General features: G+C 37.4%; 2 protein-coding genes, 1 long non-coding RNA gene and 1 pseudogene across 3 annotated transcripts; 1 reads left to right on the forward strand and 3 right to left on the reverse strand.

The window, feature by feature from the left end:
- Positions 1–6,984: 6,984 nt before the first annotated feature.
- On the reverse strand, positions 6,985–8,617 carry LOC114284020 (uncharacterized). The gene has a single exon (XM_028226894.2). The coding sequence runs from the start codon at positions 8,514–8,516 to the stop codon at positions 7,449–7,451; it is 1,068 nt and encodes a 355-aa protein (XP_028082695.2). The 5' UTR covers positions 8,517–8,617; the 3' UTR covers positions 6,985–7,448.
- Positions 8,618–9,634: 1,017 nt separating this feature from the next.
- LOC114297914 (uncharacterized) lies at positions 9,635–19,078 on the reverse strand (annotated as a pseudogene).
- A 2,196-nt stretch (positions 19,079–21,274) lies between these two features.
- Positions 21,275–22,927, reverse strand: LOC114255812 (uncharacterized). The gene is made up of 2 exons (XM_082923473.1): positions 22,410–22,927; positions 21,275–22,238 (listed from the first exon to the last, which is right to left on the reverse strand). Exons 1-2 carry the CDS (start codon positions 22,925–22,927, stop codon positions 21,275–21,277), a joined length of 1,482 nt encoding a protein of 493 aa, XP_082779599.1.
- A 26,914-nt stretch (positions 22,928–49,841) lies between these two features.
- On the forward strand, positions 49,842–63,580 carry LOC145824735 (uncharacterized). The gene is made up of 4 exons (XR_014366765.1): positions 49,842–50,388; positions 50,742–50,813; positions 51,126–51,268; positions 63,336–63,580. It is a non-coding gene; the product is annotated as an uncharacterized LOC145824735 (long non-coding RNA).
- The last annotated feature ends 8,509 nt before the right edge of the window (positions 63,581–72,089 follow it).

Here is a 72,089-nt window from a genome sequence, read left to right on the forward strand (position 1 = left end):
TACAAATTATTTTTTTTAGATTTTTTATAAAAATAATTTAACAATCTCATCACTAATCATAATATATGGGAGAAGTTGAAAATAGTGCGGCAGTAGGTATAAAAGAAGTTAAAATGCTTTTGGGTTGGGAGAAATCAATAAATCCTGAGGTTTTTTTTTTAAATAAAAAATTAGAAAATTAATATTGAGATATTGGAGCTCTTATAAAACTTGTCCGCTAGAAACATCTTTTTCCTTATAAAAAACTAGCATATCACCCGTACTATGCACGGATTATGTTTACAATTATCTATATATGTGAATTACGATTTTTAAATGTTTTTTTTTTCAAATGTCTTCTTTTTTTCCTTTTTTATATTATATTAAAATTTAATATTTTGATAATAATCATATGTGTTAGATTTTTCAAGGAATTAAATATCTTTTTATTGTTATTATTATATTATATTAAAGTTTAATATTTTGATAATAATCATATGTGTTGGACTTTTCAAGAAATTTTTTCTATACTTGTTCTTAATACATTAAAGTGTTATTATGAGAGATAATAATCATATATTTTGGGACTTTTCAAGGAATTCATGTGTTGGATTTCAAAGAATTTTTTGTATGTTTGTTCTTAATGCATTAAAGTGTTATTATGAGTGTAAGACTTAGAGAAGTTAATAAATGGTAAGTTTTTTTTTTTAAAATAAAAAAATCAAGAAATTTAGATTGGGAGATTGGAGCTCCCACAAGATTTGGGGTTAAAAACTCTCTTTTGTTTAATATATAGTACTAGCATATCACCCGTGCTATGCACAGATTGTGTTTACAATTATCTATATATGTGAATTGTAATTTTTAATTTTTTTTAAATGTCTTCTTTTTTCATTTTTTATATTATATTAAAGTTTAATATTTTGATAATAATAATATGTGTTGGAATTTTCAAGGAATTAAATGTCTTTTTTTTATTATATTATATTAAAGTTTTATATTTTGATAATAATCATATGTATTGGACTTTTTAAGAAATTTTTTTTATATTTGTTCTTAATGCATTAAAGTGTTATTATGAGAGATAATAATCATATGTGTTGGAACTTTTCAAGGAATTTATGTGTTGGATTTCAAAGAATTTTTTTTTATGCTTATTCTTAATGCATTAAAGTGTTATTATGAGGGTAAGACTTGGGAGTTGGGAGAAGTTAATAAATGCTAAAAAAAAAAAATTAAATAAAAAAACCAAAAAATTTAGATTGGAAGATTGGAGCTCCCACAAGACTTGGGGTTAAAAACCCCATTTTGCTTAATATATAGTATAGATAGATGTGTTGAACTTTTCAAAGAATTAAATGTTTTTTTATTATATTATATTAAAGTTTAATATTTTGATAATAATCATATATGTTGGACCTTTCAAGAATTTTTTTTATACTTGTTCTTAATGCATTAAAATGTTATTATGAGGGATAATAATCATATGTATTGGGACTTTTCAAGGAATTCATATGTATTGGATTTCAGTTTTTTTTTTTATACTTGTTCTTAATGCATTAAAGTGTTATTATGAGAGTAAGACTTGGGAGTTGGGAGAAGTTAATAATTGATAAGATTTTTTTTTTTAAATAAAAAATCAAGAAATTTGGATTGGGAGATTGGAGCTCCCATAAGGCTTGGAGTTAAAAATCACATTTTGTTTAATATATAGTATAGATAGATGTGTTGAGACTTTTCAAGGAATTCATATGTGTTGGATTTCAAAAAAAAAAATTTATACTTGTTCTTAATGCATTAAAGTGTTATTATGAGGGTAAGATTTGGGGGTTGAAAGAAGTTAATAAGTACTAAAGTTTTTTTTTTTTTTAAATCAAAAAATTAGGAAATTTAGATTGGGAGATTGGAGCTCCCAAGACTTGCGTTAAAAATCCCCTTTTACTTAAGAGTCCGGATTCTCGGCCGCCGTTGTCGGCGGCCGTCCCAGCAGCCCCCCCAAAACGACGTCGTTTTGGGGGTTTTTTGATTTTTTTTTTTTTTTTCCTTTCTTCTTCCTCGTTCGTTCGAACGAACCAGAGGTGGGAGGGGAGGGGAAGAAGAGAGAGAGGGGGAGGGGAGGGGAGGGGAGCCGCCGGTGGGCCGGACTGGAGGGGGCCATTATCACCGGGGGAGGAAGAGGAGGAGGCGGGCCGGAGGAGGAGGCGGAGGCGGGCCGGAGGCGGAGGCGAGGCGACGATCGGACGGCTGGACGACCTGCGACGGCGGAGGCGAGGCGAGGCGGAGGCGACGATCGGACGACCTGCGACGGCGACCCTCCCCTCCCCTGCGACGACCTGCGACGGCGACGAAGGAAGAAGAAAGAGAAAAACCAGAACGAAGAAGAAGAAAAGAAAAAAAAAAAAAAAAAAAAAAAAAAAAAAACCCCAAAACGACATCGTTTTGGGGGGCTGCCGGGTAGGGCGGCCGAGGATCCGGATTCTTTACTTAATATATAGTATAGATTTGAAAATAATAATATGTGTTGGAATTTTCAAGGAATTAAATGTCTTTTTTTTATTATATTATATTAAAGTTTAATATTTTGATAATAATCATATGTATTGGACTTTTTAAGAATTTTTTTTTATACTTGTTCTTAATGTATTAAAGTGTTATTATGAGAGATAATAATCATATGTGTTGGAACTTTTCAAGGAATTCATATGTGTTGGATTTCAAAGAATTTTTTCTTATGCTTGTTCTTAATGCATTAAAGTGTTATTATGAGGGTAAGACTTGGGAGTTGGGATAAGTTAATAAATGCTAAGAATTTTTTTTTTTAAATCAAAAAACTAGAAAATTTAGATCGGGAGATTAGAGCTCCCACAAGGCTTGGGGTTAAAAACTCCTTTTGCTTAATATATAGTAAGTATAGATAGATGCTAGAGACTCCAAAAATTTTACCAAATGTCGCAAATAGGTGTGGGACCCACATGAAACCCACATTATATGAATCTCACACCCATATGAGACATTTAAAAAAAAAATAAGGATAAAATACAAACACACCTCTTGAGGTTTATTTAAATTACAAATGACTCCCTTTGGTTTTAGAAATTACATTATGCTCTCCAAGGTTTCTAATTTCATAACAAATAAGTCATTTTATGAATAAATCATCAAGTTAATTAATAATTTTTAATAATATTAAATTTTATTTCAATTAATAATTCAGATAATTTTATTAAAACAGTTAGAAATTTCATTTTTTGAAATTAATTCTGTTAAATAAAAAATTCTAACAGAGAGATATTTATAATTTTTTAAATCATAGAGAACAATTTATATTTTAAATAAATTTCAAAAAATATACTTATAATTTACGCAAAATTTTAATAAAATTTTTAAGATATTTAACATTATTCTTTCCTTATCTAACAATATATAGATCAGTACATATCACGTTAACCTATCACATTACAAAAACGTTTTCTAAAAGATGTTTACCATAAATAATTTGAGTGGGGCAGTACCTACTCTCAAAGTTCAAACTCGCGAACACCACACACGTATATATAATAGTGACATTTGACTTGAATCAAAAAAAAAAAATAGTGGCATTTGACAGAAAACTCCCACCGACAAAAAAAAAAAATATATATATATATATATATATATATATTTTTTTTTTCCCCATATTAAACTTTGAAAAATGAGGTGGGTATCAATACTAGACCCCCTTCTAACTGGAGTTTTTTTTTTATTTAAATATTCTAAAAAAAAAATTTAAAAATTGATCTACTTATCAAACTACTTGAGAAACTAACTCACTTTTTAAAATCACATTTTGAAAATATAATTTTAAATTGAAATTACATTTTTAACATGCAATTTCACCTTGAAATCGAATGTTAAAAATACAATTTATGATAATGTGGACTTCACATTTTGAAATTACATTTTCAACATGCGATTTCAAAGTGAAATTGCATGTTGAAAATGCAATTTCAATTTCAAAATCGCATTTTCAAAATGCGATTTCAAAAAGCATGTTAATTTCCTAAATAGTTTGAAAAGTAGGTCAATTCTCTAAATTATATTTTTTTTAGAATATTCAAAAAAAAAAAAAATTCCTTCTAACTGTATATATTATATGCATCTTATAATTAAAAAAATAATATAATTATATATTTTTTGAATCATAATTAAAAAATGTCATCACTAAACATGACATTAGATATGAGTAGGTTTGTCTCCAATCCATTTTTGTGAATTGAACGGTACTATTGGGCTTGTGAGACCGATTACGGGTGTCATTTTGATGATCTGAATTGTCAATATGTAGAGATCGTCAAGTATTTTATTTTTATAAAAAATTATATTGATTAGATATCGATAGTTCCTTGATCAGATCATATTTTTTCAATGATAATATGGTTTTAAAAGTAAATTATTAACAAAAATGTGTTATGATAAAAAGGTTATCGATATTCGATCAACGTGATTTTCTAGAAAAATAAAATACTCGACGGGCTCTATATATTTAACGGTTCGAATCATAGAAATGAAATTTATGATGGGCCCCACAGGCCCAACAACAACTCTTAGTCTAGGTATAAGTCTTCTCCTATGATTTATTGTGATAATTATGATTTGACTATGATCTTATAAGAAAGGGTCATGCTACATCGCTCGAAACTGAGCGACCCCTAATCCCCCGAATTGTTTTTTTTTTTTTTTCTCAGCAGAAGGAAGAAGAAGACGGAGGGGGAGGGGGAGGGGGAGGGGGAGGGGGCCTAAAAAATGGGCTGGAGGCGAAGGCGGGGGGCGCGGCGATCGGCGATGGTAGAGGCGACGAGCAGGGGCATGGCGATCGGCGACGGAGGCGAAGGCGCGGCGATCGGCGATGGTTCTGCGACGGATCGGAGACGACGGCGACGGCGACCTCTTTCTCTCCCTCTCCCTCTCCCTCTCCTCCCCCTCCCCTGCAGGTCGAACGAAAATGGCAGGAAAAAAAAAAAAAAAGCCTAATGCCCAAAATGACGTCGTTTTGGGCATTATGGGGATTATGGGGGGCTCATTTTCGAGCTCTCAAGCATTATTTTATAAGAAAAGGTGTAGCCAGTGTGATTTAGGCGACTTAAGATCTACTATACTCTTAGGCCTCATTTGGAAACATGTTTTTTTTAGTAATTTTTTAGTTTTTTAGCTAAAATGTGATGAAAAAAAATTAATATGTTTGTGATGACTTTTTTGACTTTTTACGAAAAGATGTACAAAAAGTAAAGAGAAAATGAAATCTTTAACTTTTTGGTATGGATTACCTTTTTGATTTTTTTAGTAACTTTTTGACTTTTTGGCTAAACCGGGCTCTTTCCAAACAAGGTCTTAGTTATAAGAAAAGGTGTACTTGGTGTGATTTAGGCGATTTAAGAGTAAAATATAAACCAAAATATAAATGGCGGATTGGCAAATAATCAAACTATTGTTTGAGACGGTTTCAATTTGCTATTTGCTAATCGATTGAAGAATATTCTAGAATAATTACCAAGTATTTGTATAATATATAATATTAATTTATATAATAGTTTTTATATATATAACACAAATAAATTTTACATAACATTTTTTATATATATAACTATTAATTTATAATAAATTTCACATCTTAAATCTCACTCACACATTTTTCCTTTGATATTTCATTAAATGTTAAAATAAATGTATGTATTAATTATAGCATAGTAGAGCGATTTTGAAGGCGATTTATAAATTTCAAAATTTAAATCGCGATTAGCAGATTGATCGGTATGAATGGGACGGTTTGTAGGCTGATCAGTACGAATTGAACGATTTTAACAGAGGGCGATATTTTGTGCAACCATAATTATAAGTTATTGTTATAGTAATTATGACTTATTATGATTATTATTTTGATGGATTGAGCTTTCCTACGGTCCAAATCTGAACTAAAAGTTGTTGTCCAGATCTGTAGAACCCACACAGGTCCAGTTTCAATTATCCGAACTGTTCATTTTATCTAGCACTGCATGTATCATCTATAAAATATATATATTTATGTATATATATATATATTAGGCTGATCTATATTTGTAACCCTTTCATTTTATTGAGTTTGTCTCAAAAAAATAAAAGTTACTATATTTTTAAAAATAAATCATTCTTTTTTATTTTTTTTGAACGATATATATGAAAGATGTAATAAAATAAACGATCTAGATTATCGGGACCCATGGTAAATCCAACGAATCCGAACAACATTCTTCAATCCAAATGTTAGACTAGAGAGAAATCTAACTTTATTTTAATTATGACAAAAAGAATCTTTAATTATACTTTATACGTCCAATAATTTTGAAACACAATTATATAATTGAAAATGTATTGAAACATGAAAAACAAGGGTATAGACATTTTTTGTCGGCTCAAATTCTAAATGCCTAGAGTAATTATGGGTACTTTAAAAAATATTATAGTGTGGTGTTTTTCTTGATTTTGATCAATTTATATAGTATGTTAATTATCAGCAATCAATGCCCTGTTTGGCAAGACTATTTTTTTTTATTATTAAAATTTATAAAAAAGATAAAATAAGTTAAAATAATCAATAAAATAAAATGTCACATTAAATTCATAATTATTTTATTTTTTTCTTTCACAAATATCACATCTAACTATAAAAAATTTGATTATTTTTTCAAACAAAAAAATTTTAACATATTATAATAATTAAATATTAAAATAACTTGTTAAAATAGCAAACTTTTCAAATGAGGCTAATAATTTGCCATTAATGTCAACCACTAAAGAAATTACTAGTTTTCCACTTTCCTCATGGGACCTTAGTTTTTGAATTTTGTAATTAAAAAAAATTATAACATAATTTTTAAAATTTTAAATTATATTTACAAAAAATATAATCAAACATTATGTAAAATATAATCAAAATTTATGAATTATAATTAAAATTATATCATAATTAAAAAAAATTTAATCATAATCAAATAAGAAAATGACATCCACGTGCCGATGCATATAATAAAATTGCTGGTGTAGTGTAAACACAATATCCTACAACTACAAGTGGATCTCAAAATCTTGGAAAAGTTTATGCCCCATGAAAACGAAATCTTATTTGGTACTACATATTTTCAAAATAATGTATCACAACTTTTGAAAGACCTATCAAACCACAATTACAATTCCAGAAAAAAAATGTACATAGTAACATTCTATATATTCCTAAAGTTCTGTTTGATTGAAAAATTTAAGAAGAAACAGAGAAAAAATATATAAAACCAAATAAAATGTGTTACATTTTATCTATTTTTTCATTTTTTTTTTAATTTCTTCTCAAATTTTCCAACCAAACAAATATATAAAAATTAAGAAAGAACATATCACTCACAAAAAAAAAAAAAAGTAAAATTAAAATTCACACTTTTTTTTTTTTTTTCTGAATATAATCATCAAAAGGTCCATTTCCAGATCTTGATCCGGAGATCAACCTTGCAGTTGGCATTCGAAGTGGTCGCCATAGTGGCCTTCTTCCCGGTAGGCACAGCAGCTTTAATACCTTCACACAAAACCCTAACACCGACCTTGTTAGTCTTCAGCCCTCCAATCTTCACTTTAACCTTCGTATCCAACTCAATCTTCATTGGCAAACTCTTCTTGTTCTTCAGATCCGATTTCAGTACACTAACCGACGTACTATCCATGCTTTGACCATTCGATGCGATTGTTGTTCTCAAAATAGTTGTGTTCTTCCTGAAATGCACAAACCCAGGAATCGACCCATCACCCACATCGACTCCGTCGGCAGATATGGAAACTGATATGGGGTCGTATAAGAACTCGAGCTTCTTGTTGGGATTGTGAGCGTTGATTGTGAGGTTGAACTTGGAGCTGAGTTTGGAGGATGATGATGATGGGGTGAGGTTGAATTGGGGTATTTGGAGAGAGGAGAGAGAAAAGGTTGGGTGGTGGGGGCGGTAGAGGACCCAGAAAATTGTGCCGGCGATGGAGGAGAGGAGGAGGATGAGGAAGACGATGAGGGTAGTCCAGAGGCAGCAAGAGCAGCAGCAGCTCCGCTGTCTGCGGTGGTGGCGGGGAGGTTGAGGACGGTAGGGTGGGCGGACGGCGTTGTAAAGCTGGCCCTTGGTGGCCGGAAAAGATAGGTTGGCTACGCCGGCGGTGGTGGTGGTGCCGTTGGCAGTGGGCTTGGAGGAAGGGTAGACCCTGTCTGTCATGATTTTCTTTCTTGGCTTCACAATCACCTCAAGGAGTCTATTATCTTGGGTTAGCTTTGGTTTTGTTTTGTTTTGTTTTCTTATTGTTAATTTATGGAAGTAGTGCTTGACAGAGTGCAAGTTTGAGAGAGAGAGAGAGAGAGAGTGGGAGAAAATGCGAGTTGGAAAGAGACGGGTGTGGAGAAGATTAGAGAAAGAAAGAGAATATGAGTAGATGGCAGAGAATAGTTTGAAATGGCAAGGTTGGATAAACCAGGGATTTGGCCAAGCGTGTACCACCCGCATGTGGTGTGAGATTTTAAGTTAAAAGGGGGAGGTTTCTCTTCAATTTGTTGGGTACATTAGAGTAATATTGTAAAATTTATCATGAATTTTATTTTAATAATTTAAATTATTAATGTATAAAATTTATTGAGTATTTTATAATTGTAAAAAAATAAGTTGATCAAATATCACTATAAGAAATTGTATTTTTCACAACGCAACAAAATATGTTGCTAAAAGAGAAAATTCGTTGACAAAAAATTTTGCCGACACACAAAGCAACGTTGGCAAATCCGTAGGCAAAAGTGAGTTGGCAAAAGTTTATCATTGCATTGGTAATAGTAATGCCTTTAGTAACGAACATAGTCGTCGATAAAAGCCTTCATCCATCGTCGGTAATTTGCCTTGCGTCGGTAAAAGTCATTCAAATATGATGATTGTGTAGCACTTTTCACGACACAAATTTGCATGGGCAAAAAATATACTTTTAGCAACAACATATGCGTCGGCAAAAATAAACTTTTGGCGACACATTTACGTCGGTAAATGTTGTCATTTGCCGACGATTTGTTTGTCACTAAAGCTTTACTTTTGGCAATGACAAATTGGCATTGGCAAAAAATACACTTCTACCAACACAATATGAGTGGGCAAAAGTAACTTTTAGCGACACATTTACGTCGGTAAATGTTGTCATTTGCCAACGATTTGGTTGTCGATAAAGCTTTAGTTTTGGCAACGAAAAATTGGCATTGGCAAAAAATACACTTTTAACGACACAACATGAGTTGGCAAAAATAAACTTTTGGCTACACATTTACAGACAAGTTGTTTGTCGAGAAAGCTTTACTTTTTGGCAACGACAAATTTGTAGCGGCAAAAAAAATTGAAAATCATATATATTTTTTTATAAGATTTACATATTTACAAGATGCATCCCTTAGGTACTACTATTACAAACTAATAACATTGATATTAAATCACCTAAAGTTGATGTGTAGGCAAAAAAACACTGCTGAAAAATATGCTTTTGGAAGCATTGTATAAAACCTAAAAGGGTAAACTCACTAAAATACTCAAATACATCCAAATTGTGAACCCATAGTAAAAACAGCAGATAACAAAATAAAAACATGAAACTAACAACAACCCAAATTTGCAGCAGACCAGCATCTAGTAGCAGCCCGCTTCACAGCAACATTACAGCAGCAGTAGCCCAGCAAAATTCTACAACAGCACACTGGCAGCAGCACACCAGCAGACTAGCAGCAGCAACAGACCAATAGAATTAAAGATGAAGAAGCATTATTCTTTGGGAAAAGACTCAAATTAATTACATGTGGAAATCTATATCATTTTCAAGTGTGCCTTATGAGAGCATAGTAGTTATTTATGTGTAACAGTAGATTCTTCCAAGCGATTTTGGGTAACAACACTTTCAAGTAAATAACTTGTCACAAATTCATGGTTTATTTACTTTGTAATTCATTTTCACCATATCAAAGAGTGTGGTTGAAGAATGGTGTGGCAAATATCAGTTACAGGAGTGACAATGCCTCCGATCAATTCCAGCAAATCTCATGACCTCAGTAAGCAATCTAAGCACTATCAAGTAAAGTAGCATTTGGTTGAGACTATCTTATCTCCTATTAAATTTAAAACTACTGATCCAAAGTCTGTTTTAAAAGAGAGCCTTAGTTTTTACCTGATCCAAATTCTGTACTGCCTCTCAAGAATTAACAGACTTAGGCAAAGCAGCCTTCACTAGCTCAGAATAGTAAACCGTCTGGTTAATTTTTTAAGATGCATCTTTGCTGGGTTCTTCAACCTCATCAATGTAAGCTACACAAAGAGATGGATACCTGTGACAAGGAAATATGACAATGGTAAATTATGACAATCACCAAATCCACAAAAGACTATACCGGAACACATACGTTGTCATAAGCCTTAGAATGTCTTGTGCACGGGGATTTCCAGATCGTTTGTCAATCCCATATTGCTGACATGAGTCCACGTATGTAAACTTCATATCGGCCACTGTTTGACCTTTCTCCTTTAATCTGATCCTCCATATTTAATTCAACAGCCTTGTAGCCTTTCATTAAATCTGTCATGGGTAGTCATCAAGTAACAAAAGTGCATTCAGAGTATCTTGATGTATAAGAATTTTTTCATTCAAATAAAAAGAATACTAGCATTTTTATTAACACCAAAGCGAAGAGATGCATAACATCAATGATCCCAAATTCTCCAAATGGACAAGCAAGTACCTTCATCCTTGGCCATATTAAGGAAGGCCTGAAGTTCCAAAGCTTTCCGGTAATACATCATGCCTCTTACTGGCATTTGTAATAATGTGTCAATACAATGAAAAATGAAAAGATGTGCTAATAGTAAGATCTTGGTGCTACAGAACACACTCTCGCCACATACATAGCCAACCAATGAAAAAACACGTGCAGACATGCATCTGAGCACGTCCACACACTAAAACAAACAGCTTACCAGTCCTAGTCAATGTTTGGCCTCTATATGATGCCCAAAGGCGTAGTTTTTCTAGATTGTCTTCTTCAAGTTCATCCGATCCTTTAAATTCTTCTTCATTGTCGTGCTTTACTCGCTCAAGAAAGTTGTTCCATTCATCTGCGTGACCAATTTGATACCACCAAAAAAACAAAAAAATGCTTGAAATGCCTATTAAAAAAACACAATCCACCAATGTTGCCCATAATGAAAATCTAACCAGGAAAAATTTTCTGCAGGTATAAAAGGATGGAAACCCCATCTTCATTTTGCACTTCCAATTCACGCAGAGAGAATAGCACCTCATCCGAGTAGTAAGGCGTCAAAACACTAGGAGAAACATCACCGCAACACATACAAAAGAAATTGATTATCAATAACATACGAGAAAAAGATTCATAATAGCAGATAATAGCATACAACACCTAGCCTTTGTACAGAAGAAACATGCATTCTTACAGGGGCTTCAGAGGTTTCACTGCTAGGCCACACATTGTAGAAAATATTTAGGCCTCGTTTGGATAGTTAATATTTTAGATTAAAAATAAAAAAGCCACTAGAAAATTCCAAAAGCTAAAAAAATCTCAACTCATACAAAAAGGTCAAAGATTTCTTTCAATTCACTCCATTTCTTGCATATCTTTTGGTAAGAAGTCAAAAAGTCATTCCCAAACATATTTTAGACAAAAAGTCACTTCCCAAATGACCCCTTAGTGCTTAGTTTTGAAAATTACAATAAGAGTACAAAATACAAACAAGTACAAGACCAACAAATCAAGCATATACAACACACACGTACAAGGAAAACTAAGGTCACATGCAAAAGAACTCGAAAAACTTGCGAGAAGGAAAGCATATTGCGGACTTTAGGTGCTGAAAGCATGTCCATAAACAATGAATTTGAGAAAAATGAAATGCGCCTTCGAGCTTCTAGGTTTGATGGTACGTCCATTGCAGACTCCTTCACTGTAAGCAATAGATCGTGCCATTTGATCTGCAGAAATGCATCAAAGTTAACAGGTCCTACTTTTATTTTATTTTTTTTTGGAGAGGGAGAGGGATGAGACAGGAGGACAAATCAATAGGTAAATAGTTTGAAATTAAAATTTGTCATTATGATATTTCCACCAATCACCTTCTCTTTCCAAGCTTCTGTTTCTTGAACCGAAAAATTTATTTCTTTAGCAGATGCAAATAATTGATATTCAAGGGGGACCATCCCCTCATGTCCTGATCCACCATGGATAGAATCTACCAAGCTGTTGAAAAAAAAATGTAACCAACATCAGATGGCATCAAGTCACTAGTATAAAATCAGGAGCAATCACATCAAAATGCTTCACCTGTTTATGTGATCTTCCATCATTATGTCTCTTGTCACAACCTCCAGCATGTCTTGGAAAAGAATCACAACCTGATCCCTGTCTGTCTGCTTATTCTCTAACTGCAGAAATAAAACTAAATCAGTGTGAACACTTCATAAATCCCATTAACGAGTCACATAAAACAACTGCCATGATATTGCAAATACATACCAAGTACTTGATAAGCTTGACGAAGTGGTCATAGAGGCTAGGAAGACCACCCATATTGTATTCAGTTAATAGCTTGCTTTCTTCTATACGTTTGTCAACCTCAGTTAATATATATTCTATAACCCTGGAAAGGCCATTTGGACAAATAAAGCATTATGATATAACAAAGCATCAATATGTAATATGTATATCCATTTCTCAATCAATATTATAAGAATGTAATAAAACTTACTCTTTTTCGCGACCACCCTGAACCAAAATCTTAATAATGTTTTCAAATGAAGCATAGCACTCACGAACAGCACAAGACATATAGTCGTCAGCTTCAATCCTCTTTTTCAGCTCTCTATCCTTTCCATTGATGTCCTTAGCCATGTCCAACGCTATTGGGATCTGGCCAAAAGACATATATAGTCATCAGAAAATTATGTTAAATCATGTTACCCTTGAGACAAAGTTTAGTAAGTTCTCAAAGATTCCATCACAACTACTAATATGACCAGAGACTTGCACATTGCTTCCACCCACTGATCATCAGAGAATAAGTTTGTTAAGTGAATCAGAAAGCAGCTACTTGAGACCTTCTACAAAAAAATTTCGTATCTTTGCAAGCCAATCCAATGATACACTTGCCTGTCCCTGTAGAATTTCTCTACTTCGAATGATCAAAATTATTCTCAAACATGTTTTTAAAATGCAACCGTAACCATACATAATGGTTTCAATGGTTACTACCACCCGTTATGGCCGCTATAGCGGTGTGATAGAAATTCACAGCCGTAACAGCCACCACTGTTATGTAAAGGCCGTAGTCCCCATTACAACACCATTACGACCGTTGCGCTTTTTTTTATATTATAGATTTTGTATTAGGCTATTTTTCTCTATTTTCTTTTTCTAGCTGTTAAATTCGCACCCCAAAAATAAATAAATAAATAAAACTTTAGCAAAAGTCTTAGATTGACATGTTTTGAATGCCCAATTTTCAAGTTCTACAAGACTTGAGTTGCTCTCAAGGTTAAAATGACCTTACTTCTCTCTGTCTTTTTCTTTTTTCAAACTTTCATTACTTTTTTTTATTGACAAGCTTTCATTATTTTCTCAATTGATTCTTTGAATATTAACTTATATCTATTTGCTCTTAGGTCAAATTTATTGAAAAAATAAATAAATAAATAAAATTGGATATCATGTTATATACTATTACAATACTTTCATTTTCGCAACACTTCCAATTGGGAATTTCGCAACACTTTCATTTTAAACAAATTTGAACCATGTGACAAACCTTGCTAGCAAGCAAAATTGAAGGCCATTGTATGAGGTCCAACTCACAATTAGCCCAATATGGAACAAGCAACAAGTCCATTTCCCTGGAAATGATACAAAGTTATACATACTACAGCAGAATCCAATAAGATTCAAAAGAAAAAAAAAATTCTCAACACATGTTAGGACACAAAAAAAGGTTAGATCGTAGGAGTCAAACAACATAAAAAGAAATAGGTGTGTATTATTGTGCAAAGTTTCACACCCATGATTACCTATCACTTACAAGATCCTCCTCTCTAAAACTGCTGATTATTGTGTTCCATAACTGAGCAAATCTTGCTGTTGCTTTTTCATTGCTTGATGGGATCTGAAAAAATTTATTAGATAAATAAAATTGAAGGAAAGGAATTTCCATATTTTCTAGAGAGTAGCAAATGAAATAACCTGAGCAAAGTTCCGAGAAAAAGTGGACTTCAACAATCCTTTCTTTTTTGTTGGCTCACTCTTTTCCTCTGGAATTAAACATGCATTAAAAGCAGCAGGCAATGATTGAAATCTGGACCTTAGGATTCCTAAAGTTCGAATATGTAAGCAATAGAGGTTACGGAAATGGAGATGCGTTGAAGTAATGGTAAATAAAATTGAAGAAACCCCATACATCATAAAGCTTCAAATAAGTAAAGAACAATAAAGAGACTCAAACTACAAAACCATAAATCATGCTTAAGCAAATCCATAGACTGTTGTTTAATATTATGCATACTAATGATTAAAAGAAATTCAACAATGTTTTTGCCCAAAATGTCCTCACGTGGACATGCAGATATGAGCTTGTGATAAATCACATTCATAAAAACACGTGTATATCCTTATTAGTTCTTTTTTGGTTTGTCATGTACAGTTTCACTCACAAACCTGCATATATATAGTTGTATTACAGTTTTAGATTTTAGAAAATAAAATCATGTTAATTTTAAAAACATGCATCTCTCATTGTATTTACAAATCAAAGCTTCTTGATACCCATTAGCTATAGCCAATTATCTTGTTCTTCTCAGCATAAAGCATAATTATCTTCATCCTTACACATTCAAATATTGCAATGGTTGTCCATAATAACCCAAAACAACACTAGCCCATCACAAATATGGGCATCCTTCTATAAACATCTTTACACTTCCTGCAAATGGAGAACTATTATACTCTGTACCTTCATTCTTAAAGTGTAGCTAACACATCTGGAATAAAAAAAAACAATTTGGATATATATACTTATATAATATATATTGGGGGACATATTGTTAATTCTCATTTTAAATCACTAACAGAAGTAACATAACTCATTGGACTCTCCCACAGATTGGAACCAATTTAAGTACCCTTATCAGGTGTGCAACTAAAAGTGCCCATATTCAGGTGTTCAACTAAACTGAATCGTGTATTCTTCTCACGCGCAAAGGAATCACATGACCAACATTGGATTTCAGTGGAATGAACTCCAGGATGTAAAAAAGACACAATTATGTAATCTGAAACCCTTTTTTCCCTTCATTTCTTTGTTTATTTGTTTTCCCTTTCCCTCATTATTTTTCATAATAGGAGATATCACTCAAGCTAATAACAAACTGCAAAAAATTAGGACCAAAGCAAATGTCCCAAACATCTAAATACCTAACATGAATAAGAACAACCAGTAAAAACAACAATGCCATACATATCACAGCACATTAGGCCAACCTTAAAAAAATGCAGAAATCATAAGCTAAATATTGTATCCTCTCCAGTAGAAAAGGGATAAAGAACCATATAACACTGTCAATTTCTTCATGACCAAATGATAATGGATAAAATTGAGAGGTAAGACAATGGTTAAAAATAAGGTAAAGACCAAAAACCAAACTTCCAAAGCAATACCTGTACAAGACCATGAAGGGTCAATTTCGCCTCATCATCAACATAAATTTCCATTGGCTGAAAGGAAGGAATGTCACAGTAAAGCATATTAGAAGCCTTCTTGAAGGTAATGGAATCCAGCATGAAATGAATGATGGATGAACATCCCTTCAATACAGATTCTGGTCCATCTGATGTCTCCTTGTAGATATTCTAACTCACAAGAAGCAAGTCCACTATTGCTCAACATATATACTATTATGTAACCAAAAGGAGCCACACATATACTATTAAAGATGAAGCCATTTTTTCTTTCTTTTGGGAACAAAAAATGAATTTGAAAACAAGTTACTACAAATGAATATAAAAAATGCAAGATAAAATAAGACACATTGACACCCTATACTTTTTTCCTGATGATTAAAATATTGTCAGCCTAACCATCTAAAACAAATTCAATCTTAGCTTCCCATGACCTATTATTACTTAGCAATTCATACTACACCTAAACCCTAATTGATCCACTTCCTGAACTTGTATTTCTAAGTAACCTTTATTTCTCTATAAAACATACAAAAAAAAACCTTTACATAACATAGAGTAAAAACTAAACTAAACACATCATAACAATTAGTAATGTAACCAAATTAATATCAAATGCATTTCAATATCCCAAATTTTATTCAAATATCCAACAATACTAAACATAAGAATCCTAAAATGCATCTAACTATATCCAGCAATCCCAAACATAATAATTCCAAAAGGTATATAAGCATTCAACAGAAAAACCTATAAAACGAAACAAAGAAAAATTAAATGAATGCCAACGTGCAAAACGATATATATCACTACTGAACCACGAACATCCAGCACCAACCTGTGAACAAAAGGATAAAAACATGAGTATTTTATTAATGCATTAACTTCAACAATAATATACAAATATAGTTAAAATTAATCAGAAAATTGTTGTGAAGTTATTGTTTTATCAAGCTATTGTATACAAAGGTTGTAATGCTAGGATTGTAATACAAAGTTTATATAATTTTATATGTTAGGATTGGTTAAATAAAGTAAAATAATTTAATGAGGTCAAATTTACCTCTATTTCAACCGAGAGAAGTTTCATCCTCCCTTACACCCGATGCATTCTCCTCGACATTGTTGCTTGGAACTAACCCTGGAATGTTTGCTAGATCTATCCCATTTTTTGTTGCCAACATTTGAATGATAGTTTGCATTGTACTCATGTTTTGAGCTTGGTCAAGTAACTGCTTTCCTTGGTTAGCTAATTGTTGTCGCTGGTCAACTAACTGCTATTGAAGAACAATCACCTCAGAGTTAGGAGCCTCAAAATGTGTAGAAGATGAAGTACTGTCCTTGCGGATCCCGTATCCCTTCAAGTAGACCGACCTCTTCCCAAGCACTTCCCTGGAAATCTGCTCCTCAGACAATGAATGTGTGACACTAGGTTGAGATTGCTCAACAATCTTTGAAACCATAGTGGCCTATGAATGAAACATAAATAAGCTTAAAACATAATATCAAAATGCAAACACTTATTATTGAAATTGAAATAGTTATGGTTACATGATGTTCCTCAGCTGTGTTATTTATCCACACTCCCCCATGTCGGTGACGTTTGTGGGTGTCCTCGAATAGTTTCGTAATAGTCAGTTTGCTTCCTTGTACCTTTCATTTCATTAGATTTTCTAGTCAATCAATAATTCTGTATTTATAATTTAGTATGTTCAAATTTGTAAATCTACACTTACAATGATAGATGCTCGCGATGCAAATGATCTCGAGCCGCTCGTATGATTATACTTCACACAACCTCTCGCTTTCATCGCATTCTCTGACTTTACCTACAAATAAAAAAAAATTAGGTATTAATATACAGGAGGATGTTACTTTCGTAAATATTTTTATAAATACCTTCCAATCATCAGTTTCCCACAGATTGTCAATCATCCATTCCCAATCATCCTTTGTACAAGGATATAGTATCTAACTTTTGAGGTCAGATACATTGTCTTCTTTAAGGGATTTGTAGTGTGTGTGTAATCCACTTTTCCATTCACTGTACAAAGTTTGGCACTTATGATCAATAATACATCTCACATCCACATCATTATTCTAGTCCCCAAAGTCAAAAGTTTACTGCAATTGGAAATAATAAAATTCAATATATTTTATATATCATTGCGATTAACATAAATAACATGTTAAATATATAACACATATATTTCAAATTACCCCAACTCTTGTAACAATGGACTCTCTTAACCCAAAGGTAATTTCTAGCCATCCATCATTTCGGACTGGGGCATGAACTTGAATTTGTTGACCAAGAGCAGCTGCTAGTGGTGTGGCGTAATCCCCTTCTATTGCTTTGGTCAAACGGTTAAGTGTAACGGGTATTCGATCACCACATTCCTTTCTAATCTTCTCCACATTCGTTCCTCGGGTCGATCCTTGTACACGTTTCTTGCCCAAAACTAGAATTGATGCTATTGTGACGAAAATTTTATTCAATTTAGTCGACATAAAACATGAATGCACTAAATAAATATTGAGATAAGAAATTATCATTTCATTTAAGTGGTCAATTATTTCTCACCTCCACTGTTAGTCACAGTACATGGACTTGAAAGGTGGTCAGGTTGAGTGGCGGAGGTAGGGAGCTGATCGGGCCTAGTATGTAAGGCGAGAAGATGGATAGGTTGGGTCGAGACCTCAGGTGTGCTCTCTGAATAATTAACTTGTGCAGCTACAAGTCGTCTCGGAAGAGTAAGTGTATCTTCATCAACAATACTTCTCTTTTCCATAGGTGTTTGTGAAGCTATTAGGTGAGCTGCACACGTATTTGTTTTCTTACCGGGACCCATATGAATATCCTGACATAATATAAAAAAGAATTGTTAGTACATTTTCAATAATTTAAGGTTGCTTAATAAAAAATAAATTTGAAATAACTAAACATACCACAAGTAATATAACAAGTGAAAAAAAAATAGAGAAATTACTTTTTAAACACACATTTATTACCTCAATCACTTGAGAATCAAAAGGCTCGCCATTATCACTTGAAGAACTCAGTCCTTCATCATCATCAAGTGGTTGATAGTCCTCGTCATTATCAGTTTCACCCACCTTTCTCTTTCCCACCGTACAACTTTCACTATTGTCCTTTTCAATAGAACCAAACATTAAATTCTTGAGGGACTTTATCCCTAGAGCATCAAATCTGATTTTATTTTTCTGGATTGTTTTTTTCCTATCCTTCTCATATTTCGTCATCTTCTGGACTAAGCTGCCGGGCGTCAGAAATGATTTACCGTTTCTAGACATCTTTGTAACTGTACATGTGGTACATAATTAAATGAAATGAAATAAGAAACAATGCTATGAAATTTGAAAAATAATGCCATGCAATGTAAACCAAGCAATTTATTATTAAATTATAACACTTGTCCATATAATTAAAAATCAAACACTACATATCATAATCTATATCAAGATCTATATAAAACACTACATATCATAATCTATATCAAGATCTATATCAGGATCTGTATCAACATCAGGTTGTCTATGCGGTTCATCATCTTCATCATCATTATACTCTATGATTGTGTCATCCTCATCATCATTGTGAACCAAATTCTCTGCCATTAGTTGATCATTGAACATGATCTCAGGATCCATATCATCCATGTTGTATTGAACATCATTATCTTGGATCACTGCCCCAACACCATCAGTGGTTTCATCCTGTTGAAAAGCATCATTAGAGACATCATCCCGCTCTGGTATATCCCACACTTCCCGATGCTTAACACGTTCGACGACTCTCCAATTTTTGCCTTTGTTGGTATCATTGACGTAGAATACTTGTCTTACCTAACTAGGTAGAACAAATTGGTCATCTTTATACCAAAGTCTTGTAACATCAATACTTGTGACATGTTCATCGGAGTATATTCTATTCTTGTGACCGGTGTCATACCATTCACATTGGAACAAAACCACTGTACCCCCATGCAAGTATTTTAATTCCCATATTTTGCACAAGTAGCCATAAAAATTAATTTGGTTCCCATTATGGTCCCCTTCTACGACTAACCCACTATTTTGGCAGGTACGACGATTTTCACGGTTTCTAGTATGGAATCGAATTCCATTGTAGAAGCACCCAGAATAAAAGTCAATTACCGATCCAGGACCACATGCTAATGACCACAATTCATCAGTTGCTTCAGGTGACCCTTTCGTGCGCAAATCATTCATCTACATAAAAAACCATATAACAAGTGTACTAAGTTAATGTGAATTGAAAGTTTCAACAATTGTATTCACTTATTTTCTTTAGTATATCTTACACGATTTTTGAACCATTTTGGAAATTCTTCTCGTTGTACCCGAGTTATGTCACGTCTTTGTAGATTATGTAAAATATTCTTCAGCTCCTTACCCAAGGAAATGTGATATAAGTAATTAACTTTGAGAGTTCGAAACAAAATGAAACGATTATGCATAAACGTAATTAAACTTAAATACATACTCAATATATGGCTCCACCTCAGAGCAATTGTACAACACAAACAAGTGAGCCATTTCTCGTTCATTTTGCGAAGGGTCAAGAGCCATTGTGATAGGTGAGAATAGACGAGCATTTTGGGTGAAGACCTCCATCCCGGGACCATGTTCACCACCATCATCATTTCGTTCAGGTTTATCAATCTCTTTTAAGTACATTGAACAAAAAGTAAGACACTCTTTGACAATGTAAGCCTCATCGATAGAACCTTCTGGACGTGCCCTATTATTAACATACCCTTTCAAAGTCCTGAGAAACCTTCAACAAAAATTGACAATGAAAATTATGCTTCTTGATGCAAGAAAATTACTTCTTAAACAATAGTTTTTTATGGGTGAATTTTTGCACAAAAGTTTAGTTATAACAAATTAATAAATAACCATATGTTCATAATGATTACCTTTCGATCGGGTACATCCATCGATATTGCACCGGTCCAGCAAACATGGCCTCACGGGGCAAGTGAACAGCCAAATGGACCATCACATCAAAGAAAGCTGGAGGAAAAATTTTCTCCAACTTGCAAAGTTTGAGCACAATTCGTTCCTCCACTTTTTCCAAATCAGTTTGCCTTAATGTTTTTTAGCACAGTTCTTGGAAAAAGTTGCCCAACTCAAATAGTGTTGTACAGATCTCCTTGTTCACAAAACCACGCATGCCAATTGGTAGAAGTCGCTGAAGCAGGACATGAAAATCATGGCTTTTCATGCCTGATAATCTTCCATTTTTAGAAGTCACACATCTTGAGATGTTTGCTGCATAGCCATCTGGATAACTAATAGACTTCATGAATTCACAAAAACCATCTATTTGTTAAGAATCCAATGTGTAGGTTGCCCGAGGCTTTACAACGGATCCGTTATCTTTCCTCTGTAGATGCAATTCTTGCCTTATGCCCATTTCTTGCAAATCATCACGTGTTTTGTACCTGTCCTTGTTTTTTCCATCTATGGCCAACATCGTCCAGTAAAAGTTTCACAAATATTCTTCTCAATGTGCATGACATCAAGATTGTGTCGGATGTTTAATTTCTTCCAATACGGTAGCTCCCATATTATGCTTTTCTTTGTCCAATTCAATTCTTCAGACTCTCGTGGTTTTTTCTTGTTGGTAGGATCCTTTCCAAACTTGACTTCCCGCAATTGATCCAATTGAGCCATTACTTTTTCCACCGGTAAATCCAAGGATTTTTTTCTAAGCTCAGTTAAACCATCAAACTTCTTGTCTTTCCCCCCAAGGTGGTTATTAGGCAAGTAAGCTCGATGACCCACCCACCCAATCTTACTGATCAACCTGCGTGACAATGGATTATCATTACAAGGAGGGCAAGACAAATAACCTTTAGTTCTCCATCCGGATAAGTCACCATATGCAGGGAAGTCATTTATGGTCCACATTACAGCTGCATGCATCCGGAAGGTCTGTTCAGTGGAGGCATCGTAAGTCATCACGCCATTCTCCCACAACTCCTTCAACTCATCAATCAATGGCCTTAGATAGACATCAATATCAGTCCCTGGTTGATTATGTCCAGGAATAAGTAAGGACATCATGAAAACTGGGGCCTTCATACATCTCCAAGGTGGGAGGTTATAGGGCATGAGTATGATAGGCCACATGCTATAGGAAGTGCTCATGTTCCCAAAAGGGTTGAACCCATCGATGGCTAGGCCCAACCTTACATTGCGAGTCTCCTCGGCAAACTCTGGATAATGAAAATCAAATTCCTTCCACTCTTTACAATCAGCCAGATGCCTCCCTACACCGTCATCCACACGCTTATCACTATGCCATCTCATGTCTTTTGCCGTCTTCCTAGACATGTACAATCTTCCCAACCTAGGTGTCAATGGGAAGTAACGCAATATCTTATGAGGGATCTTCTTACCCTTGCTATCATTTACTCTGTACCTAGATGCTTGACATGTGGGACATTTTTTCAAGTGAGCATTCTCCTTCCAGAATAGTACACAATCATGTTTACATGCATCGATGGGCTCGTACCCCAAGCCCAAGTCACGTAGTAACTTCTTGCACTCGTAAATTGACCCTGGCACCACGTGGCCTTCTGGTAGGAATCACCTTTGTATCTCCAAAACCTTGTCAAAAGACTTATTGCTCCACCTATTTTCTACCTTCATATGTAGCATCTGAATAACGAATGATAACAAAGTATCCGAGTTTTTGCAACCTGGGTACAAGCAAGATTGGGAAGCATCTAACAATTTATCAAAATGTCGTACATCCTCTCTTTCTAGAGTATCACCCTCCATAAAATTCCCCCTCTGATAGTCCTCTATCAGTTCATCATATTCATCTTGATCCTCGTCATTCTCACCATTACTTTCATCAAGGTTATTGTGTTCTGGAACTTCACCATGTTCTAACCAAGTGGTGTATGATACTATCATCCCACTTATGAGCAAATGAGCCTTCACACTATCATACTCCTGCTTATAAAAGTTACAACAATTGATGCATGGGCACTTAATCTCCCTAGTCTCACCCAAATGAACCTTTGCAAATTCAATAAATGAGTTCACCCCATCTACATATGGCTGACTGAATCTATCAGAAATTAACATCCAACTCCTGTTCATGTCTGATCATAAGATAATAGTTAATATCAATAGGACACAACCTTTTATTTATTATTATTATTATTTATTTATTTATTCTTTAAACATGAAGACAAAGTAGTTAATATAAGTGTAGAGTGACACATCATTGTCAATAAAGGTGCATCTACCTATAGGATTTTTTAATTTTGTATCAAGGTTTCGACCAACAAATCCTTTAAAGTTCTATTATATCTGCATATATTATGTATTAAGTTAAGTGTTTTTTTACATTTATCAACAAAAAAACAAGAAAATATATATTTTTTCAATGTCTGTTAAATGGTAAAAGGCAGTTGGCATGGCAATGTACTATTCCAGTTCATTCCAATATCTTTCTTAAAGGACATTACCTAATGAGCTCCTACAAATTAAGGGCATAGGGAAGGACTAAGGGTGGCTACAGGCCTAACCTCGGTAATATTTGTGGGAATTGACTACATTTTTCAATTCCAACCAATATTTTCATACACAGGAACTCAAACATTTGCCACTACACTAATCAATACCCCCTCTTTGATGAAACTTCTATGTTTATCTAAAAGGGGTTTTCAGCTATCCTAAAAAGCCCTAGCACAAATTACATCCAGCCATTGCATCTAAATTTTCTATTAATGAACCTATGCATTTACTTCCTGTTATGCAACTTGATCATAAGATTTACACTCTTAGTCATAGACTCATAGGCCTCCTAACTATAGATGCAAAGATTTGTCATTTTTGTACTTACCATAATGAGGATGCTCAAGTTGGGGTGGAACCACAAATAGCTTTGATTTGACACTAGTTGAAATAGAACAATTTTAAGGTATATGAGTAGTCAGAAAATAAAAGGCCATCTCTCATATTTTATGCACCATTATCATTAAATGCATATTCTTAGACAGAAGTTTCATCCATTTCTTCAATAATTTGATCTGTTTGGGAGGAGCATGTTTCTAGGCTCATTTTATGGATAGATGGTAGAGCTAGGTCCATAGTTTCGGATTCAATGTCAGTGCTTAGGTGAAGCAGTGCAAAAATTGTAGAAGGGTCGGGGAGCATAGCCATGGTGTAGAGAAAGGTAGAAATAGAACTTTGATGAGGGGTGGCTTGTGTTTGAGGTGGAACAGATTCAACCGGTACTATTCCCCTTTGTTACAACAATATCTTAACTGAAATAAACTAAGGAACTACACAAAGTAGGTAATCCAAAAAGTAAAGAAGAGCAAAAAAACTCAAAGGTAAATTATGTATCTAATTTATCTTTCTTAATTCTTCACATAACTAGTAACTTCAGAACTTGATAACTTCCAACTTCTTTGAAGCCCACAAAACCTCGGATAATAGTAGAAACATGGAGCGAAATAGTTTTCCTTTACTAAAGGAACAACAAATGAATTCGACACTAGACACAACCCCATGGTTATTTTGGCGCAAAACCAATCCCATAAAAAGGAAAGAAACGAACTTCGCAAGAAAGGTTGACAGTTTGTGTTGAGTACCTTGTGTCCTTGTCTTTTGAACTCTGTAAGATTTACAAAACCCAACAATGAATAGTCTACCAGCAAAAGTAAGCATAATATGGTTATTATATTTTCTTCAAAAAACAAAGTTCAAAAGACAAGGACATAGGGTACTTAATCTACAAAACACATCCAATAAGAAGCGAATTTGTAGAGATCTAATTCAAAGACAGGAATGTTAAAGGCAAACCAAAGTTAGTGTAGATTGTTACTGTCACGCCCCACTTTTTATTACTCAAAGTCATTTCCAAATTCATTAACTTAATTCAATTACACGGATAACATGTGGAAATAAACTCATATATTCAATCCGTAGAAGTGATTAACGATACTCTCATTCGTATGCAAAGTAAATATTACATGAACATACTTAATAAATTGCCCTTGGGCTTACATCACTTAAGGTACAAGAAGAAGGGTGTAACCATTTAACAACAATGGCATTCCGCCAACATAACTGAGGCCCTGTGGCCAGTAAACAAGTAGATCCAAATCTTGCAGCTGAACCTGCTTAATACCTGAAAAAGATTCAACAACGTGGGATAAACATATAGTCCAGTAGGGAATTCAACATGATTCTCAACAATAACAACTTACAGATAGCTATGATCATGAACACTCATTCTCATACTAGAATAGTAATGTGACAGTTTATACAAAATATATATGTTTGAACTTTTCTCGAAAACAACCGTTTCATTCAACACTACAAGTGGTTTGTCTTTCTTTTTTCCTTTCATTAACCCCCATTCCCAATCTTTCATAACATTAACAAATACTTAGGAAGTAATCTCACTAAGCCCGATACTCTCTTCCATTTCCTATACATACTCAGACGTACCTTTTCAAACATGTTTATCTTTAAAACATTCGTTCTCCTCCACACTTTCCAAAAGACAAAAAAAAAAAACATTTCGGTTCGTTTCCATTACTATCATAACTATACATGCATATCTTTGTAAAAATATAAATTTACAACCCACCAACATGTATACAATCAACCAATAGAGTAACTCGGCCCTCCGAACTGTAACCAATCAAATCCATGATATTTTCAGTTACAATGAAACAACAACAATCCCACTTTGCTCTACTAGCTATGTGTTTAGTAAGCCAAAGATATACTGAAATAACTACAACCAACTTCGCTCTACTAGCCATGTGCGTAGTAAGCCAACAATACACCCCATTCAACAACATTAACAACAAGCCAGTTTACCAGGCGCTAGCTGGAAGGGTATGGTGCCTCCAATTATTAGCGCGATCAGTGCTCCAGGCGCTAGCTGGAAGGTAACGGTACCTTTGATTCTAAGCGTGGGGTATAACACCAACAATCACAGCACATCAAGGCATAACCAACATGTATAATGCATATACATAAACTATCAAGACACCAGCAATGTGTTAAAGTATATGAACACGTGACTATCTCCTTCCGAGCAAATATACATATATATAATGTATCTAGCACTTCATCACATACGATGTTCAATTAATCAATGGTAAAATGCATACCCGACAATTCTACACAACCGTGTCATCCTCCACCGATGACCAAGGATAAAACCTCTAGATGCATATAGTTAGTACATCTATTAAAAGACTCAAATATCATGAATCACAAACCCAACAACAATATTAACATGGTAGTTAAAGATACAACTTCTACAAGTGTGTTCAACACTCAAGATACAACAATCCAATTCTCAAACTTATTTCGAAAACACTTCCCTCATTTTCACAAAAACAATTCCATTTCCTTTTTGTTATCACAAAACCAACTCCACTAATCTTGTTTCCATAAAATCAACTCCAAAGCCATGGATAATCCTTTAGGCATTAACACCCTTACCACACTCATTTTTTGACAAAAGAGATTTACACACAATGGTCAACAAACCCCTATGTTAATTTACCCAACCAAAATATAATTTAGGGCTTTTCTTCATTTAACTACAACATGCTAATTTATATTTTAAATAGCCAAGACAACAATCAATGAAGCCAAAACCATTCTCCACACAACCAACCCTAGGTTTATTTCATGATTTTCAAACAAATCCAACATGATACAATTTTCATGCAATACAAAAATTACCACATGTCTATCTATAGACGGAGTATTGAAAAAGAACAAGGAGAATCCCTACCTCAAATGGAGAACTCAAATAGAGAAGATGACCCGAAATCAAAGTGCTCCAAATCCCAAATTTCTTGGATCACAATGAAGCCCTCGACGATCAACACACTTCTTACAAAGACCCAAGGTGAGGAAAACACTCTAGCTAGATCAATCCTAAGAGAGAAGTTAGGTTTTAGAGTGAGGTGCTCTCCAATGGAGGTTTTGAAAAAAGTAAGAGAGAGAAAGGAGATCAAAAAGTGATCAAAAAAGCGATTTCACGGACTGATATAAAAACAGGTCCGCTCGAGCGTACAACACAGGTTCACGCTCGAGCGTCCAAAGATCCGCTCGAGCGCCGGATGCACTCTCCCAGAATTTTCTGCAGACGTCCAAAATGCTGAGAGAAGGAAATTCACGCTCGAGCGTCCAAACTGCCGCTTGAGCGGAAAGGCAACAACAAAATCCCGCTCAAGCGTCAAATCGGCGCTCGAGCGGAGAGACCAAAACCTGGGCAAAGATTCTAAGTTTTAAAACACGGCCAACATATTCCCAACTTGCCCAACACAACCCAAAACTCTAACACAAAGAGTAAGGGATAGAAATGAGGATAAGACAACAACGAATCTACGGAACCAAGTCCGGATTACAGTTAAACAACAACAGGGAATACCGGGATCGCTATAGTTACTTACTGAAGATTGTAAAACCACATCAGAAAGAACTTGAAAGGAATATCCCCGAGTAAACTAAGATATAAAGTCCCCAAGACTTATAAATGTCGATATAGCATAGCACATCATGAGCACTAAGTCCTTTAAAAACTTTTTACACACATACATCCAGAGAGATGCACACATGCACACACACAAAAGAGAAAACATGACTCCATTAAATGAATTAGACTTTAAATTTTTTTAAATTGTACTCTAAGGACCTTACCAAATTCCACTGGTATCAAATATAATAGGCACATGGGAATATTGAGAGACATGAAGTCCACTACTGTGTGTTATGAAAATAACAAGTCAACTCAATAAAGCATCATGATTCATGATTGAAATTTTTTAGAGTAAATAGTATATCCTTCTACACATGCATAAATCCCAACAAGCAAATGTAAGCAAATTTTGCATTTCGTCACTAAAATAGAAAAACGAACATGAAAGTAGCTGCAGATTTGATAAAATTGGTGTTGTTCATACGTCAGAGTAAAGTATTACAAGTCTGGGAGCAAAAATTAGACCGGATCAACATGGAGGCCTACGTTGGTCAAATGAGAGAAAACAACCAAGAGGGTCTCAATCTTTACAAGAAAGAACAATAGCACATAAAACTATCTAACATGCTTGACAAAAGTAACTGCTCGTTCTGTCAAGAATGTTGGATAGTTTTCTGGGTTATTGTTCTTTGTTGTAAGGATTGAGACCCTCTTGGTTGTTTTCTCTCATTTGACCAACGTAGGCCTCCATGTTGATCCGGTCTAATTTTTGCTCCTAGACTTGTAATACTCTACTCTGACATATGAACAACACCAATTTTATCAAATCTGCAGCTACATCATATATAGGTGTGACTATACTTGATTGTAAAAATATCAAATTTCAATTGTTCTATCAACAACTAAACAAACAAACAAAACAAGGCCATTTTATGTATTTTACTAATCTTTTGTTCCAAAAACAAGTTGTTACCTTTTCTTTTCCTTTTTTTGATATATAAATTTCAAAGAGGACAAACATTTCAATCCACAATCTCACTTATCTGGTTTGCCCAAAAACTTATATGGGGCAACTTATATGCAATAATTTGCATAGGTTTAAACAATTGAACCTATGTTTTTTCTTTTCTTTCCCTTCACTTTCCAAAATAAAATAAATAAATATTTATTTTTGCCCTTTTAATATGGATATGTACTGATCATAAGTTTACACATACCATGAGTCTTTGAAAACTTTAATATCATAACAAATAAAATGCACTATATTTAGTATTTGTTATCATGTATTTATTAATTTTTTGGGAAGGATGGAGGACTAGAGGTCAAACTCTCGAAACTCAATTCATGAATATCTTAAATTATATGTATCAAATTAATCCAACAAATAATTAAGTGAGTCATTGGTGTTACTCTTCTTGATCACATTATTGTATCTATCCTCGAATTCAAAATCTAAATACATAAATATAGTAAAAAGAACCACCTGCCAATAACTCTATGCTTTTTTTTTTTTGTTGTTGACTAGAGGGCCAACAAGCCATTTTGCAGAGAACCCCAAAATCTCCACAAGCCAGTAGTAGAAGAAGTGAAAATAGACAAACATAGATTCATTTAAGAAATTGAGAGAGAGAAGCAGGGGCATTGAGATACAAAGCAAAAGGGAACAAACCTGTAAGGGCAGACTGAAGCACCGATCTCGCACGGCAGCAGCAAACGGCACAAACCCTACGATCAAGAGTGAAATCGTGAGGGAGAGAGAACTACAAATTCTGAGATAAGGATGTGCAAGAGTGAAATCGTGGAGATTGATTTGGGGAGATTTGATGAGGGGAAAAAAAGGAGGGAATTTTAAGAGGGAAATGTCCACCACCAATCAGCAGATCACCCCCAAAAAATAAATAAAATAAAACATTCAAAACAAATTTTAGATTTGTTTTTTTTAAAAAAAAAAATTAAAAATAATTTCAAAGCAATAAAAATCAAAATTATATTTTTAAAATTTTAAAAAGTATTTATGACCTAAAAGATTAAAAAAAATTCAAAAAAAATTAGATTTGTTTTTTTTTTTATGAAAAAATTAAAAATAATTTGAAAGCAATAAAAATCAAAATTATATTTTTAAAATTTTAAAAACTATTTATGACCTAAAAGATAATAATATACAAAAATAATAAGTTTTTTTTTTCACCCAATTTTTTTTTTTTGTTTTAGTTTTTTAGGAAAAAAAAATTTGAAACTAGTTTTTGAAAATAAAAACAAACATATTGAAATTGATAATTTAAATTATCTCGAATTAGTCATCTCAACTTAAGAATGTGTTTGGGCTCAATGGGTTCATTTTGTGATCTAATTCAATGATCATTTTAATTTTACAATTCAGTAACTAAAATATTTGAAACTCTTTCAAAAATTATAATCAAAAACACAAATCACTAAATCACATCATTCCACTAGGAAAATTTTTATAGACGAATAGTGTCATCGTCGCTAAATGGTTAACTCTTTGCCCATGCTAACTTGTCGTCGCCAAAAGTAAGCACACTAATACCAACGCTCATTGTGTTGCTAAAACATAAGCCTCGTAGGTAAAAGTTTTAAAATTTTGGCGCCAACCAAAAAATTTGGCGCTAAAATAATGTTATGCCTTTTTAGCGACGACAACAAATTACGTCGGTAAATGTATACTTTTACCAACGAAATTGATCACTGTGTCGCCAAAAATATACTTTTGGCGATGAAAAATTGACGTCGTCACCAAAAGTAGTCACCAAAAATGCAATTTCCTGTAGTGAGTAACCCATTTATCGGAATTTATTTTTATTAAGAATTTACTTTTAAAATTATATTTACCATTGACAAAAATGTATTCCGATTAAGAAGTTATCGATATCCGATCAACGTGATTCTTAGTATACATGAAGTACTTAATGAGTTTTACACATTGAATAGTTCGGATTATCGAAACAGGATCAATAGTGGGTCCCACACTAGAGAGAAGCCTCCCTTAAGTTTAACTCATGTGAGGATGAGTTTGATATTTTGTGATAGTTGATTTATTTAACTCATGTGAGGATGAGTTTGATATTTTGTGGTAGTTGATTTATTTCTCTTCTATTGTAGTGTTTAAGGGTGTTGAGAAGAATTTTTTTTTTTTTTTTTTTGGCTAAAATAGTACTAAAAGACAACATAAGTTAAAATAGTTAATAAGACAAAATATCACATCAATCCCATAATCATTTTACTTTTTTTCTCACAAACATTATATCAAACTATAAAAAAATCCAACTCTTTTCCTAAACACGCCTACTAAAATAACCAATTTCCCAAACGAGGCATAAGTATATTCAATTTCCTAGCACACTCTATTAAATTATTTAGGGTTATAATTTACTCTCAATTTTTTCACAAATTATCCTTCAAGATATATCCAAATAATAAACAAATAAAAAATTCACTACAAGAAAAGTGGGCTGAAAAGACAGAAGCATTTGCGACGGCACACTTGCCGTCTCAAAAGGTGACTTTTTGCGACGACACAACTTGCTGTCGCAAAAAATGTGAGCTTTTGCGACAGTATAATTTGCTATCGCGGAAAAATAGAGTATTTGCGACAACAAAAAACGTTGTCGCAAACAATGAGAGTATTTGCAACGGCAGAAATTACTGTCGCAAAAAAAGGAGAGTATTTGCGATAGCAGAGATTGCTGCCATGAAAAAATAGAGTTTTTGTAACGGCACCAGCTGCAATCGCAAAAAAAAAAAAAAAAAAAAGAGTTTTTTTTGCAAATGTAATAGGTACCGTTGCAAAAAAAAAAAAAGTAAAATATATATATATGTATATGTTGTGGCTTTGAGATGACTTCATATATATACAGTTACAAAATGGTTTGAATAAATGCAATGGTATTTTTCTATCGCAAAAAAATTTTTAAAAAAAATGACATCGTGTTACTCTTTTGATATAACATTTCTTTTTTAACCCATTTCATCTCTCTGTCTCTCTCTTCTCTTTCTCTCTCTCTCTCACTTATTACCATTCTCTGTCAGTCAGTCTGTCAGTCTAACTGTCTCTCTCTCTCTCTCTTGCATCTCTCGCTCATCTATCTGCTCTCTCATCTCTCTTCTCTCTCTTGCTCATCTCTCTTTTCTATCTGTCTTTTTTTTTATGTCTCTCTTTCGCTCATCTCTTTTCGCTCTCTCTCTCTCTCTCTCTCTCTCTCTCTTTGTCTATCTCTCGCTCATCTTTTGTTTCTCTTTCTTTTCCTATCTTTCTCCATATCTCTTTTCTCTATTTCTTTCTCTCTCTGTCCCTCTCTCTCTTTCTCTCTCTGTCTGCCTATTTGTTTCTCTCTCTCTCTCTTCTCCACTGTGTTCACATTGCTCACTCTCTCCCTCCCTTCTTTTCTATTTACTGAGCTCCCTCTCGATTTATCGATCCACTACAAGAAAATGCACTTTTAGCGACCACTTTGTCTCTCTCTCTTTCTCTCTCTCTCTCTCTCTCTCTCTCTCTCTCTCTGCCTATCTGTCTCTCTCTCTATCTCTCTCTCTCTCACCACCCATCTCCTCTACCACCTTCACTACTACTGCAAATGTCATTCCACTACCACCACTATTTCCATTGTTGCCACTCCACCTCTACGACTACCATTACTACCACCATCGCCACCACTCCACTACCACAACCACCATCACTACTACTACCATTACCTCTTCTCCACCACCGCCACTCTATCTCCTCTACCACTTCCACAACTTCACTACTAATCTCCTTTGCTATCACCATCACCACCACCACCACCACCACCACCATCACCTCTTATCCACCACCTTCACCACTACTGCCGCTCCCTCTCCTCTACCACAAAAAATTAGTTCCTGATTTTTAGGAACAAAAAAAAGTGTGCTGCAGAAAAATATTTTTCATTGACCACAAAAAATTAACTTTATTTTAACGAAAAATATTTTTCATTAAAATATTACCCTTATTTCTACCAAATAAAAAATAATAATTTTTTTTCATTAAAATAAAAATGGAAAAAATAAATTTTCATCCTTAATAACTAAAAAAAATGAAAAAAAAAAAACTCATTAACTACAAAAAAAAAAAAAAAAAAAAATTATTTTAACAAAAAATAACGATGTAATTCACACCACCTATCATAACTCTCATTTTCTTTTCTTCTTTTTCTTTTCGTTTTCCTACTTTTTCTATCTGAATTCCCCCTCTCTTTCCCCCTTTTTGTTTCTCACGATCTCAAATCCCCAATCCCCTGCCGCTCCTCCCTCACCGCCGCTGCTGTTTAGGGTTTCGCCTCCCTCTTTCTCTCACACACAAGATGGCTGCTACTCAATGTCAACCTCCTTCACCGTCAATTTTCAAAGGATATATATATATATATATATATATATATCGTTAAACTAGATCTAGGGATTTCTATCTTAGTGTATATACATATATATATACATACATATATCTCTGAGGGATTTTGATTTGTTTTCAACCTCTGTTTTTTTTTCTCTAAATTTATTTATTTTAAATATGGGATTTCTATTTTATAGCGACCCCGGTCTTCTCTCATTTGATTATTGTATCCGGACTTAGGTTCCGTAGATTCTGTCATTGTATAACGGTTGTTGTTGTCCCTTATTTCTCATTTGGAATTATAGGATGTGTTGGGCTGGTTTGTTTCAAGTTGGTTGGGTTTAGAAATCAAGTGTTGCTGTCCAGTATTTTGGATCTTCGCTCGAGCGAGGAGTTTGTCGCTCGAGCGAGCTGTTGTTTTTGGTTCTTCGCTCGAGCCGGGGTTTGGTAGCTCGAGCGAGAGTTTGTTTCTGGTTTGGACCTGTAGCTTTGCATTCTTGGCTCGAGCGAGCTTTTCTTCGCTCGAGCGAGTTAGTTCGTTCTTCGCTCGAGCAATTGTTCCTTCGCTCGAGCGTGTGTCTGGTTACAGACCTGAGGGTTTGAGTTCTTCGCTCGATCGAGCTTTCTTTCGCTCGAGCGAGCTTTTGGCTTGTTGGCTCGAGCAAGGCTTCCTTGGCTCGAGCGTAGTTTCTCTGTGTCTGGTCGCTCGAGCGACCAAGTCTTCGCTCGAGCGAGCCTGTCCAGTTTATATACGCAACAGCGGGTTTTGATCAGTCTTTTTCATATTCTTTTTGATTCCAAACCCTAGGTCCGACTTCTCTCTCTCCCTATTCACCTTCTCTCTTAGATTTGATCCACTTAGGGTGTGTTTCTACCCTAGATCCTTCATTAAAAAGATAGAGGGAGTCGAGGGCTTCCATTTAATCTGGACTTTTGGCAATTTGGAGCACTTTGGTATTTGGGCATTCATCTCCATCTTCTCCATTCGGGTTACTCTCTTCGAGGTAGGGATTTCCTACTCCATTTTATAGGTTTTGTTCTAAGTTTTGGTATTTTGATATGTTGGGGATACTTTGGTAAATTTTGGGAAAAACCATAGTTGTATTATTGAACTAATTTGTATAAGTAATTCATGAAATTGGGAAATTTATTGGTTAAATGGCGTAATTGGGTAATTGATATCATTTGTCTATTGAATTGTTGCCATAGTTATTTCCAGTTTAGAAATAACTGTTTTGGGCTATCGGTGGAGGATAGTCGTGATTGTTGTAGACATTGCATGTGGATTAGGAATAACTGAAACTAATCATATTGGTTAAGTCATTAATTTTGACTGTTGCATTGATTCAGAAAATACGTGTATTGGTTGAGCATTGCATTTGCATTCATTGTTTTTGTGTGGGAGGAGATAGGGGATGTACTCCACGGTTTAGGGGAAGATAGGGGATGGACCTCTAAACCGGATTTTGTTTGGGAGGAGATAGGGGATGGACTCCATTAGCATCACTTTTATGTGTGCTTATTTATAGAAGTGTTTTATTGATACAGCACTAAAATGTGTATCAATCTGGAAGTATGAAGTGTTTTGATTTGAGCTTGAGTCTCATTTGTTTGTTAATAATGGAAGGATGTGAATATGATTTATGTAATTCACTGTTGTAAGTTTGGCCAGGCTCTGAGCCATGTTGATAAAATTGGAAGGTAAAATGAGTTTTAGACAATAGTGTTATGAGACTGTAAAATGAAGTAATGAACTATCTTGGTTAACCATCTGTTGAATGCCATTGCTTTATTCATTGCATATATGTGGTTTAGTATATTTCTACTGGGCTGTGGCTCACCCTTTATGGGAACATCATTTTCAGGTTCAGGTGATAAGCTACCTCCAAGGACTTAGCTTGGAAGGACTTGGATTTTGGAAGACTACTTTTAGTTATTTATTTTTCATTGTTAATACATGTAAACACTCAAGCCTAGGGCTTATTTTTATTTGACTTAGAACTCATACTTTGTGTCCAAGTTCTGGCTTGGAAAGATATAAGCCGGTAGGGCATTTACTTTGATGTTGCATGTAATGCTTTTATTATTTGTAAGACTCTGATGGACATTATAAGGAATTATTAAAGTGTTCTCTTTAAACAATGCATGTCAATGATATATAATGGGTATATTTTTTAGGGCGTTTCAACTTGGTATCAGAGCGTACCGGGTTTGAATACTTTGGGTACGTGGGAAGTGATTAGTATCACATTGGGTTCGTCTCGTTTGATAGAGACTTAGTGTAATGTTATATGCTTATGTGATAACATGTTTATGTGATTATGTGGGTATGGAATGTAGTTTCTAGGATGTTGATTGGACCCTTGAGTTTCTAGTAGTCTTGTTGGAAAGGCACTTGATCACTGCTGCTTCCAATTGGAACTATAGTAACGCATTGGGACTATCATTATCCGGGAATGAAATTCGTAGGTGCTTATGTGATTATGTGCTTACGTGGAATGAATTATTGTTGTCCATTGCATTAGGACGCGAGTGTTTAGCTTCGGCACATTTATTAATGTGCTAATGTCTTTGTTTCCTTTATTAGGATGTCAGGACGAGGACGAGGACGCGGTAGGCGTGGTAGGCCGGGTAGGCAGGAGGTGCCTGTGCCAGAGGAGATTCCGGCAGTTCAAGAGGGAATTGGCCAGGCCAATGTGGCCGAGCCAGTAGGCCAGCAGGCTATGGGCGCTTTAGCTCGAGAGATAGCAGGAGCATTTAGGGAGTCAGTAGGCATTCTCAGAGCTGAGAATCAAGCTCAGGTTGTTGCTGCTAATGCAGGACCTTCCTTTCTGAAGAGGGAGTTCTTCCGGTCTAATCCGGATGAATTTGTGGGTGATCCAAAAGAGCCGCTTAAGGCAGATGAATGGCTCGAATAGACAACGAAGACGTTTGAGATGCTTGGCATCGAAGACGAGGGGTTGAAAGTGACCTTGGCATCTTTCCAGTTGAAGGGGGATGCGGGTCAGTGGTGGAAGTTTACTAAGGGGCGTATAGGAGGTACGTGGGAGGCTTTTGTGAATGCTTTCCAGGAGAAGTTCTTATCTCCAGCAGTCAGGGAGAAGCTGCGAGACCAGTTTTGTCAGCTTAAGCAGTCGAGTTCTTCTGTGGCCGAGTTTGAGGCTGCATTCACTAGTTTGTCCAGGTTTGCACCTGAGTTGGTGGCGTCTGAGGAACGCCGTTGTATTGAGTTTGAGAAGAAGTTGAGGCGTGGCCTCAAGCTGAGAGTTGGGGGAACTATGATTCAGGATTATGGGCGTATGGTTGATGCTGCAGCCCACATGGAAATTATGATGCAGGAGGAGAAGGAAGGGCAAAAGGGCTCCAAGAGGAGTCAGGATGGTCAGAGTGATGGTAGGAGACAGAAGGGTTTTAATCCTCAGCAGTCTCAGGGTAGCTTTTCTAGATCGACTTTTCCTGTGCCGAGTGCTAGTTCGGGGAAAGGTAGTCAGGGAGACATTACCTGTTTCAAGTGTGGCCAGCTGGGCCACAAGTCTCCAGTTTGTCCTCAGAGGGGAGGAGTGCAGAGAGCAGCATCATCTTCAGCTCGATCTCAGAGCCAGAGTCAGGGTAGAGGCCAGCCACTCTCGTGTTTTCTGTGTGGTCAGCCAGGGCATATGAAGAGGTATTGCCCGCAGTTGGGTGGCACACCTGGTGCATCGGGTTTGAGGCCGATTCAGGGTCAGCAGCCAGCTCAGTCAGGTCAGGCCTCAAGGGCCAATCGGGGGGCTTCATCGTCCCAGTCAGTGCAGCAATCTTATGCTCCTAGGGGTGAGCAGGTTGATCAGAGGTCATCTGGGCGCGTGTATGCTGTTACCGCGCAGGATCTTGTGCCGGCACCATCAGTTGTGAGAGGTACCTTTTTGTTTTGCAACACGGTTGCTAATGTTTTGATTGATACGGGTGCATCTCATTCCTTTGTGTCTGCTGCATTTGCATCTGTTTTGGAGTTGGAGTTAGCACAGTTAGCATCTCCTATTTGTGTAGTGTCACCTCTTGGGGGTGAATTGATTTTGAAACAAGGTGTTAGGGGTTGTGATATAGAGGTTGATTATCATAGAATCCCATTTTCCTTTGTAGTTATGCCTATGAGGGGTTTTGATGTTATTTTGGGTATGGACTGGTTATCGTCATACCGGGCAGTTATTGATTGCTACCGCCAGAGGGTCACTTGTTGTACTGTGAGCGGAGAGTATTTTCATTTTCTGGGGGACCGGGTTGGTGATGTGTTGCCACCGGGGTATGTTCCACGAGGACGGAGTGAGCTTAGTGGTCTACTTGCTAACCTTTCGATTAGTGAGGATGTTGAGACTCAGATTGTGTTGCCAAGGGTGGTTTGTGAGTACTCGGATGTCTTTCCCGAGGATCTTGTTGGTTTGCCACCGCATCGAGAGATTGAGTTCTCTATTGACCTGGTGCCCGGCACGGCGCCGATTTCTATGGCACCTTATCGTTTTGCCCCAGCCGAGTTAGTTGAGTTGAAGATCCAACTCCAGGAGTTGCTAGATAAGGGCTTTATACGTCCTAGTGTTTCGCCGTGGGGAGCACCGGCCCTCTTTGTTAAAAAGAAAGGTGGTGCTTTGAGACTTTGTATAGATTATCGGAAATTGAATCGGGCTACGGTTAAGAATAAGTACCCTATGCCTCGTATAGATGATCTGTTTGATCAGTTGAAGGGTTCCCGTTGTTTCTCTAAGATAGACTTGAGATCAGGTTACCACCAGTTGAGGGTCAGAGAGGAGGATATTCCGAAGACGGCATTCCGTATGCGGTATGGCCATTATGAGTTTCTGGTGATGCCATTTGGGCTCACCAATGCACCGGCAGTCTTTATGGACTTGATGAACCGGATCTTCCGGGAATTCTTGGATCGGTTTGTAGTCGTTTTTGTGGACGACATCCTTATCTATTCGCCTTCTGAGGAGGAGCACAAGGCACACTTGAGGGTGGTGCTTGAGTTACTTAGAGCCCATAGGCTGTATGCCAAGTTTGAGAAGTGTGAGTTCTGGCTGAGGGAAGTCAAATTCTTAGGCCACGTAGTATCCGGGGAAGGAGTGTCTGTTGATACATCTAAGGTGGAGGCAGTGCAAGATTGGGCACAGCCTAAGAGTGTATTTGAGATCCGCAGTTTTCTGGGATTAGCTGGGTATTACCGCCGATTTGTGAAAGATTTCTCCAGATTAGCTTCGCCTTTGACTAGATTGACTCGGAAGGGAGTCAAATTTGTATGGAGTGAGACTTGTGAAAAGTCGTTTCAGGAGTTGAAAGTTAGATTGACCACCGCTCCAGTATTGATTATTCCAGAGAGAGGGTTGGGTTATACAGTCTATTGTGACGCCTCACGAGAGGGTCTGGGTTGTGTGTTAATGCAAGAGGGAAAAGTAGTTGCCTATGGCTCACGTCAGTTGAAAATTCACGAGCAGAATTACCCTACACATGATCTAGAGTTAGCAGCTGTGATATTTGCCTTGAAGATTTGGAGGCATTATCTTTATGGTGAGAGGTTCGACGTGTTCTCGGATCATAAGAGTTTGAAGTATTTGTTTACACAGAAAGATTTGAACTTGAGGCAGAGGAGGTGGATGGAATTCATAGAGGATTATGACTTTGAGTTGCATTATCATCCGGGAAAGGCCAATGTGGTGGCCGATGCCCTTAGCAGGAAACCTGTTGGTGACATAGCTAGTATAGCCATTCGAGAATGGGAGATGCTGGGTGCACTTGGGGAGTTTGATTTATTTCTGGGCGAATCCGTTGAGGCTGCGGCCTTGTTTTCTGTTGTTGTTCAGCCTACGCTTGTGACTCAAGTGTTAGAGGCTCAGAGAGGTGACCTTGACGTAGAATCTCTCCGTGAGAAGATTTCCGGTGGAAAGGTTGAGAAAGGTTTGACGGTGTATCCCGACCTTAGTGTGAGATACCGAGACCGTCTGTTTGTGCCGGAGTCTTGCCGAGAGGAAGTACTCCGAGAGTTCCACCATTCACGCCTTGCGGTGCATCCGGGAGGTACTAAGATGTATCGGGATTTGGGTCGCCAGTTTTGGTGGCAGGGTATGAAGAGAGATGTGGCAGCTTTCGTATCTAAGTGCCTTACTTGCCAGCAAGTGAAGGCCGAGCATCAGAGGCCAGCGGGTTTGTTGCAACCCTTGCCTATTGCCGAGTGGAAGTGGGAGCATGTCACTATGGACTTCGTTGTAGGTCTTCCGAGGACTCAACGGGGTAGTGATGCTATTTGGGTGGTTGTAGACCGGTTGACTAAGTCGGCGCACTTCATTCCTATGCGCGTGAGAGATTCGGTAGATCATCTTGCCGACTTGTACATTCGGGACATAGTGAGATTGCACGGGGTCCCAGTGACGATTGTCTCAGATAGAGATCCTCGTTTTACTGCCAGGTTGTGGCAGAGTTTGCAGAGTGCCTTAGGCACAAAGTTGACCTTTAGCACGGCTTATCATCCTCAGACTGACGGACAGTCCGAGCGTACTATTCAGATACTTGAAGATATGCTTCGGGGTTGTGTTCTAAACTTTAGTGGATCGTGGGAGAGGCACTTGCCGTTGGTAGAGTTTGCCTACAACAACAGTTTCCAGTCTAGTATCGGTATGGCACCTTTTGAGGCCTTGTATGGCCGACCGTGTAGATCTCCTGTTTGTTGGGCTGAGGTGGGTGGTGCACCTCTGTTGGGTCCGGAGTTGGTGAGGAAAACGACGGAGAAAGTTGAGCTTATCCGTAAGAGGCTTGTTACAGCACAAAGTCGTCAGAAATCTTATGCCGACCGTAGGAGGAGACCTTTGGTGTTTGAGGTGGGTAATCATGTCTTTCTGAAGATATCACCTAGACGGGGTTTGATGAGGTTTGGGAAGAGTGGGAAGTTGTCCCCTCGGTTCATTGGTCCGTTTGAGATCCTTGAGAGGATTGGCGAGACTGCTTATCGTTTAGCTTTGCCGCCGCAGTTGTCCGGAGTACATGACGTGTTTCATGTGAGTATGCTCCGGAAGTATGAGCCAGATCCATCACATGTGTTGGATTGGACCGATTTAGTGGTTGATGAGGATGTCTCGTATGAGGAGAGACCGGTTCGGGTATTGGATAGGCGGGATCAAGTTTTGCGAGGCAAGACCATCCCTTTGGTAAAAGTTTTGTGGAAACACCACGGAGTGGAAGAAGCCACTTGGGAACGTGAGTTAGAAGTCCGCGAGAAATATCCGGACATGTTTATTGATTTGTAATCTTATAATTAGATTCTGTTATATTGATGAACTTAAGAGCTTTATATATGTCTTAAGCTGTAAAACATTGAGTTTGTATTGGTACATGGATGTATCTTGAAACTTGCTTCATTATAGAAGTTTAGTGTAATATTGCATCTGTTGAGTACATTGTTGAATGGGTTGTATATATCATGCGATTGAATATGATATGGGAGTTGTTAACATTGAAAGGAATAATGCATAATAATGATACAGGTTGAGATATATGTTGTGTTATATGTATAATGTGAGATGCCTCTTGATAAAGAGATGAAATGACCAGTTTTGGGTCAAGATGTTTACTAATGAATTGTAAAAAAAAAAGGAATCTGTTTTCAAAAACTTATGCTTAATTTCGGGGACGAAATTCTTTGAAGGGGGGGAGGTTATAGCGACCCCGGTCTTCTCTCATTTGATTATTGTATCCGGACTTAGGTTCCGTAGATTCTGTCATTGTATAACGGTTGTTGTTGTCCCTTATTTCTCATTTGGAATTATAGGATGTGTTGGGCTGGTTTGTTTCAAGTTGGTTGGGTTTAGAAATCAAGTGTTGCTGTCCAGTATTTTGGATCTTCGCTCGAGCGAGGAGTTTGTCGCTCGAGCGAGCTGTTGTTTTTGGTTCTTCGCTCGAGCCGGGGTTTGGTAGCTCGAGCGAGAGTTTGTTTCTGGTTTGGACCTGTAGCTTTGCATTCTTGGCTCGAGCGAGCTTTTCTTCGCTCGAGCGAGTTAGTTCGTTCTTCGCTCGAGCAATTGTTCCTTCGCTCGAGCGTGTGTCTGGTTACAGACCTGAGGGTTTGAGTTCTTCGCTCGATCGAGCTTTCTTTCGCTCGAGCGAGCTTTTGGCTTGTTGGCTCGAGCAAGGCTTCCTTGGCTCGAGCGTAGTTTCTCTGTGTCTGGTCGCTCGAGCGACCAAGTCTTCGCTCGAGCGAGCCTGTCCAGTTTATATACGCAACAGCGGGTTTTGATCAGTCTTTTTCATATTCTTTTTGATTCCAAACCCTAGGTCCGACTTCTCTCTCTCCCTATTCACCTTCTCTCTTAGATTTGATCCACTTAGGGTGTGTTTCTACCCTAGATCCTTCATTAAAAAGATAGAGGGAGTCGAGGGCTTCCATTTAATCTGGACTTTTGGCAATTTGGAGCACTTTGGTATTTGGGCATTCATCTCCATCTTCTCCATTCGGGTTACTCTCTTCGAGGTAGGGATTTCCTACTCCATTTTATAGGTTTTGTTCTAAGTTTTGGTATTTTGATATGTTGGGGATACTTTGGTAAATTTTGGGAAAAACCATAGTTGTATTATTGAACTAATTTGTATAAGTAATTCATGAAATTGGGAAATTTATTGGTTAAATGGCGTAATTGGGTAATTGATATCATTTGTCTATTGAATTGTTGCCATAGTTATTTCCAGTTTAGAAATAACTGTTTTGGGCTATCGGTGGAGGATAGTCGTGATTGTTGTAGACATTGCATGTGGATTAGGAATAACTGAAACTAATCATATTGGTTAAGTCATTAATTTTGACTGTTGCATTGATTCAGAAAATACGTGTATTGGTTGAGCATTGCATTTGCATTCATTGTTTTTGTGTGGGAGGAGATAGGGGATGTACTCCACGGTTTAGGGGAAGATAGGGGATGGACCTCTAAACCGGATTTTGTTTGGGAGGAGATAGGGGATGGACTCCATTAGCATCACTTTTATGTGTGCTTATTTATAGAAGTGTTTTATTGATACAGCACTAAAATGTGTATCAATCTGGAAGTATGAAGTGTTTTGATTTGAGCTTGAGTCTCATTTGTTTGTTAATAATGGAAGGATGTGAATATGATTTATGTAATTCACTGTTGTAAGTTTGGCCAGGCTCTGAGCCATGTTGATAAAATTGGAAGGTAAAATGAGTTTTAGACAATAGTGTTATGAGACTGTAAAATGAAGTAATGAACTATCTTGGTTAACCATCTGTTGAATGCCATTGCTTTATTCATTGCATATATGTGGTTTAGTATATTTCTACTGGGCTGTGGCTCACCCTTTATGGGAACATCATTTTCAGGTTCAGGTGATAAGCTACCTCCAAGGACTTAGCTTGGAAGGACTTGGATTTTGGAAGACTACTTTTAGTTATTTATTTTTCATTGTTAATACATGTAAACACTCAAGCCTAGGGCTTATTTTTATTTGACTTAGAACTCATACTTTGTGTCCAAGTTCTGGCTTGGAAAGATATAAGCCGGTAGGGCATTTACTTTGATGTTGCATGTAATGCTTTTATTATTTGTAAGACTCTGATGGACATTATAAGGAATTATTAAAGTGTTCTCTTTAAACAATGCATGTCAATGATATATAATGGGTATATTTTTTAGGGCGTTTCAACTTGGTATCAGAGCGTACCGGGTTTGAATACTTTGGGTACGTGGGAAGTGATTAGTATCACATTGGGTTCGTCTCGTTTGATAGAGACTTAGTGTAATGTTATATGCTTATGTGATAACATGTTTATGTGATTATGTGGGTATGGAATGTAGTTTCTAGGATGTTGATTGGACCCTTGAGTTTCTAGTAGTCTTGTTGGAAAGGCACTTGATCACTGCTGCTTCCAATTGGAACTATAGTAACGCATTGGGACTATCATTATCCGGGAATGAAATTCGTAGGTGCTTATGTGATTATGTGCTTACGTGGAATGAATTATTGTTGTCCATTGCATTAGGACGCGAGTGTTTAGCTTCGGCACATTTATTAATGTGCTAATGTCTTTGTTTCCTTTATTAGGATGTCAGGACGAGGACGAGGACGCGGTAGGCGTGGTAGGCCGGGTAGGCAGGAGGTGCCTGTGCCAGAGGAGATTCCGGCAGTTCAAGAGGGAATTGGCCAGGCCAATGTGGCCGAGCCAGTAGGCCAGCAGGCTATGGGCGCTTTAGCTCGAGAGATAGCAGGAGCATTTAGGGAGTCAGTAGGCATTCTCAGAGCTGAGAATCAAGCTCAGGTTGTTGCTGCTAATGCAGGACCTTCCTTTCTGAAGAGGGAGTTCTTCCGGTCTAATCCGGATGAATTTGTGGGTGATCCAAAAGAGCCGCTTAAGGCAGATGAATGGCTCGAATAGACAACGAAGACGTTTGAGATGCTTGGCATCGAAGACGAGGGGTTGAAAGTGACCTTGGCATCTTTCCAGTTGAAGGGGGATGCGGGTCAGTGGTGGAAGTTTACTAAGGGGCGTATAGGAGGTACGTGGGAGGCTTTTGTGAATGCTTTCCAGGAGAAGTTCTTATCTCCAGCAGTCAGGGAGAAGCTGCGAGACCAGTTTTGTCAGCTTAAGCAGTCGAGTTCTTCTGTGGCCGAGTTTGAGGCTGCATTCACTAGTTTGTCCAGGTTTGCACCTGAGTTGGTGGCGTCTGAGGAACGCCGTTGTATTGAGTTTGAGAAGAAGTTGAGGCGTGGCCTCAAGCTGAGAGTTGGGGGAACTATGATTCAGGATTATGGGCGTATGGTTGATGCTGCAGCCCACATGGAAATTATGATGCAGGAGGAGGAGGAAGGGCAAAAGGGCTCCAAGAGGAGTCAGGATGGTCAGAGTGATGGTAGGAGACAGAAGGGTTTTAATCCTCAGCAGTCTCAGGGTAGCTTTTCTAGATCGACTTTTCCTGTGCCGAGTGCTAGTTCGGGGAAAGGTAGTCAGGGAGACATTACCTGTTTCAAGTGTGGCCAGCTGGGCCACAAGTCTCCAGTTTGTCCTCAGAGGGGAGGAGTGCAGAGAGCAGCATCATCTTCAGCTCGATCTCAGAGCCAGAGTCAGGGTAGAGGCCAGCCACTCTCGTGTTTTCTGTGTGGTCAGCCAGGGCATATGAAGAGGTATTGCCCGCAGTTGGGTGGCACACCTGGTGCATCGGGTTTGAGGCCGATTCAGGGTCAGCAGCCAGCTCAGTCAGGTCAGGCCTCAAGGGCCAATCGGGGGGCTTCATCGTCCCAGTCAGTGCAGCAATCTTATGCTCCTAGGGGTGAGCAGGTTGATCAGAGGTCATCTGGGCGCGTGTATGCTGTTACCGCGCAGGATCTTGTGCCGGCACCATCAGTTGTGAGAGGTACCTTTTTGTTTTGCAACACGGTTGCTAATGTTTTGATTGATACGGGTGCATCTCATTCCTTTGTGTCTGCTGCATTTGCATCTGTTTTGGAGTTGGAGTTAGCACAGTTAGCATCTCCTATTTGTGTAGTGTCACCTCTTGGGGGTGAATTGATTTTGAAACAAGGTGTTAGGGGTTGTGATATAGAGGTTGATTATCATAGAATCCCATTTTCCTTTGTAGTTATGCCTATGAGGGGTTTTGATGTTATTTTGGGTATGGACTGGTTATCGTCATACCGGGCAGTTATTGATTGCTACCGCCAGAGGGTCACTTGTTGTACTGTGAGCGGAGAGTATTTTCATTTTCTGGGGGACCGGGTTGGTGATGTGTTGCCACCGGGGTATGTTCCACGAGGACGGAGTGAGCTTAGTGGTCTACTTGCTAACCTTTCGATTAGTGAGGATGTTGAGACTCAGATTGTGTTGCCAAGGGTGGTTTGTGAGTACTCGGATGTCTTTCCCGAGGATCTTGTTGGTTTGCCACCGCATCGAGAGATTGAGTTCTCTATTGACCTGGTGCCCGGCACGGCGCCGATTTCTATGGCACCTTATCGTTTTGCCCCAGCCGAGTTAGTTGAGTTGAAGATCCAACTCCAGGAGTTGCTAGATAAGGGCTTTATACGTCCTAGTGTTTCGCCGTGGGGAGCACCGGCCCTCTTTGTTAAAAAGAAAGGTGGTGCTTTGAGACTTTGTATAGATTATCGGAAATTGAATCGGGCTACGGTTAAGAATAAGTACCCTATGCCTCGTATAGATGATCTGTTTGATCAGTTGAAGGGTTCCCGTTGTTTCTCTAAGATAGACTTGAGATCAGGTTACCACCAGTTGAGGGTCAGAGAGGAGGATATTCCGAAGACGGCATTCCGTATGCGGTATGGCCATTATGAGTTTCTGGTGATGCCATTTGGGCTCACCAATGCACCGACAGTCTTTATGGACTTGATGAACCGGATCTTCCGGGAATTCTTGGATCGGTTTGTAGTCGTTTTTGTGGACGACATCCTTATCTATTCGCCTTCTGAGGAGGAGCACAAGGCACACTTGAGGGTGGTGCTTGAGTTACTTAGAGCCCATAGGCTGTATGCCAAGTTTGAGAAGTGTGAGTTCTGGCTGAGGGAAGTCAAATTCTTAGGCCACGTAGTATCCGGGGAAGGAGTGTCTGTTGATACATCTAAGGTGGAGGCAGTGCAAGATTGGGCACAGCCTAAGAGTGTATTTGAGATCCGCAGTTTTCTGGGATTAGCTGGGTATTACCGCCGATTTGTGAAAGATTTCTCCAGATTAGCTTCGCCTTTGACTAGATTGACTCGGAAGGGAGTCAAATTTGTATGGAGTGAGACTTGTGAAAAGTCGTTTCAGGAGTTGAAAGTTAGATTGACCACCGCTCCAGTATTGATTATTCCAGAGAGAGGGTTGGGTTATACAGTCTATTGTGACGCCTCACGAGAGGGTCTGGGTTGTGTGTTAATGCAAGAGGGAAAAGTAGTTGCCTATGGCTCACGTCAGTTGAAAATTCACGAGCAGAATTACCCTACACATGATCTAGAGTTAGCAGCTGTGATATTTGCCTTGAAGATTTGGAGGCATTATCTTTATGGTGAGAGGTTCGACGTGTTCTCGGATCATAAGAGTTTGAAGTATTTGTTTACACAGAAAGATTTGAACTTGAGGCAGAGGAGGTGGATGGAATTCATAGAGGATTATGACTTTGAGTTGCATTATCATCCGGGAAAGGCCAATGTGGTGGCCGATGCCCTTAGCAGGAAACCTGTTGGTGACATAGCTAGTATAGCCATTCGAGAATGGGAGATGCTGGGTGCACTTGGGGAGTTTGATTTATTTCTGGGCGAATCCGTTGAGGCTGCGGCCTTGTTTTCTGTTGTTGTTCAGCCTACGCTTGTGACTCAAGTGTTAGAGGCTCAGAGAGGTGACCTTGACGTAGAATCTCTCCGTGAGAAGATTTCCGGTGGAAAGGTTGAGAAAGGTTTGACGGTGTATCCCGACCTTAGTGTGAGATACCGAGACCGTCTGTTTGTGCCGGAGTCTTGCCGAGAGGAAGTACTCCGAGAGTTCCACCATTCACGCCTTGCGGTGCATCCGGGAGGTACTAAGATGTATCGGGATTTGGGTCGCCAGTTTTGGTGGCAGGGTATGAAGAGAGATGTGGCAGCTTTCGTATCTAAGTGCCTTACTTGCCAGCAAGTGAAGGCCGAGCATCAGAGGCCAGCGGGTTTGTTGCAACCCTTGCCTATTGCCGAGTGGAAGTGGGAGCATGTCACTATGGACTTCGTTGTAGGTCTTCCGAGGACTCAACGGGGTAGTGATGCTATTTGGGTGGTTGTAGACCGGTTGACTAAGTCGGCGCACTTCATTCCTATGCGCGTGAGAGATTCGGTAGATCATCTTGCCGACTTGTACATTCGGGACATAGTGAGATTGCACGGGGTCCCAGTGACGATTGTCTCAGATAGAGATCCTCGTTTTACTGCCAGGTTGTGGCAGAGTTTGCAGAGTGCCTTAGGCACAAAGTTGACCTTTAGCACGGCTTATCATCCTCAGACTGACGGACAGTCCGAGCGTACTATTCAGATACTTGAAGATATGCTTCGGGGTTGTGTTCTAAACTTTAGTGGATCGTGGGAGAGGCACTTGCCGTTGGTAGAGTTTGCCTACAACAACAGTTTCCAGTCTAGTATCGGTATGGCACCTTTTGAGGCCTCGTATGGCCGACCGTGTAGATCTCCTGTTTGTTGGGCTGAGGTGGGTGATGCACCTCTGTTGGGTCCGGAGTTGGTGAGGAAAACGACGGAGAAAGTTGAGCTTATCCGTAAGAGGCTTGTTACAGCACAAAGTCGTCAGAAATCTTATGCCGACCGTAGGAGGAGACCTTTGGTGTTTGAGGTGGGTAATCATGTCTTTCTGAAGATATCACCTAGACGGGGTTTGATGAGGTTTGGGAAGAGTGGGAAGTTGTCCCCTCGGTTCATTGGTCCGTTTGAGATCCTTGAGAGGATTGGCGAGACTGCTTATCGTTTAGCTTTGCCGCCGCAGTTGTCCGGAGTACATGACGTGTTTCATGTGAGTATGCTCCGGAAGTATGAGCCAGATCCATCACATGTGTTGGATTGGACCGATTTAGTGGTTGATGAGGATGTCTCGTATGAGGAGAGACCGGTTCGGGTATTGGATAGGCGGGATCAAGTTTTGCGAGGCAAGACCATCCCTTTGGTAAAAGTTTTGTGGAAACACCACGGAGTGGAAGAAGCCACTTGGAAACGTGAGTTAGAAGTCCGCGAGAAATATCCGGACATGTTTATTGATTTGTAATCTTATAATTAGATTCTGTTATATTGATGAACTTAAGAGCTTTATATATGTCTTAAGCTGTAAAACATTGAGTTTGTATTGGTACATGGATGTATCTTGAAACTTGCTTCATTATAGAAGTTTAGTGTAATATTGCATCTGTTGAGTACATTGTTGAATGGGTTGTATATATCATGCGATTGAATATGATATGGGAGTTGTTAACATTGAAAGGAATAATGCATAATAATGATACAGGTTGAGATATATGTTGTGTTATATGTATAATGTGAGATGCCTCTTGATAAAGAGATGAAATGACCAGTTTTGGGTCAAGATGTTTACTAATGAATTGTAAAAAAAAAAGGAATCTGTTTTCAAAAACTTATGCTTAATTTCGGGGACGAAATTCTTTGAAGGGGGGGAGGTTATAGCGACCCCGGTCTTCTCTCATTTGATTATTGTATCCGGACTTAGGTTCCGTAGATTCTGTCATTGTATAACGGTTGTTGTTGTCCCTTATTTCTCATTTGGAATTATAGGATGTGTTGGGCTGGTTTGTTTCAAGTTGGTTGGGTTTAGAAATCAAGTGTTGCTGTCCAGTATTTTGGATCTTCGCTCGAGCGAGGAGTTTGTCGCTCGAGCGAGCTGTTGTTTTTGGTTCTTCGCTCGAGCCGGGGTTTGGTAGCTCGAGCGAGAGTTTGTTTCTGGTTTGGACCTGTAGCTTTGCATTCTTGGCTCGAGCGAGCTTTTCTTCGCTCGAGCGAGTTAGTTCGTTCTTCGCTCGAGCAATTGTTCCTTCGCTCGAGCGTGTGTCTGGTTACAGACCTGAGGGTTTGAGTTCTTCGCTCGATCGAGCTTTCTTTCGCTCGAGCGAGCTTTTGGCTTGTTGGCTCGAGCAAGGCTTCCTTGGCTCGAGCGTAGTTTCTCTGTGTCTGGTCGCTCGAGCGACCAAGTCTTCGCTCGAGCGAGCCTGTCCAGTTTATATACGCAACAGCGGGTTTTGATCAGTCTTTTTCATATTCTTTTTGATTCCAAACCCTAGGTCCGACTTCTCTCTCTCCCTATTCACCTTCTCTCTTAGATTTGATCCACTTAGGGTGTGTTTCTACCCTAGATCCTTCATTAAAAAGATAGAGGGAGTCGAGGGCTTCCATTTAATCTGGACTTTTGGCAATTTGGAGCACTTTGGTATTTGGGCATTCATCTCCATCTTCTCCATTCGGGTTACTCTCTTCGAGGTAGGGATTTCCTACTCCATTTTATAGGTTTTGTTCTAAGTTTTGGTATTTTGATATGTTGGGGATACTTTGGTAAATTTTGGGAAAAACCATAGTTGTATTATTGAACTAATTTGTATAAGTAATTCATGAAATTGGGAAATTTATTGGTTAAATGGCGTAATTGGGTAATTGATATCATTTGTCTATTGAATTGTTGCCATAGTTATTTCCAGTTTAGAAATAACTGTTTTGGGCTATCGGTGGAGGATAGTCGTGATTGTTGTAGACATTGCATGTGGATTAGGAATAACTGAAACTAATCATATTGGTTAAGTCATTAATTTTGACTGTTGCATTGATTCAGAAAATACGTGTATTGGTTGAGCATTGCATTTGCATTCATTGTTTTTGTGTGGGAGGAGATAGGGGATGTACTCCACGGTTTAGGGGAAGATAGGGGATGGACCTCTAAACCGGATTTTGTTTGGGAGGAGATAGGGGATGGACTCCATTAGCATCACTTTTATGTGTGCTTATTTATAGAAGTGTTTTATTGATACAGCACTAAAATGTGTATCAGTCTGGAAGTATGAAGTGTTTTGATTTGAGCTTGAGTCTCATTTGTTTGTTAATAATGGAAGGATGTGAATATGATTTATGTAATTCACTGTTGTAAGTTTGGCCAGGCTCTGAGCCATGTTGATAAAATTGGAAGGTAAAATGAGTTTTAGACAATAGTGTTATGAGACTGTAAAATGAAGTAATGAACTATCTTGGTTAACCATCTGTTGAATTCCATTGCTTTATTCATTGCATATATGTGGTTTAGTATATTTCTACTGGGCTGTGGCTCACCCTTTATGGGAACATCATTTTCAGGTTCAGGTGATAAGCTACCTCCAAGGACTTAGCTTGGAAGGACTTGGATTTTGGAAGACTACTTTTAGTTATTTATTTTTCATTGTTAATACATGTAAACACTCAAGCCTAGGGCTTATTTTTATTTGACTTAGAACTCATACTTTGTGTCCAAGTTCTGGCTTGGAAAGATGTAAGCCGGTAGGGCATTTACTTTGATGTTGCATGTAATGCTTTTATTATTTGTAAGACTCTGATGGACATTATAAGGAATTATTAAAGTGTTCTCTTTAAACAATGCATGTCAATGATATATAATGGGTATATTTTTGAGGGCGTTACATATTTGTTTTCTTGTTTTCATAAAAATCATATATATATATATATATATATATCTGAGTGTATATATCCGTAATCAAGTTCAAACAGTTATATTTGGATAACATAAAAAAGTAGTTTGTATATTCCCTTGTTTTTCAACTCTCTTGTTGAGATTTCTGGTCTGTTCTTATGTTGTCAGATTTAATCGATTTACATTTCAATACAGGATTAAATTGTTCTACTGCAAAAGAGGTTGGCAGTTTCACTTTCATAGTGTTCCATACATAATTAGTACACTCATTGTTGTAGATAACAAATGTTGTATGCGTATTCTTTATGTTCTTTAACAAATAAGATTTGTTGCCTTTAATAATTTTGGATGGTACAAGCATGCTTGGTTTTGTTTTGTGAATTATTGTGTTAAGAAGTGTAAAAAAGTTAGGTTTTGTGAAGTCTTATGTTAAGATCTGTTTTAGGGGTACTTATCCTCCAGTAGTAGAATATGTGAAATATGCGGATAGATCACATGTTAACCTTGTGGAGGCTTTCAAAAGTTTACAAATGGGTGAAGATTCACCACTTGAAAATGGTGGCTTGAATCATGAGGTAACTCTTGATGTATAATTTTCTTTTCCTCTTAATATATATATATATATATATATTGAAACCTTTAAGAAGTTTGTGTTTGCATGTGTAAAACAATGCAACAATACCTGATCTTCATTTTAAACAATGTGAAAAAGCTTGGCTGTCTTAAGTTGTTAATATTGTTGATTTAGAACCATCTAAGAGTGACTTTCCCTGTAATGGATCTGTTTGTCCCTAAGATATATGAATCAAGTTATGCTACTCCACATTGTAGATGTTTTGAGTATTCATTTATGGATCTTGTTTTTCTAGTAAAATTAACTTAACAAATATTGTAGTGTTCCAGTAACGAATTTTCTTCCTTTTATCAGGACGAGAAACTAAGACGAAGAGCAAGAAGAGGCTGTTTTCCTCGTTTTGTAGCCTATAACACAATCATGCAGGTTTGATTGTTCAAGCATTCTCATATCCACTTATGGATTGACACAAGACTTGTAGTTGTTGCTCCTAGTTCTTGCATCCTAGGGAGTTAAAAAATAAAACCCTACTGTTCAATTTTCTAGTATGGTGTGGTGTTTATCAGTGTTTTTATAGTGGCTTGTTAGTGCAATGTGGTCCTATTTCAAGTTTTCTGCCCCTCATATTGAGTAGCTGTTGCTTGAAATTAACACATCTTTTTTGTTTTTCATTTGTTTAGCCCATTTTCCGTTTATTTTTCTGATTCTTCTGGGGTTTTCTTGTTCTTCATTTTGCAGTCTGTGGCAATTGACATTTTTTAGGTTGATTTTGGTGTTGGGCCTTGGGTTTTTTTTTTCTTTGCTGAGTTGTAGTGCTTACACGACATCATGAGGGCCAGTGAAGAGAATCAATCCCAGCTGTATCAATCCCCTTTCTTAAGGTGAGAACATAATTCTTGTATGATGGGAATTTTGCCTTTTTATTGCCTATTCACTTAATCCATTTTTTATATTCATCCTTAAGACAATTAAAAATTGGGATCAGTTACAGGTCTTCTTGTAAATGCATTAAATAGTTCATCTGAATCTTTTGCATCAAGTGAGATCCATTTAGGGTGTGGGTTGGATGTACTAGTTAATTTGAGTGGCCCCATTGCCATTTTCTGTCATTTGAAGTAAAATTTTATCACCTAAATGGAACCATTATGGAAAATCGTTGGCTTCACATATATTTTGGAATGCTAGCTTTTAGGTTTTCTCATATAACTGAAATTCAAGACTATGAGAAGGATGCCATTATTCTGATAGATTCACATAAGATGCTAGGTTCCTATCGTGAAATTGATTCATTGAAATTTAAGTGTTTTCCCCTTGAGTTGGGTGGTATGTAGTGTTCATAGTCAAACCTTACATGAAGGCGTTGACATCAATGCTGCTATAAAGCATGGAATCAAAGTCGCTAGAATTCTTGGTGATGTAACTGAAAATGCAGCTTCATGTGCTGAAATGGCCATATATCTCATGTTGGGCCTTCTTAGTAAGTACATTAGATTTGGTCTAGCAAAAAGATATTTACTGTATGAAATATTAATGGTAAAGAACCTATTTTTTGGATTTTGACTCTCATTTACTTGCTTGTTTGAGAATCTGTCTCCATCACAATTTTGATTGTCATGTAATAGCTGTCACAAAATCATAATCTGATAATTGAGACTTCACTCCATAAAAAGTATTACTAGCTAAAAACAACATTCTTCCTTGGTCCTTAAGAGATTGTATGCTTATGGAGTGATACTACTACTAATATTGACCATACAATAGAAAGCCTACTGTAGTGAAATTTGTTGGGTGCTCACAACTTAGGACTAATGAACTATGATTGTTTTATGATTTCAATGTTGATTGAAATTTAAGTGTCTCCAAATTAGAGGATTATTGAATCCATTCTGCATATTGTGGATTATACACATATTGCATTAGTTTAATGTTTTCTGAAAATGATTCATTCAAAATTATGTAATGTACTTATTTGTTTTTTTTTTTTTTTTTTGTTGAGCCAGATTTCACTCTAGGCAAATTAGTCCTTGAGAAACTTAGAATTCGAGGTATTGAAGCCCCAAAGTCACCAAACGGTGTCGGATTAGCACGAAACTTGGCACACACAACCGCCTAGGCAAGAGAGACTTGTGGGAGAAGATGAGACTCGAATCGGGTTCCCGGTTTGGGAGTTAGAGCCAGATTTCACTCTAGGCAAACTAGCTCCTTAATAAACTTAGAATTCTAGGTGTTGACGTCCCAAAATCACCAAACGGTGTCGGATTAGCACAAAACTTGGCACACAAGACAACCTAGGGATGAGAGACTTGTGGGAGAAGACGGGACTCGAATCTGGTTCTCGGTTTGACAGTTAGAGCCGGATTTCACTATAGGCAAACTAGTTCCTTAAGAAACTTAGAATTCGAGGTGTTAATGCCCCAAAATCACCAAACAATACTAGATTAGTACGAAACTTGGCATACACGACTGCCTAGGCACGAGAGACTTGTGAGAGAAGACAGGACTCAAATCGGGCTCTCGGTTTGAGAGTTAGAGCCGGATTTCACTCTAGGCAAACTAGTCCCTTAAAAAACTTAGAATTCGAGGTATTGACGCCCCAAAATCACCAAACAACGTCAGATTAGCACGAAACTTAGCACACATGACCGCCTAGGCACAAGAGACTTGTGGGAGAAGGCAGGACTCGAATCGGGTTCCCGATTTGGGAGTTAGAGCTGAATTTCACTCTAGGCAAACTTTTTTTTTTTTGGGTGAGTAGTTCTTGGCAAACTGGTTTCTTAAGAAACTTAGAATTCGAGGTGTTGATGCCCCAAAATCACCAAACAGCGTCGAATTAGCACGAAACTTGGCACACATGACCACCTAAAAATGAGAGACTTATGGGAGAAGACGGGACTTGAATCGAGTTCCCGGTTTGGGAGGTAGAGCCGGATTTTACTGTAAGCAAACTAGTTCCTTAAGAAACTTAGAATTCGAGGTGTTGATACCCCAAAATCACCAAACGACGTCAGATTAGCACGAAACTTGGCACACACGATAGCCTAGGCACGAGAGACTTGTGGGAGAAGACAGGACTCGAATCGGTATAGCGACCCCGGTCTTCTCCCATTTGATTATTGTATCCGGACTTAGGTTCCGTAGATTCTATCATTGTATAATTGTTGTTGTTGTCCCTTATTTTCTCATTTGGACCTATAGGATGTGTTGGGCAGGTTTATTTCTGGTTGGTTGGGTTTAGAAACCAAGTGTTGCTGTCCAGAATTTTGGATCTTCGCTCGAGCGAGGAGTTTGTCGCTCGAGCGAGCTGTTATTTTTGGTTATTCGCTCGAGCCGGGATTTGGTAGCTCGAGCGAGAGTTTGCGTCAGATTTGGACCTGTAGTTGTGCATTCTTGGCTCGAGCGAGCTTTTCTTCACTCGAGCGTGTTAGTTCGTTCTTCGCTCGAGCGATAGTTCCTTCGCTCGAGCGTGTGTCTGGTTACAAACCTGAGGGTTTGAGTTCTTCGCTCGATCGAGTTTTCTTTCGCTCGAGCGAGCTTTTGGGTTGTTGGCTCGAGCAAGGCTTCCTTGGCTCGAGCGTATCTTTTCTGTGTCTGGTAGCTCGAGCGACCAAGTCTTCGCTCGAGCGAGCCTGTCCAGTTTATATACACAGCAGCGGGTTTTGATCAGTCTTTTTCATCTTCTTTTGATTCCAAACCCTAGGTCCGACTTTTCTCTCTCCCTACTCACCTTCTTTCTTAGATTTGATCTATTTATAGGGTGTTTCTACCCTAGTTGCTTTATTAAAAATATAGAGAGAGTCGAGGGCTTTCATTTAATCTGAACATTTGGCGATTTGGAGCACATTGGTATTTGGGCACTCATCTCTGTCTTCACCATTTGAGTTATTTTTCTTCGAGGTAGGGATTTCCTACTCCATTTTATAGGTTTTGTTCTAAGTTTTGATATTTTGATATGTTGGGGATACTTTGGAAAATTTTGGGAAAAACTTTAGTTTTATTATTAAATTAATTTGTATAATTAATTCATGGAATTGGGAAAAGATGGTTAAATTCATGGAATTGGGGAATTCATTGATTAAATGGCGTAGTTGGATAATTTGAATCATTTGTCTATTGAACTGTTGACATAGTTATTTTCAGTTTAGAAATAACTGTTTTGGGCTATCGGTGGAGGATAGTCGTGATTGTTGTAGACATTGCATGTGGATTAGGAATAACTGAAACTAATCACATTGGTTAAGTCATTAATTTTGACTATTGCATTGATACAGAAAATACGTGTATTGATTGAGCATTGCATTTGCATACATTGTTTTGTGTGGGAGGAGATAAGGGATGTACTCCACGGTTTAGGGGAAGATAGGGGATGGACCTCTAAACCGGATTTTGTTTGGGAGGAGATAGGGGATGGACTCCATTAGCATCACTTTTATGTGTGCTTATTTATATAGAAGTGTTTTATTGATACAGCATTAAAATGTGTATCAATCTGGAAGTATGAAGTGTTTTGATTTGAGCTTGAGTCTCATTTGTTTGTTGATATTGGAAGGATGTGAATATGATATATGTAATTCACTGTTGTAAGTTTGGCCAGGTTCTGAGCCATGTTGATAAAATTGGAAAGTAAAACGTGTCTTAGACATTAGTGTCATGAGACTGTAAAATGAAGTAATTGATTATCTTGGTTAACCATCTGTTGAATGCTATTGCTTTATTCATTGCTTATATGTGGTTTAGTATATTTCTACTGGTCTGTGGCTCACCATTTATGGGAATATCATTTTCAGGTTCAGGTGATAAGCTACCTCCAAGGACTTAGCTTGGAAGGACTTGGATTCTGAAGACTATTTTTTTTAGTTATTTGTTTTTCATTGTTAATACATGTAAACACTCAAGCCTAGGGCTTTATTTATATTTGAGTTAGAACTCATACTTTGTGTCCAAGTGTTGGCTTGGAAAGATGTAAGCCGGTAGGGCATTTACTTGATGTTACATGTAATGCTTTTGATTAGTAAGACTCTGATGGTTATTATAATGAATTATTAAAGTGTTTTCCTTAAATAATGCATGTCAATGATATATATAATGGGTATATTTTCGAGGGCGTGACAACTTGGTATCAAAGCATACCGGGTTTGAATACTTTGGGTACGTGGGAAGTGATTAGTATCACAATGGGTTCGTCTCGTTTGATAGAGACTTAGCGTAATGTTATATGCTTATGTGATAACATGTTTATGTGATTATGTGGGTATGGAATGTAGTTTCTAGGATGTTGATTGAACCCTTGAGTTTCTAGTAGTCTTGTTGGAAAGGCACTTGATCACTGCTGCTTCCAACCGGAACTATAGTAACGCATTGGGACTATTATTATCCAGGAATGAAATTCGTAGGTGCTTATGTGATTATGTGCTTACGTGGAATGAATTATTGTTGTCCAATGCATTAGGACGTGAGTGTTTAGCTTCAGCACATTTATTAATGTGCTAATGTCTTTGTTTCCTTTATTAGGATGTCAGGACGAGGACGAGGACGCGGTAGGCGTGGTAGGCCGGGTAGGCAGGAGGTGCCTGTGCCAGAGGAGATTCCGGCAGTTCAGGAGGGAATTGGCCAGGCCAATGTGGCCGAGCCAGTAGGCCAGCAGGCTATGGGCGCTCTAGCCCGAGAGATAGTAGGGGCATTCAGGGAGTCAGTAGGCATTCTCAGAGCTGAGAATCAAGCTCAAGTTGTTGTTGCGGATGCAGGACCCTCCTTTCTGAAGAGGGAGTTCTTCCGGTCTAACCCGGATGAATTTGTGGGTGATCCTAAAGAGCCGCTTAAGGCAGATGAATGGCTCGAACAGACAACGAAGACGTTTGAGATGCTTGGCATCGAAGACGAGAGGTTGAAAGTGACCTTGGCATCTTTCCAGTTGAAGGGGGATGCGGGTCAGTGGTGGAAGTTTACTAAGGGTCGTATAGGAGGTACATGGGAGGCTTTTGTGAATGCTTTCCAGGAGAAGTTCTTATCTCCAGCAGTCAGGGAGAAGCTGAGAGACCAGTTTTGTCAGCTTAAGCAGTCGAGTTCTTCAGTGGCCGAGTTTGAGGCTGCATTTACTAGCTTGTCCAGGTTTGCACCTGAGTTGGTGGCGTCTGAGGAACGCCGTTGTATTGAGTTTGAGAAGAAGTTGAGGCGTGGCCTCAAGCTGAGAGTTGGGTGAACTATGATTCGGGATTATGGGCATATGGTTGATGCTGCAGCCCACATGGAAATTATGATGCAGGAGGAGGAGGAAGGACAGAAGGGCTCCAAAAGGAGTCAGGATGGTCAGAGTGATGGTAGGAGACAGAAGGGTTTTAATCCTCAGCAGTCTCAGGGTAGTTTTTCTAGATCGACTTTTCCTGTGCCGAGTGCTAGTTCGGGTAAAGGCAGTCAGGGAGACATTACCTGTTTCAAGTGTGGCCAGTTGGGCCACAAGTCTCCAGTTTGTCCTCAGAGGGGAGGAGTGCAGAGAGCAGCATCATCTTCGGCTCGATCTCAGAGCCAGAGTCAGGGTAGAGGCCAGCCACTCTCGTGTTATCAGTGTGGTCAGCCAGGGCATATGAAGAGGTATTGCCCTCAGTTGGGTGGCACACCTGGTGCATCTGGTTTGAGGCAGATTCAGGGTCAACAGCCAGCTCAGTCGAGTCAGGCCTCGAGGGCCAATCAGGGGGCTTCATCGTCCCAGTCAGTGCAGCAATCTTATGCTCCTAGGGGTGAGCAGGTTGATCAGAGGTCGTCTGGGCGCGTGTACGCTGTTACCGCGTAGGATCTTGTGCCAGCACCATCAGTTGTGAGAGGTACCTTCTTGTTTTGCAACTCAGTTGCTAATGTTTTGATTGATACGGGTGCATCTCATTCCTTTGTATCTGCTGCATTTGCATCTGTTTTGGAGTTGGAGTTAGCACAGCTAGCATCTCCTATTTGTGTAGTGTCACCTCTTGGGGGTGAATTGATTTTGAAACAAGGTGTTAGGGGTTGTGATATAGAGGTTGATTACCATAGAATCCCATTTTCATTTGTAGTTATGCCTATGAGGGGTTTCGATGTTATTTTGGGTATGGATAGGTTATCGTCATACCGGGCAGTTATTGATTGCTACCGCCAGAGGGTCACTTGTTGTACCGTGAGCGGAGAGTATTTTCATTTTCTGGGGGGACCGGGTTGGTAATGTATTGCCACCAGGGTATGTTTCGCGAGGACGGAGTGAGCTTAGTGGTCTACTTGCTAACCTTTCGATTAGTGAGGATGATGAGACTCAGATTGTGTTGCCAAGGGTGGTTTGTGAGTACTCGGACGTCTTTCTCGAGGATCTTGTTGGTTTGCCACCGCATCGAGAGATTGAGTTCTCTATTGACCTAGTGCCCGGCACGGCGCCGATTTCTATGGCACCTTATCGTTTTGCCCCAGCCGAGTTAGTTGAGTTGAAGATTCAGCTCCAGGAGTTGCTAGATAAGGGCTTTATACATCCTAGTGTTTCGCCGTGGGGAGCACCGGCCCTCTTTGTTAAAAAGAAAGGTGGTGCTTTGAGACTTTGTATAGATTACCGAAAATTGAATCGGGCTACGGTTAAGAATAAGTACCCTATGCCTCGTATAGATGATCTGTTTAACCAGTTGAAGGGTTCCCGTTGTTTCTCTAAGATAGACTTGAGATCGGGTTACCACCAGTTGAGGGTCAGGGTTTAGGATATTCCGAAGACGGCATTCCGTACACGGTATGGCCACTATGAGTTTCTGGTGATGCCATTTGGGCTCACCAATGCACCGGCAGTTTTTATGGATTTGATGAACCGGATCTTCCGGAAATTCTTGGATCGATTTGTAGTCGTTTTTGTGGATGATATCCTTATCTATTCGCCTTTTGAGGAGGAGCACGAGGGACACTTGAGAGTGGTGCTTGAGTTACTTAGAGCCCATAGGCTGTATGCCAAGTTTGGGAAGTGTGAGTTCTGGCTGAGGGAAGTCAAATTCTTAGGTCACGTGGTATCCGGGGAAGGGGTGTCTGTTGATGTATCCAAGGTTGAGGCAGTGCAGGATTGGGCACAGCCTAAGAGTGTGTTTGAGATCCGCAGTTTTCTGGGATTAGCTGGGTATTACCGTCGGTTTGTGAAAGATTTCTCCAGGTTAGCGTCACCGTTGACTAGACTGACTCGGAAGGGAGTCAAATTTGTATGGGGTGAGACTTGTGAAAAGTCGTTCCAGGAGTTAAAAGTTAGACTGACCACCGCTCCAGTATTGATTATTCCAGAGAGAGGGTTGGGTTATGCAGTCTATTGTGATGCCTCACGAGAGGGTCTGGGTTGTGTGTTAATGCAAGAAGGGAAAGTAGTTGCCTATGGCTCACGTCAGTTGAAAATTCACGAGCAGAATTACCCTACGCATGATCTAGAGTTAGCAGCTGTGATATTTGCCTTGAAGATTTGGAGGCATTATCTTTATGGTGAGAGGTTCGAGGTGTTCTCGGATCATAAGACTCTGAAATATTTGTTTACACAGAAAGATTTGAACTTGAGGCAGAGGAGGTGGATGGAATTTATAGAGGATTATGACTTTGAGTTGCATTATCATCCGGGAAAGGCCAATGTGGTGGCCGATGCCCTTAGCAGAAAACCTGTTGGTGTCATAGCTAGTATAGCCATCCGAGAATGGGAGATGTTGGGTACACTTGGGGAGTTTGACTTACTTCTGGGCGAATCCGTAGAGGCTGCGGCCTTGTTTTCTGTTGTTGTACAGCCTACACTCGTGACTCGAGTGTTAGAGGCTCAGAGGGGTGACCTTGAGGTAGAAACCCTCCGTGAGAAGATTTCTGGTGGGAAGGTTGAGAAGGGTTTGGCAGTGTATCCCGACCTCAGTGTGAGATACCGAGACCGTCTGTTTGTGCCGGAGTCTTGTCGAGAGGAGGTACTCCGAGATTTTCATCATTCACGCCTTGCGGTGCATCCAGGAGGCACTAAGATGTATCGGGATTTGGGTCGCCAGTTCTGGTGGCAGGGTATGAAGATAGATGTGGCAGCTTTCGTATCTAAGTGCCTTACTTGTCAGCAAGTGAAGGCCGAACATCAGAGGCCAGCGGGTTTGTTGCAACCCTTGCCTATTGCCGAGTGGAAGTGGGAACACGTCACTATGGACTTCGTTATGGGTCTTCCGAGGACTCAACGGGGTAGTGATGCTATTTGGGTGGTCGTAGACCGGTTGACTAAGTCGGCGCACTTCATTCCTATGCGCGTGAGAGATTCGGTAGATCATCTTGCCGACTTGTACATTCGGGACATAGTGAGGTTACACGGGGTTCCAGTGACGATCGTCTCAGATAGAGATCCTCGTTTTACTGCCAGGTTGTGGCAGAGTTTGCAGAGTGCCTTAGGCACTAAGTTGACCTTTAGCACGGCTTATCATCCTCAGACTGACGGGCAGTCCGAGCGTACTATTCAGATCCTTGAGGATATGCTGCGGGGTTGTGTTCTAGACTTTAGTGGGTCGTGGGAGAGGCACTTGCCGTTGGTGGAGTTTGCCTACAACAACAGCTTCCAGTCTAGTATCGGTATGGCACCATTTGAGGCCTTGTATGGCCGACCATGTAGATCTCCTGTTTGTTGGGCCGAGGTGGGTGATGCACCTCTGTTGGGTCCGGAGTTGGTGAGGGAAACAACGGAGAAAGTTGAGCTTATCCGTAAGAGACTTGTTACAGCACAGAGTCGTCAGAAATCTTATGCCGACCGTAGGAGGAGATCTTTGGTGTTTGAGGTGGGTGATCATGTCTTTCTGAAGATATCACCTAGACGGGGTTTGATGAGATTTGGGAAGAGCGGGAAGTTGTCCCCTCGGTTCATTGGTCCGTTTGAGATCCTTGAGAGGATTGGCGAGGCTGCTTATCGTTTAGCTTTACCACCGTAGTTGTCCGGAGTACATGACGTGTTTCATGTGAGTATGCTTCGGAAGTATGAGCCGGATCCATCACATGTGTTGGATTGGACTGATTTAGTGATTGATAAGGATGTTTCGTATGAGGAGAGACCGGTTCGAGTCTTGGATAGGCGGGATCAAGTTTTGCGAGGCAAAACCATCCATTTGGTCAAAGTTTTGTGGAAACACCACGGAGTGGAGGAAGCCACTTGGGAACGTGAGTTGGAAGTCCGCCAGAAATATCCGGACATGTTTGTTGATTTGTAATCTTATAATTAGATTCTGTTATATTGTTGAACTTAAGAGCTTTCTATATGTCTTAAGCTGTAAAACATTGAGTTTGTATTGGTAAATGGGTGTATCTTGAAACTTGCTTCATTATAGAAGTTTAGTGTAATATTGCATCTGTTGAGTACATTGTTGAATGGGTTGTATATATCATGCGATTGAATATGATATGGGAATTGTTAACATTGAAAGGAATAATGCATAATAATGATACAGGTTGAGATATATGTTGTGTTATATGTTTAATGTGAGATGCCTCTTGATAAAGAGATGAAATGACCAGTTTTGGGTCAAGATGTTTACTAATCAATTGTCAAAAAAAAAAAAAAAATCTGTTTTCAAAAACTTATGCTTAATTTCGGGGACGAAATTCTTTGAAGGGGGGGAGGTTATAGCGACCCCGGTCTTCTCCCATTTGATTATTGTATCCGGACTTAGGTTCCGTAGATTCTGTCATTGTATAATTGTTGTTGTTGTCCCTTATTTTCTCATTTGGACCTATAGGATGTGTTGGGCAGGTTTATTTCTGGTTGGTTGGGTTTAGAAACCAAGTGTTGCTGTCCAGAATTTTGGATCTTCGCTCGAGCGAGGAGTTTGTCGCTCGAGCGAGCTGTTATTTTTGGTTATTCGCTCGAGCCGGGATTTGGTAGCTCGAGCGAGAGTTTGCGTCAGATTTGGACCTGTAGCTGTGCATTCTTGGCTCGAGCGAGCTTTTCTTCGCTCGAGTGAGTTAGTTCGTTCTTCGCTCGAGCGTGTGTCTGGTTACAGACCTGAGGGTTTGAGTTCTTCGCTCGATCGAGTTTTCTTTCGCTCGAGCGAGCTTTTGGGTTGTTGGCTCGAGCAAGGCTTCCTTGGCTCGAGCGTATCTTTTCTGTGTCTGGTAGCTCGAGCGACCAAGTCTTCGCTCGAGCGAGCCTGTCCAGTTTATATACACAGCAGCGGGTTTTGATCAGTCTTTTTCATCTTCTTTTGATTCCAAACCCTAGGTCCGACTTTTCTCTCTCCCTACTCACCATCTTTCTTAGATTTGATCTATTTAGAGGGTGTTTCTACCCTAGTTGCTTTATTAAAAATATAGAGGGAGTCGAGGGCTTTCATTTAATCTGAACATTTGGCGATTTGGAGCACATTGGTATTTGGGCACTCATCTCTGTCTTCACCATTTGAGTTATTTTTCTTCGAGGTAGGGATTTCCTACTCCATTTTATAGGTTTTGTTCTAAGTTTTGGTATTTTGATATGTTGGGGATACTTTGGTAAATTTTGAGAAAAACCCTAGTTTTATTATTAAATTAATTTGTATAATTAATTCATGGAATTGGGAAAAGATGGTTAAATTCATGGAATTGGGGAATTCATTGATTAAATGGCGTAGTTGGATAATTTGAATCATTTGTCTATTGAACTGTTGACATAGTTATTTTCAGTTTAGAAATAACTGTTTTGGGCTATCGGTGGAGGATAGTCGTGATTTTTGTAGACATTGCATGTGGATTAGGAATAACTGAAACTAATCACATTGGTTAAGTCATTAATTTTGACTATTGCATTGATACAGAAAATACGTGTATTGATTGAGCATTGCATTTGCATACATTGTTTTGTGTGGGAGAAGATAAGGGATGTACTCCGCGGTTTAGGGGAAGATAGGAGATGGACCTCTAAACCGGATTTTGTTTGGGAGGAGATAGGGGATGGACTCCATTAGCATCACTTTTATGTGTGCTTATTTATATAGAAGTGTTTTATTGATACAGCACTAAAATGTGTATCAATCTGGAAGTATGAAGTGTTTTGATTTGAGCTTGAGTCTCATTTGTTTGTTGATATTGGAAGGATGTGAATATGATATATGTAATTCACTGTTGTAAGTTTGGCCAGGTTCTGAGCCATGTTGATAAAATTGGAAAGTAAAACGTGTCTTAGACATTAGTGTCATGAGACTGTAAAATGAAGTAATTGATTATCTTGGTTAACCATCTGTTGAATGCTATTGCTTTATTCATTGCTTATATGTGGTTTAGTATATTTCTACTGGGCTGTGGCTCACCCTTTATGGGAACATCATTTTCCGGTTCAGGTGATAAGCTACCTCCAAGGACTTAGCTTGGAAGGACTTGGATTCTGAAGACTATTTTTTTTAGTTATTTGTTTTTCATTGTTAATACATGTAAACACTCAAGCCTAGGGCTTTATTTATATTTGAGTTAGAACTCATACTTTGTGTCCAAGTGTTGGCTTGGAAAGATGTAAGCCGGTAGGGCATTTACTTGATGTTACATGTAATGCTTTTGATTAGTAAGACTCTGATGGTTATTATAATGAATTATTAAAGTGTTTTCCTTAAATAATGCATGTCAATGATATATATAATGGGTATATTTTCGAGGGCGTGACAATCGGGTTCCCGGTTTGGGAGTTAGAGCTGAATTTCACTCTAGGTGAACTAGTTCGTTAAGAAACTTACAATTTGAGGTGTTGACGTCCCAAAATCACTAAAAAGCGTCGAATTAGCACAAAACTTGACACACACGACCGCCTAGGCATGAGAGACATGTGAGAGGAGACGGGATTTGAATTGAATTCCCAGTTTGGGAGTTAGAGCCGAATTTCTGTCTGGCAAAATTATTTACTTAATTATCTTTGTAATTGTATAGTAGTTAAATTTTTATGTTTTTTTGTAATTATCATATTAACACATAATTATATTATCATTAATTATTTTTATTTTTTGTTTTTAGATATTTCCCGAGTAGGAGTTTGCTTCTTGTGGGATGCATGCCTATGAAGAATGCGACTAACTTTTGTTTTTGTTACCCACGGAGAATTATGAGGAAAACTTTTAATTTTGGTTTATGTTATTTTGAATTATGAACGACATTATATATTTAAACATTATGTATTTAATCATTATATATGTATTACGGAAGATTATGTAGTGGGGTAATTTTATTGATGTGTAGTTATGAATGCAATAATATTTTTATTATGGAGAAATTGTTATTTCTATACAAGAATTTTTATATTATTATGCAATTATTGGTTTCTTTTTCAATTGTTTTTCATTCGATACAGGTAATTTTAATTTTTTTTTTTTTTGGAACAACACCACATTGTCGTAAAAAAATTAGAACCATTGGCGACAGTGGTCATGCCATTGCAAAAAAAAAAAAAATCACGACGGCATTTTTTGCCGCCTCAAATAAAACTTTTAGCGATGGTAAAATAGTGTCGTCGCAAAAGGTTTAAATTTTTTACATATTATAGGCGATGGTAAAATGCCGTCGCAAAAGATAATAATTCCCGTTGCAAAAAAAAGGCGACGGCATAAAACGTATTTGCAACGCCCTCTGTTGTGATCCCTATTTTGCTGTTGCTAAAAGTCATTTGATGTCGCTAAAAGTTTTTTGAGACAACATTAGGAGTATTAGCGACGGCATTTTGCCATCGCAAAAACCTGAAATTTTGTAGTGATATTAAATTACACCACTTTAAAAAATCCTTTTAAAAATCATTAAATAAATTTCTCATTACAATTATTCATTTTAATCACATAAAAAGAACCATTGGTGTGAATTATTTTGTATGACATCATATTTTCTTGTATGTGTTCCTACTGTGTTAATGATAACTCCATAACACACTTTGTTGAAAACCCCCAAGACAATCCATGAATATTAAAAATACTTTGTTGTTGAACCTCCATGGCGTCTCAGAGTGGCCGTCTAACAATTCCCTACAGCTAGAGCATTCCAGGATAATATTAGTTCATGTTTGATTAATTGAACGAGACAGTACTTATTTTTTTATTTGATTGATTGAACAATACACTATTTTTTTATTATTATTGATTAATTGAATCAAAAAATTATTGTGTTCTTGACAATTCCTAATTTTTATTTTTATTATTAATTTTTTTTTTACAATGGCACATATTATGTTTTTATTTTGTTTTATTTGTAAATAACAACACAATAAGAAACAATGATGCTGATGATAATTGTGATTTTTGATGGGATGAATTGAAGTTTTGGAGTGAAGAAGAAGATGAAAGAAAAATAATTGAAACTTGAAAAAAAAATGAAGAGAGTTGAATATGAAAAATACGTATAAGTAATTTGGGTGTACCATGAGAAAAAATAATATCTTATTTTAGGGTTTAATTGGTATTATCTTTATTAATAAATTTACATATGGGTATGATAAGAATTAAAATTTCAAAATTTTTATTGGACGTACTGACTTATTATTTGGGTGCAAATAAAATCACCCAGTATTGGTTGTTGGGCTTTGCTTGGTGGGTATGTGGGTTTGGTGGATTGATTATTAGATTTTGTTGACTTTCTAATTATTGTGAGGAAGTGATCTATTTGATGATGTAAATATTTATCATAATGTAATTACTCTCCTATCAATTGATAAAATAATAATAAAAAATAAATAAATAGTAGAGTCATAACCAATTAATGAGCATCCACATCCCTTACGCTTTGTTTGAATTGATAATTTGAGAAGAAATTTGAAAAGTAAAAAGAAAAAAAAAGTGTGTAAAATATAATTATATTATATCCACATTTCATTTAACTTTGTTATTTTGTCTTTCTAAATTCACGAATCAAACACAGTCCCCTATATAGTAGCATTCATATATAATTATATTGGATTATGAAGATAACATAAATAATAGTAATTTTTAATATTAGGTAGTCATTATTAATCTATGAGTTGTTTTGGAAAGTTAGTTAAAAATTAATTTTTTAAAACTTTTTTTAAAAAAATGTAAAAAAAAAAACAAAGAAATAATATGACTCAAAATAAATTAAAAGTCAAAATTTGTTTTAACCCAACAAAACAAGGGTAGCGTTTGGTAAAGTTTTCCAAATATGATTTGAGAATAGAGTTGTATTTTGAGTTTGTGAGTTTTGGAATTATGATTTGAGTGTAGAACATTTGTTTGGTTATGGTTTTTGAATAAAGTGTTGAATTGAGTTTTGAATTAAGTGTGGAATTGAGTTTTGAAAGTTTGATGTGACATGTGAAATAAGAAAATTTGTTTGCTTTTGAGTTTTGAAAAGAGTTTTCAAAACTTAATTCAAAAGGATATAATTCATAATCAAACACGCAACTCAAAACTCTATTAAAATTTTTGATCAACAGTCATAACCAAACTCTTTTTAAAATTCATTTCAAAAAATTAATTATTAACAAAAAAAAAAAAAAACCATTGTTAACCAAATTCTTTTTAAAATGCAATTGAAAAAATTCATGATTAACATAAAGAGACAAATGGAGTAATATTTTTTAGTTCAAATATTTATATATTTTTAATAATTACTATCACCATTCATTTGCTAGTTATTATTTTGTATTTTTCATATTAATGGGCACAAAATTTATCAATATTATATATATTGTGCGTTAAATAAAAATTAAAATATCAATTTAGGGCACATAATTCAATATTATTGGATTTTTTTCATTTGTTAAATTTTATCAATTTGGTGAAAAATCTGTGAACCTGTACTGTTGTCCTCACCTTCATTATTGTGCCTCACCCGTGAAGTTCTGTACCATCAATATTATTCTGCTTGTTGATTGATGAGTTTGGCATTGAAATGACCAAATTGCCCCCTCTTTTATGGAATGCTAAATTGATATGTTAGAAGAAAATGAAAAGGGCAACATCGTAATTTCACTCATGTTTTATAGAGCCATCACTCTTCTGCAAAACCTCAGTTGGTCAGTTTCTGATAATAATAATAAAAAAAAAAACAAAACAAAAACAAAACTCAGCTATAGATTTTTTGGCCATTTGTTTCACTGAGACTTTATATCAGTGAGCACATCCAACAACTTCACTTCACTTCACAACTTTCAACAACTTCTTCACCATCTTCATTCCAACAACTTCATTATTTCACAACTTTCAGCAACTTTTTCACCATCTTCATTTACCTTCATTATTCAAATAGTATCAATATAACTAGATCAGAGACCTGAAACATACAACCACCTCATCCACTACCTACCTCAATTAATTTCACAAATTCAGTCTACCACCTACGTTAATTAATTTCACAAATTCAATGTATATATTTACAATTCATATCCGTGTAAAAGAAGAGAGGAAGAGCTTTGATCAGAGGTTCATAACACCTATGCTTCACAATTTCAGAGCTACAGAAGTAGCAGCCGAAAAGTTCACCAAACCGGATGGGTCATCCGGCTGATCAACCGGCTTTGCCTGTTCCCAACTTCCAACAAGACTCAACCCGAGGCTGAGTTTTGGCTATCCGTTGCTTACCTTTTGCACACCATTATATACATTTTGCTATACATTTTTCTTACCTTTTGCTATCCTTTTGCTTACCTTCATAAGTCGTGCCGAGAACAAAAAGAGCCAGACCAAAACGTGGCGAAACCTCTAACCCTCCACTATGCCAACAATAGCAGACTTATTCGACTATTGATTTCTTATATACAATCATGAACAAGCTTATCTAAGTTCTGCCAACTAACTAATTGTTACCAGGAGAAGGGTAAATCTTCCTTCTTAATATGATCATTTGTTGGTTGGCAGACTGGAAACGATGAGATGGCTATCTTTAATCAATTTACCACAAAAGATATATCCACGTCTTGTGTATTTATTTTACCTTCACTTGAGACCTACTGAGGGAGAAGTTAGAGAGAATAGTCTAACATCTTATGTCAAAGGTAAAATAATCACGCTAAACTGCCACACTTTGGCACAAATTAATGGAGTTCAGTCAGGGAATTTGCAAATTTATTTTCAGAATGAGTTTGACCTAGTTAACATTGTTGGTGATACAAGTGAAGTTTATACTATAATTTGTGAGAATCAATTTACTGACACTAATTTACAAGCAAGACATTTGAAACCCCATATTCGTATTCTTCATCGATGAATAGTCGAAAATGTCACTCCAAAAAAAGGACATTTTGATGCTGTTCCAATTTATAATGCTTATTTGTTATATTGTTTTGAAGTTGGACAAACATTGGATTTTTGCTACATACTACTGAAGGAAATGGTGATTGCAAGTCTTGGTACTCTCAGTGGCCGATCACTACCTTTCAGAGCTCTGCTAACGAAAATTTTCAAAGCTTGTCATGTCAGACTTGTAGGTGAAGCAGAGGTGAAAATCACTTCACCAATTTTAGAGTATACACTGACCCGAGATGGTCGCCCTGACAACTTATTGGGATCTACTAATATTGCAAATGCACCAATAGATGATACTCCTAAAGACCCCAATGAGAATGCCAAGCCACAAAATGAACAACCCCAATACTGAATTGATTATTTGGCGCCGGAAGAAGAACGACACAATCAGCGCGTTAAATGGGAACAACAAACTAATCAGTTCAATGCATTGGGTAATCGGTTCAATGCATTTGCCGCCGCTCAGAACTCACTAATTCAACAATTTGGTGAGTTTCATCTGGACATTAAAAGACGTGATGAAGTGACAAGCAATCGTATTGATTAGATTAACCATTGAATCACTCAGGTCTACCATTACTACTTTCCTCCACCTCCACCACCACCACCACCACCACCTAACAATGATGCTTAACTTGTTTGAATGAGCAATTAAATGGTTGACGCATGTTGTGGTTTTTAGTTGTGTTGCAGATGTACTACTTTCTGTTCTTTTTTGTTTGTTTCCTTCCTTCTTCTTTTTTTTTTCTAAATTTTTTGGTTCATGGATGTAAGCACCATTTCTTTTTGTAATTTTCTGGGTTTTTTTTTTTTAAATGGTTCACCTATTTGATAGTGTTATAATACATTTTAAATGATGCACCTATCTGTTAGATTTTGATAGTGCTGTAATACATTATTAAAGATGAGTTAAAAATCATTGCTGCCAAAGTTTCATTTTATTTGTTCTAATATAAAAGAAAAAGGTTCAACAATTCCTTACTTTTTGTTTTGGCATTTATAGTACTATTTAAAATTCATCAAAAATTTAATTAATCTTTTTTTTTTTGACAATATTATTACATTCATACAATCTCAACCGTCATAACCAAACTCTTTTTAAGATTCAATTCAAAAACTAAATGTTAAAAAAAAAAAACACTGTTAACCAAACTTTTCTTAAAATTTAATTGAAAAAATTAATTATTAACAAAAAAATAACAACCATAACCATTTTTTTTTCAAATTGAATCTGACAAAAATTATCAATACACTGATTTCCATTGAATTATCAATACACTTTTTCCATTTAATTTTGTCTGGCCAACAAATAACCTTTCAATTAAAAACAACTTTGGCTGGACAACAACATTTTTTGCTGGCCAACACTAATTTCAACAATATTTCCAATTAAAAAAACAAATTTGAATAACCAATATTGAATAAAAAAATTTCAATAAAATTTAGTTTGAATTAAATGTAACTGTTAACACAATTAGTACTTTATTCATTAATTTTTCATGGGAAGTTTTTCATCAGATGTAACTTGTGCGTACCACCTAATTATAGGTATGAGAATTTACGTCTGATTTATACATTCGTACCGCATTTGATACTATGTAACCTTTGTGAACCCTTCAGTACGACAATTATGCATTCATTTTAATAAATCTTCCGAGTAAGTCACTTTTTTTTCCTAAATTATGGTTGAATTTTTATTTCTATCTGGGGTAGATGAATTTCAATTTTTGATTTTTTTTTTTACTGAAAGGTAAAATTAATCCACCGTTACCGACTTTCAAGAATTGACAAAAGTATATAAATAATTGTCGTAATTGTTTTTTAGTAAAATGTTCTTTCCAGGTGAAAATTAAAATTGGATAACACTTTAAGAGTGTCAAGTGTAATTTATCTTCAAAAAAAATTAAGTCGAAAAATAGAATTAAAATAGATTGATGTTGTGGATGTATACATTTTTTACACGTATGTAACCATTATGATTCCTCAATTTCGTATTTATAAAAATTCCATTTTGTTTGTCCTAATTTGAATAGAAAAAGGTTCAACAATTCCTTATTAAAAAATGTGTGCAACTTTAAGTAGTTCTTAAAAAATGTGTACAACTTCAATGATTCCTGATTACACGTACATATGTTTTTATTTCTTGAAATGTGTGCAACTGTAAGTAGTTCTTTAAAAATAGCTATTTGAACCACACCACTATCGCAGAAAAATATAATCATAGTATTATTGTACTATAATAAGGAGTGACACACAAAAAATGGAGAATTTAAATTTTTTTTTAAAAAAAAAACACTTTTAAAGAGCTTGGTTCAAACTATAATTGCATTTTATACATTATAAATAAAAAGACGAGTGGAATAATACATACAGTACTATCAAATTCACATTATTTCTTCACATCACATCACAAATGTACCCATGGCCAACATGATTTTCCCACATAACAGTAGCAATTGCATCCATCAAGTTCGATTGGTACATTAATCCATGTTGTGACATGTCAACATAGTCAACTTGGCCTCCAACAAACCCGTCTACTGTCGCTTCCGCCGTCATTTCATTATCAGCTTCCAGGAAGAATGGGTCCATCGCTGCATGCAAACAGATCCAATTGTGCACTACACAACATGCAATCACGAGGGGTCCTTGTCGTGTGGACTTGTAATTTGGCATGGACCGCAATATTGGAAAGTGCTTCTTCAGAACACCAAATGTTCTTTCTATGACATTGCATAATGATAAATGTCGATGGTTAAACAATTCCTTGGGTCCAGAATAATGACGGCCATGAAACTCTTGCAAGTGATAGCGTTAGGAACGAAATGGGGCAAGAAATCCAGGCATCTTCGTGAACCTGGCATCCACTAAATAATACTTGCCTACATGTAAATAATCTTTGTAATGCTCTATCAAATACATGTACACAAATATCAACATTTAAGAAAGTACAGTGTGTTATTTGGTTACACTCACCATGGGATGGGTGTGGAAAATGTAGATCAGCTCTTGTAATTGAGTCCACTAAAATTGCGTTGTTGTGGGCACTTCCTTCCTATCCAGAATTAATAAATGTGAACAACATGTCGAAATCGCAAGTTACAAGTGCATTTTGCGATACTGTAGCTTTGCGACCATGGAATGTATTCTATCTTGAGGCAAGGACCCATGCATCCACCAATCTACCATCGATAGCACCAACACAATCCTACATGAAATATATTAGTTTGACATTAAACACAAAACAAAGCTACATACTACGTTGAAAACATAACAAAAAAATTCGTTCGTTATTGTTATTGCAAATTTACAAGACAAACATATAGTCATACCTTGAACTAGGGAAAAAACCTTCTATCATTTAAAATTTTTGTCGATATCTTGTCATGGTAACATGGTTTGATAACCGTTGACACAATCTTGCACAGTGCCTGCATAATGATTTTGATGTGCCGACAAATAGTTTCAGTGGAGTGTTGAAATCTATTGGTCAGTAGTCTGCCGGTCATTTTGTGCGAATGTGTACAAAAAAATGCCAAGTGATTCCTCGACACTGATATGCATATGCTCAGTTTCGACAAAGCCATTTTGAAGCAAGGTGTCTTTCAATAAAATAAATGTTTGGGCATCCATTCACATGATGTCCATCATTGTTTCAGGATGGTCATTTAATAACTGAAGATGTAATCATCACCTTTGAATGGACAAGTTCGCTGCAATTGTCTGCTGGTTGACGCATTCATATGTTTATTCATAAAAGAATCATCAAAAAATTCATAAAATCTTCGATAACCTCATCCTCCTTTGATGAGCCTGCCATTGCATTGTTTTCTGTGTCGGATGGCATATTGTTTCGGCTACATGACAATAAAAGCAGAATTATAATAAATGACTAACAACATGATAACTATTACCATTATTGGTGAAACTGAAAGCAAGCACTAAATGAATGCATGATAACTGTTACCATTATTGCTGTGTGTAAAATTGAAAGTTGAAGCAGAAATAAGGAAATGGACATGAATGAACACAGAAGAATAAAATGACATGTAAATATAAAATAAAAATAGTGTCAGAAAAATATAAAAATAAACATACAAAGACGGATAAAAAACGACATGTCATCAAGTGCCAACAAAAAATAAAATAAGAAAACAGAAATCATCAAATCATGTTGCACAACCATAAAGAGAACCGTAAACTCCATCAAGCCACAACTTCGCCCTTGACTACAAAGCTAGGATCATAATTAGGCGCATATGCGCAAGAGTACGTGTCATGACCCGAACCCGTCCCTAAAAGTTTGGCATCATAACCGGCCAGTAATCTGCGATTTCCAAAGGCCTAACTGGACAAAATAAATAAACGGGGTTAGCGGAAGCTAATATATAAGAAAATGAAATGTCCAATGAGCTGTGAATTTACATGAGACAACAGCATTGCCATATATATATATATATATACATATACACATCAAGGTGTCACTAGTTTGTCAAAATACAACTAAAGAGGGAAGTCATTCCCATCA

Source organism: Camellia sinensis, chromosome 4 (assembly GCF_055761805.1).
Source record: "Camellia sinensis isolate YWXY chromosome 4, ASM5576180v1, whole genome shotgun sequence".
NCBI lineage: Eukaryota > Viridiplantae > Streptophyta > Magnoliopsida > Ericales > Theaceae > Camellia > Camellia sinensis.

Bases quoted from the DNA above. Each gene is read 5' to 3' on its own strand.
- LOC114284020 (XM_028226894.2), bottom strand. From the start codon at position 8,516: ATGCGGGTGGTACACGCTTGGCCAAATCCCTGGTTTATCCAACCTTGC.
- LOC114255812 (XM_082923473.1), bottom strand. From the start codon at position 22,927: ATGAACAGGAGTTGGATGTTAATTTCTGATAGATTCAGTCAGCCATAT. The intron at 22,239-22,409 runs GTGATTCCTACC...TCAAGCATCTAG, and splicing joins AAGGTTTTGGAGATACAAAG to GTACAGAGTAAATGATAGCA.